Here is a 70,445-nt window from a genome sequence, read left to right as displayed (position 1 = left end):
GATATGCTATATTTTCATCTTTATGCAATTCTAAGTATTTTCTAATTTCTTTTGTGATTTCTTCTTTGACACATTTCTTATTTAAGACTATACTTTTACATGATTACATATTTGTAAATTTTTTTTCTATTTTAGTTCTGTTATTAACTTCTAATTTCAACTTGTGTTTAGAAAAGGCATTGTGTGATAGCAATCTTTTAAAATCTATTGAGACTAGTTTGTGGTCTAGTGTATGGTTTATCCTGGAGAATGTGCCATGCACACTGGAGAAGAATATGTATTCTGTTTTTGTTGTTGTTAGATGAAGTGTTCTGTATATTATGTTTGTTAGATCTAGCTGGTTTACTGTGTTGTTCAAGTCTTCTCTTTCCTTATCTCCTATCATGTTGTTCTATTCATTATTGAAGATGGGAAATTAAATCTCTAACTATTATTGTAGAACTGTCTATATCTCCCTTCAGTTCTGCCAGGTTTTTCTTCATATATATTTTGAGGGTCTGTTATTAGGTGTGTAAGTATTTATAATTGTTATATAATCCTGCTGTATTGAAACATTATTATATAGAGATTTTTTTGTCTCTTACAGGCATTTTTGATTCAAGCTTATTTTGTATGATATTAGCATATGCTCCCAAGCTCTCTTGGTTTCTATACATGGAATATCTTTTTCCATCTTTTCACTATAAATCTTTTTATGTCTTTGAATCTAAAGTGAATTCCTTGTAAGCAGCATACAGTTGTATTATTTTTTAAAATTCATTCTGCCAATCTTTGTCTTTCGTTTGAGAGTTTGATCCATTTACATTTAAACTATTTACTAATAAGGAGGGACTTGTTTCTGTCGTTTTGCTGTTTATTTCTGTAGGGTTTATTTCTTCTTTGTCCTTCATTTCCTGCATTACTGTATTATTTTGTGTTTGATTGAAACAGTTTCCTTCCTTTTTCAGTTTCCTTCTGTGCACACACTATAGCTATTTTCTTTGTGGTTACCGTGGGGATTACATTTAATATCCTAAAGTTTTAACATTCTAGTTTGAGGTTATGCCCGTCTGAGTTTAATACAAAGCAAAACCTCTGCTCCTGTACAACTCTGCTCTGAGCTCCTGTCTAACATCCTTTATTTCAGCCTGGGGGGTTTCCTTGTCATTTCTTGCAGTGAGGTCAGATGCTAATAAACCCTTCCGCTTTTGTTTATCTGCAAACGTCTTAATCTCTCCCTTATTTCTGAGGAAGAATTTTCCTAAATGTAGAATTCTAAGTTGGCAGTTTTCTTCTTTCAGCACATTGATTATCTGAACTCATTGCCTTCTGGTCTCCAAGGTTTCTGGTGAGAACTATGCTAATGTTGTTGGGGGTTCTGGGTGTGTGTGATGAATAACTTCTCTCTTTTACTTTCAAGATACTCTCTTTGTTTTTATCTTTCAACAGTTTGAGTATAACTTGCCTCAGTGTGGGTCTCTTTGAATGTATCCTGCTTGGAGTCCATTGGGCTTCTTGGATTTGTAGATTCTTATCTTAGTTCAAGTTTAGGAAGCTTTATACCATTATTTCTTCAAATATCTCTCTGCCCCTTTCTTTCTTCTTCTTCTGGGATGATGCCTCTGTTCCTTTTCTTGATGATGTTCCACAGATCCCTTAGGCTCTATTCCCATTTCTTCAACCTTTTTTCTTTTTTTTTTTTTAATTTTTATTATTATTATTATTTTTTTTCCAGTGGGTTTTGTCATACATTGATATGAATCAGCCATGGATTTACATGTATTCCCAATCCCGATCCCCCCTCCCACCTCCCTCTCCACCCGATTCCTCTGGGTCTTCCCAGTGCACCAGGCCGGAGCACTTGTCTCGTGCATCCCACCTGGGCTGGTGATCTGTTTCACCATAGATAGTATACATGCTGTTCTTTTGAAATATCCCACCCTCACATTCTCCCACAAAGTTCAAAAGTCTGTTCTGTATTTCTGTGTCTCTTTTTCTGTTCTGCATATAGGGTTATCGTTATCACCTTTCTAAATTCCATATACATGTGTCAGTAATAAAAGCAAAACTAAACAAATGGGACCTAATGAAACTTAAAAGTTTTTGCACTACAAAGGAAACTATAAGTAAGGTGAAAAGACAGCCCTCAGATTGGGAGAAAATAATAGCAAATGAAGAAACAGACAAAGGATTAATCTCAAAAATATACAAGCAACTCCTGCAGCTCAATTCCAGAAAAATAAATGACCCAATCAAAAAATGGGCCAAAGAACTAAACAGACATTTCTCCAAAGAAGACATACAGATGGCTAACAAACACATGAAAAGATGCTCAACATCACTCATTATTAGAGAAATGCAAATCAAAACCACAATGAGGTACCATTACACGCCAGTCAGGATGGCTGCTATCCAAAAGTCTACAAGCAATAAATGCTGGAGAGGGTGTGGAGAAAAGGGAACCCTCTTACACTGTTGGTGGGAATGCAAACTAGTACAACCTTTTTTCTTTCTGTTCCTCAGAACTGATAGTTTCAATTGCCCTTTCCTCAAGTCTACTGATTCTTTCTTTTGCCTGCTCAAATCTGCTTTTGAATCCCTTTAGTGGATTTTTCATTTCTGCTATGCTTTTCATCTTCAGCATTTGTTTTTGTTCCTTTCTTGCTTTCTGTTTCTTTATTGATATTTCTATTTTGCACATACATTGCTTTTCCTGACTTGTCCATGTCTTCTTGTAACCCTTTGAGCATCTTTAAGAAAGTTGCCCTAAAGTCTTTGTCTAGTAAGACTGGCATTTGGTCTTCCTCAGGAATCATTTCTGTCCATGTATTTTGTTTCTCTGCATGGGTCATACTTTCCTGTTTCTTATAATAATGCCTTATAATTTGTTGTTGTTGTTGACACCTGGATATTTGAGTCTTATTACATGGTGACTCTGGAAAGTAGATTCTCTCCATTCCCTAAGGCTTGCTGTTTTGTCTTTTTCCTACAGAGAAAAGAAGACAAACTTTTGAAATATTGGGAACACTATATGCTAAGCACTGTAACCTTTACATGTGACTTTTTTATTGCTGAAAACTATTTGCAAAATGGAATGAGATCTTTTCCTTATGTTAAAAAATGTATAGTGTGATAAATCCTTGACGGTTGCTAGATTATTTTGAGATATTTTCCATTTCCCCAAATTTGCAACTATCTTTGTATCATGGCAGTTGAATTTCTTTGGAGGTCATCTCACAAAGAACAAAGCTTTAACCTGTTTATGGTGATGAGTAGAATACAACAAACTGTAAATGAAATTTGTGTGCTTATCAGTGGTAAAGCACACATATCAACTAAGTAACTTGGTTCTACACATTGTAAAGCAAAAATGATTCAGATTTGCCTCAGCAAAATTGTACATGACCATGAGCTGAAGACCTTTGACATCTCTCATGTTTAATCTTTAAACCCCATTGTACAAATGTTGACCATAAATAGCATTTATATTTGTTGTTCATTTTAGTTTTGTCTCTCTCCCTCCATTCCTCTGTTCTTACCTCCATTTCTCTTTCTTTCTCTCAAAATAAATAATAATAAAATAATAATCTGAGCTGCTTATTTAGGACAAGTTCTATCATTGTGCTTAATTTAAAAAAGTCATGGCAGCCTTAATAAATATAATAGAATCCTTATATTCTGTACATAAAAACAACTACCAAGTCCTTACCACGTGCAAGACACTGAGTTGTTTAGATGTTTCTTTGACCTGCATATGCAGTGCAACCACCCAGGGAATCTTTTAAAACTCAGATACCCAGGTCTAGGCTTAGACCTGCTGAACCAAAGGCAGGTAACCAGTGGATTCCTGAGTTCCTAGCTACACCAACCACTTTCATACACATCACTTAATTCTCATAACTGTGTGAGGTTCTATCTTGCCACACACTATGCTTGAGATGACTGACTCTCTTCAGTAAACTGCCCAGGGTTGCAAGGTGTCCTTTTCTTGTTCCTGACCTTAGACAAAAAGCTTTCAGCTTTTCACCACTGAGTATGATGTTAATAGAACTCCCATACAGGTAAACAGTTTTGAGAGGTAAATCAATCAGTCAGTTCAGTTCAGTCGCTCAGTCGTGTCCGACTCTTTGCGACCCCATGAAGAGAGGTAAATAGGTAACTGTAAAGGTTGCCACTTCTGAAATATTAGTGTAACATGTTATTCACATGCTTCATAGTTTTTGTAGCATCATCACTATGCATTTCTAGCACAGAAACTGTAGTTCTCTTCAAGTGCGCTAAACGAGATGTAAACATTAGTATAACTTTGAATATATTTCAATGTCATTTGGTAAAACTTCTGGTACTGCATTGTGTTGGCCATCAATATCACATAATAAAACCATGATACAGTCATCTAGTTAGAATTTCAAGTTCAAGTTTCATTCTTGTTTACTTTTTTAATGTAACAGACATCACTTGATTAAAGGTTTATCCCATAATTAACATTTCTCTAGAATAGTCTTCAAAACACAAGGTTAGATTTCCAGGCATATTTCATCTACACTAAATGTCCCTGATTTCAGGGTCATGATTAATAAGCCCAGGGTATGCATCTGACCTAACATGGGCCAATCAAAGTTTTTTTCCCAGGCATTTAAAATCTGGAAATGAAAACCCAGATGTTAAGTGTTGCTGGAGGAGAGTTACATTATTGCACATACACAATACATAATTTTTAGCATTAGTATGGTTATTAATTTGATGCCTACAGGTCTGTGATTCACTTACTGTACTCCCATTTTAACTGATCAAAAACTAAAGTTAAAAGAGGGTGTGTGAGTGCTAAGTTGCTTCAGTTGTGTCCAACTCTTTGCGACCCTATGGACTGTAGCCTGCCGGCTCTTCTGTCCATGGGATCCTCAGGCAAGAATACTGGAGTGGGCTGCCATTCCCTCCTCCAGGGGAATCTTCCCAATCCAGGGATGGAACCTGCATCTCTTATGTCTCCTGCACTGTTAGGTGGGGTCTTCACCACTAGCACCACCTGGGAAGCCTTAAAAGAGACTAACTCCGTATAATCGTGTGCTGAGTAAGTGGAAAGAGTGGTATTTGTATCAGGCCGTGTGGCTTCAGGGGGCCAGCCCTCAACTGTTATTCCAATGTGAACTCTCTGTATTATGCATGCTTACTCTGCATTTCACTAGAGATAATTACTGAACAATCCCACATGGAATTCAAACAACCATTTTTAAATAATAAAGTTATTTTTAATAATATTAATGAATTATCCATATGTTGAGCTGAGTAACATAATCACAGATTAGAATTTGTTGTTTTTCATTTCATACACTTGTATTTCTAGGCATCTACTGTGATTCTAATTAATTCTGCTAAATATTTGTTTCTGACTGGCTAAGTGTATCTAAGTTGATGGAGGAAGCAGCAAAGAGGAACCACAATTCCAGATATAATTCTGAAGAATAACAGAAAGCAACATAGAAATTTCCTTGTCTTAGAGTACAGACTAACAGTGACAACAACAAAAACACGATTATACTGGGCACATATCTGAGAGTATTGGGATGTCCCTGATTTCAGGGTCATGATTAATAAGCCCAGGGTATGCGTCTGACCTAACATGGGCCAATCAAAGTTTTTTTCCCAGGCATTTAAAATCTGGAAATGAAAACCCAGATGTTAAGTGTTGCTGGAGGAGAGTTACATTATTGCACTATCTCACGAAAAGTTCACAAATTCCTATTGCTCAGGAATGCTCCTGTTCCTTGGAGACATGCTGGATATTTCTCTCCTGACTATTGGTTGCTTCAATTTTCCTTTGAGTCTGAGATAACTCATTGTTCACTGCCTGATCAAGAACCCTCCCTCACTCTTCTTTGCTTAAACCCCCTAGATATCTCTCATGACTGTTTCATGAGATGACTTATAATTGCTCTAAGACTTTCCAGACAATGTAGTTCATCTCTACCAGATACTCTATTTTTTATCCTTTCTTGCAACAAAGGTGGCCATTTGACCCCATACTGACCAAAGATATGTAAGAAAGTTTGAAGGAGAGATTCTATAATAATTCTCCCTCTTTTTTATGGCCTTGAAAGCAGACACAGTGCTTGGGACTGCAGCAACAGCAGCAAGTCAAAACCCTAAAGATGGTGGAATAGAAAGATGGAAGAGACTAATTCCTTGATGGACCACCCAAATCTAATCTCACTGCATCCAGACTTCATTTTATTGCAGAGAAATAATTTCTATTTCCTTCAGTTGCTATTAGTCATGTTTTCTATTTGCAGCTTCAAAATTTTTGACTGATGCTCTATGGTAGGCAGAATAAATGTGCACATCCTAACCTATTGTGAATATGTTGCTTTATACAGCAAAATGCACTTTGCTGCTGTGATTAAGGCTAAAAACCTTGGAATAGAGATATTATCCTGACCCAGTCTAAACATGTGAATCCTTCAAAGTGGAAGAACTGAAAGAAGAGTGTTTCAGAGAAGCACAATGTGCAAAGGATTGACATTACTACTGCTTTGAAGATGGAAGAAGGAATCCAGTGATCCCCAGAAGAGGAAATGGCCCTTTGCTTACAGCCAGAGGGGCTTCCCTGATGGTTCAGATGGTAAAGAGTCTTCCTGCAATGCAAGAGACCCAGGTTCAATCCCTGGGTCAGGAAGATCCCTTGGAGAAGGAAATGGCAACCCACTTCAGTGTCCTTGCCTGGAAAATCCCATAGATGGAGGAGCCTGGCAAGCTACAGTCCACAGGGTCGCAAAGAGTCAGACATGACTGAGTGACTTCACTTACAGCCAGAGAGAAAACATGGACATAGGTTTTACAACTGCAAGGACTGAATTCCACCAACAAACCAATGAGGAGGAAACAGATTCTCCTCTACAGTCTCCAAAAAGGAATGCCCCCTACCAAAACCTTGATTTCAGCCCAGTGCAACCCAAGTCAGACCTCTAACCTATAGAACTGTATAAGTGGTAACTTGTTAAAGCAGCAGGAGAAAACTAGTACATACACATAACATCTCAGTAAATTCAATTTATCTCCCCTAGAACTAAAAGAATTTTTGTAATTCAAGAATTTAGATTCATTAAATTAAGCTTGTATATTCTCTGAGTTAAAAAGAAAATATGCTCTCTCAATACTCTCAGATATGTGCCCAGTATAATCGTGTTTTTGTTGTTGTCACTGTTAGTCTGTACTCTAAGACAAGGAAATTTCTATGTTGCTTTCTGTTATTCTTCAGAATTATATCTGGAATTGTGGTTCCTCTTTGCTGCTTCCTCCATCAACTTAGATACACTTAGCCAGTCAGAAACAAATATTTAGCAGAATTAATTAGAATCACAGTAGATGCCTAGAAATACAAGTGTATGAAATGAAAAACAACAAATTCTAATCTGTGATTATGTTACTCAGCTCAACATATGGATAATTCATTAATATTATTAAAAATAACTTTATTATTTAAAAATGGTTGTTTGAATTCCATGTGGGATTGTTCAGTAATTATCTCTAGTGAAATGCAGAGTAAGCATGCATAATACAGAGAGTTCACATTGGAATAACAGTTGAGGGCTGGCCCCCTGAAGCCACACGGCCTGATACAAATACCACTCTTTCCACTTACTCAGCACACGATTATACGGAGTTAGTCTCTTTTAAGGCTTCCCAGGTGGTGCTAGTGGTGAAGACCCCACCTAACAGTGCAGGAGACATAAGAGATGCAGGTTCCATCCCTGGATTGGGAAGATTCCCCTGGAGGAGGGAATGGCAGCCCACTCCAGTATTCTTGCCTGAGGATCCCATGGACAGAAGAGCCGGCAGGCTACAGTCCATAGGGTCGCAAAGAGTTGGACACAACTGAAGCAACTTAGCACTCACACACCCTCTTTTAACTTTAGTTTTTGATCAGTTAAAATGGGAGTACAGTAAGTGAATCATAGACATGTAGGCATCAAATTAATAACCATACTAATGCTAAAAAATTATGTATTGTGTATGTAAAAGCAATTTTTTTTTCTGACAACCCTATCCACACAGGACCTACCAAAGATATGCAGAACAATGTGACTCCCTGGGAAGCTGGAGAAGCCCAGTCCTAAAGCCCCAGGCACACTTTCTGAGACTGACACTGAACCAGGATGACAGACATTCCCCTATTTTGAATCCAAAGACACCAAGCATTAAGGAAAAAGATAGAGTTGTCTACCACTGGGAGATGACATATTTACAAATTTTTTTATTGTTCCTGTGAAACTCAAATTTAGCTCTATTTTTATTGCTAAATCTGGTAACCCTGTGTTGCAGTCCCTTCCATCTCCCAGTGGCAGGAGATCCTGGGCAGGACTGTCTTCTGTCCTTCCCCCAAAGATAGAGGGCTTTATTTCTAAACTTTTCCTCAGACACAATGCATGTTCACTGGTGCCCCAGGACTGACAGTGTTTCAAAGCTCTCCCCATGACACAGAACTTTAGTCACACAAGGAAGAAAGATCTGGACGGGGCTTACGGTTCTCCTAGAGTGGAAGCGGCCCCTCCTCCATGTCTGCACCCCCTCGGGGAGAGGGGGCTCTATCAGTCTCCTGCCCCTCCCGCCCCCAACCGCACTAATGGCAAAGTGGTAGGGTTTGTGCATGAGCCTGTGGAAGGGCACAGGTGCTCCTCATGTCCTTTGCTGCCTTCTGTTACAAAAAGCAAAGCTCTTAACTACCTGTCTGGCGCCTGACGTCTTTCCACTGTGTCCCACCACTGGTGGGCAAGTGCTGCTGTCCTCCTACCCTTAAAAGGGCCTACCTTTCCTTGGATTCGGAACTATTTGGTTAACCTATAACCTCAGGTCTTTGATGGGTTTAAGGAAACTTATAATTGTACAGTTTATCTAGATCTCACTTGTTAGAGTAGGAGAAACACTCCTTGTTTTCTGGATGTTTACAACTCCTTGTCTTTCTGTTTTTATTAGGACATAAAAAAGTACACAACATTTTATTGTAATAAAGAAAATACAATACTTAGTCCCTTATCTTTCTTATTACCCAACTATATATTAGGGACATTTTTTCACCAAAAATGTAACCACACAAAAGCTTCTGCCAAGGGCTTTTAGGATCTCTGAAAGCCATTTCTTTCTCACACACACTTCTTGGCTCCAAGCAGCATATGCTGACCACAACTAGGGTTGTGAGAACTACCAAACCACTGAGGTTGAGGTGGATGATAAAATAAGTGACTTCAAATTAAGATCTCATAAAGCCATCCTTGGAGTCTCTTATTTAGAATATATAGGCATTTTTATTATCTTTACAAGTTTCAGTATTGCATAGTTCACTTCCTCATTATGCGTTGCCTCTCTGAGCTAATTTGAAATGTTACACTAGAACGAGACCTACTGCAAGATGTGTATAATTTGCTCTACCCATGGGGTTAAGAGTTGCCTTTATCTGCCCTTTATGCCTACTGTTATTGTCTTTCTTTTTTATAAAGATGCTACTCCTTTGTCTTCTTTAATTTTTCAGCTGTGCTGGACCTTGCCTGCTGCGTGAGGGCTCTCTCCAGCTGTGGTGAGTGGGCTTCTCACTGCGGTGGCCCCTCTAGTTGCAGAGTGTGGTCTCCAGGCACAAGGGCTCCAGCAGGTGCAGCACACGGGCTCAGCAGTTGCAGCACACAGGCTCAGCTGCCTCGTGGCATGTGGAGTCATCCCGAATTAGGGATCAAACCCGTGTCTCCTGCATTGGCAGGTGGACTCAACCACTGAACCACCAAGGAAGTCCCCTTACTGCTATTTTCTATAACATAATTGGAATGTGACTTCTGAGTACCTCAAGTCATCACACTGGTGTTCAGTTGGAAAACTTGAGACATATCATGTGCACATTTATTCCATCCTCTTTGGGTCACTCTTTTGTTTCATTTCTGTAACTCCACCTGCTATTCCTGGAAGACCCTATTTTATTCAACTTTCACTACTATCTTCCCATCTCCCAATACCTATTTTAGTACTTTACGTAAAATTGGAACAATAGTTTCATGTTTAAAAAAGTATTGAAATAACATGCTTATAACTATGACCTAATCATGGTGGTATTTGCTTATCTCTCAGAACAAAGGTAGGAAAAATAATCACCTTTTAGAGCAACCAAAATATTGTGATTTATGTTACAAGATGCAACAAAATTTAAGTTACCACTGGGTTTTCTGTATTTCCTGGTGTAATTTAGCTCTACATTTCCTAGCTGGATGACCCAGAGGCATGTGAAGCTCAGCGCATCAGGCAGCAATCGCCACTCTGCCATCAGCCTCCTTCCTTCTGTGCTCCCCCTGTGAATGGCACCACCGTGTGCACGTGCACCCAAGCTAGGAACCTGGGGGCAAACCTTTGGTCTTCAATCCTTCCAGTTTCCTGTATCCAAGAAGTCTTCAAGTCTTACAAATTCTCCCTCCTCCCCTTTCCTCAACCAGGCCCCTTCTCTCCACCCCACTGCCAATCTTTATGGAAGGTTCTCATTATTTGTCACCTGGCAATGGCCTATCTCCCATCCGCATTCTCACTTGCTAAAGTGATATCCTCCATAAAGCCCTCAAGATGCTCATTTTAAAATCCAAATCCTGCAAAGGGTCCCCAAGTTCTCAAGGAGTCGGCACTTCCTGGCCTGGCATGTGCAGACGTCTCTAAGCTGCCCTGCCCCCCTGCACTGGTGTCGAGCCTTCTCCACTTCGCCCTCCATGTTGTCACCTTGCTAAACCTCCTCAGCTCCCCCGCATGCCACTGTCTCCCTTGCCAACATGACTTTATGTCTATAATACCCTCTTTCAGACTGCCCTTCACCCAGGCTTCATCATCTGGCTGATGGCTACCAGGATGCAACTTGGATGGGCCACTCTTGACCTGGGTAGGCTTGAGGCAGGATGAGCTGTTTGCTCAGCCTCTTGTCTGTAAGAAGGGAGAGTAATGCCAGCCTTTCTGGACTGCTAGGTTGAGCTAGAAATAGAATACAAGGGTCTAGTGGTGAAAACAATAACACACATAATTCATACTATGGTATAAGAAATCTAAGTGCTTTATTCATATTAACTCCTTTATTATTCCCATGCTCAGTTCAAGAGTCACCTCCTCCATGTAGCCTTTCTTGATTTCTCAAAACTTGATGTCTTTGCTGATCATTTTCTATTTGTCCCCCTGAATCCATTCTCACCCTTCTCTGTCCTGCAAAGCCCTGGAAGAGTACATATGTGGAGCAAGTCACTTGGGCTCCTTTGCTGGCCTCCAGGTTGCTTTTTTTAGGTGAGATCACAGAGCCATTGGAGAGAGAGGCTAGGATACCATTCCCCATGGCCTCCCTGACAGAGTCATGGTTCTGCCATGGCTGCTTCCTTCTCTGTATTAGTTTGCTAGAACTGCTGCCATATCGAAGCACCACAGCCTGGACAGGCAACAACTGTCATTCCTTCTAGCAGCAGGACATCTGGATCCCACAGTTCTGGAAGCCAGAAGTCCAAGACCAAGGTGTCAGCTGGCTTGGTGCCTTCTGCATCCTCTCCTTGGCCAAGTTCTCCCTGTGTCCTCCCCATGAAGTCGTCCCTCTGTGTGTCTGTGTCCTGGTTGCCCCTTCTTATAAGGACACCAGGCATGACTGACCTTCCCACAGGACCTCATTTTACCTCAATCACCTTTGTACAGACCCTCTCTCCAAACACAGTCACATTCTGAGGTGCTGGGTTGACTTCGACATACACCTGGGGGACACAACTCAGCCCACAGCACTCCCCACCTTCAGCTCCAGTCAGACGTCTTGGTGTTGCAGCTCCAGCCTCCACTAGGTGTCTGGCGGTCTCCCCTTCAGGCGCAGGTGGGGCAGCGGCTCCCCCGCACTCTCCCCTGCTGCCAGCATCTGCTGTGGCCCTCAGCCTGGGTGCACTGTTTTGAAGTAATTCCTCACTGTGGTCGCGTGAGCTATCCAACTGGATTCCATTTCCTGCTGGGACACTGATGCGGTGCTACTCCGGGACTTCCCTCGCCCACCCCCAGCACTTGAGTTACAGTATGGCAACTGCTGACCCCCTGTCCATGTTCCCTTCGAAACTGCAAGTTCCTCGGGGATAAAAACCATTCCTTTTAAATTTTGTATCTTTGGGTCTGTACAGTAGGTGCTCAAAGTCTGCTGTGCAATTTAACCACTGGCCGATGCTCCCCTGCCAGCTTTCCCCTATAGCCTCTTGCAGCCTTACTTCTTTAGACCACTAGTACATCTTCCCCAGGCTACAGAAACAGCTTCTGAGTGGACCTCACCCTTCCCCATCTCTTTCTCCATCAGTGCTGATGACAGGCTAACCTTCCTAATCAGTGATGCTCAGTGGTGTCCATACTGTCCTAACCTACTCTGCCCATCACCACCACCCTCCTTGCAACCCAGAAAAAACTTCTACTGCCAACTTTGTGCTGCTGCTCATGAACCTCTATCCACCTGAAGTGGTTGCCGTCCTTGCCTTCAGCTGGAATTTTACCCAGCCTTCTAGGGTGGATGTTCAGGACATCACTGTATCATAAGTACTAGCCCACCCAAACAAGATTAGCTTGGAGTGGGAGCAGGGCTGAAAGGCTAAGCTGTGGTGTGCTACCCTTCTGCTTACTGGTTAGGGGGAAGGTGGATGAGTCCTGAAGGATCTGAGCTGTGGTAGGTTACCCTTCTGGTTACTGGTTAGGGGGAAGGTGCGTGAGTCCTGAAGGCTCCGAGCTGTGGTAGGTTACTCTTCTGGTTATGGTTAGGGGGAAGGAAGGTGCATGAGTATCTGAGGATGGGCTGGATCATGAGGGAAACCTGAAATAGCAGGTGTTTTCTGATATTGCTTATTTGTGTGGTCCTAAGAAAACCATTGTTTATTTTGGTGCCTCAGTTGTCCAGCAGCTTAGACTAGAATCTGATGGCCTTCAAAGGCCCTTCAAATTCTGCAATTCAATTTTCTTCAATATACATCAGATTTGATTTGCTGTTTTAGCTCATGATAACCTTCTATCTCTTAAGGCCAGATTTCCCTCAAGAAAAAGGAAAAAAGCTTTCTCTTCAAAGGCTGAATGTTTAGCAAATAGCAAACCTGTATGTTGTATGCCACTTTTATTTATCTGCAGTTTCTGTAGGCCCAGTCTTCTCTTGAGAATGGCACCTGTGAGAATCTCATAAGGTAAAACGTGGGAGATGGTGAGAGGTCGGAGCCACTAAAATCAGTTTTGGCTTATAAGCAAGAGCACAGTCTTAGGCCTGCCCTTGTTATGTCCAGTCATGAGGGAAATGCATCACTCCATACATTCCAATACTCTTGAAAATAATATTTTATGAACTGAGAGTTCCTGACTGTGGCAATAAGACAAGCCCTAAATAACCAGAACCTCTGTGCTTGAAACACACACGAGTGTATGTGTTTGACAAAAACTTGCACATGAATGTATGTGTTTGAAGAGAACTCTCACACCTGTGTATACATTTGAAGAGAACTCACACACGAGTGTATGTGTTTGAAGAGAGCTCTCACACGAGTGTATACATTTGAAGAGAACTTGCACACGAGTGTATGTGTCTGACGAGAACTCGCACAGGAGTGTATGTGTCTGACGAGAACCTGCACGTGAATGTATGTGTTTGAAGAGAACTCGCACATGAGTGCATGTGTTTGAAGACAGCTCTCACACGAGTGTATGTGTATGAGAACTCGCACACGGGTGTATGTGTTTGAAGAGAACTTGCACATGAGTATATACATTTGAAGACAGTTCTCCCATGAGTGTATGTGTATGACGAGAGCTCACTCACGGGTGTATGTGTCTGACGAGAACTCGCACACGAGTGTATCTGTCTGACGAGAACTCGCACACGAGTGTATGTGTTTGAAGAGAACTCGCACATGAGTGCATGTGTTTGAAGACAGCTCTCACATGAGTGTACGTGTCTGACGAGAACTCGCACACGACTGTATACATTTGAAGAGAACTCACACACGAGTGCATGTGTTTGACGAGAACTCCCACACAAGAAATGGGGAAATGGAAGGACACCTACTTTCACAGAAAAGAAGAGTCAGCTGAGGCAGTTCTGAGCACCTCCTCTAATCTCCTAAAAGCAAGCTTTACAAGCTCAGAGTACATCACGTTATATGGAAATCATTTATGTATTAAGTCCCTATTTCCAAAAGACTTATGAATGAATGTGAATTAAGGATGGGAGCAGTTTTGTTTTTATTTTTCTGTATCCTCAGCTTCTGGCACAATATGTAGAACGTAGTAGGTTTTCAACAAATGTTGGTCAAATGAATAAAAATGCCACCTCAGTGCTTGGAAACAGGGCTGTAGAAGACATGTAAGACCATGTTCCCTGCAGAGCAGTAACTGGGCTGAGCGACAGATAGCAAGCAGTGAGGGGGTTTGAGAGGAGAAAAAAAGGTTATGAATGAAAACACTTCTGTACCCAAACACCCTGCTTTATGAAAATCTAACCACTTTTAGGAGTCTGTTTCCCTTGAAATAGATACTCATTCAAGCATTGCCATCTCTTCGATTTAATATTTTAAGGAAAATCTACTAGGCTTTCATGGTTGCTCTGAGATAGTTTCTATGGAAAATACTCAGATTGAACCTAACACAACTATTGATTTGTTTCAGAAAAAGATCAATATGAATTTTTCTTTAGGGAGAAATACTAACATTGACTTCTCTTTAACCAACACTTCCCTTCTGGCAAGTGCCAGCTGCTAGTGACAAGGGCAGAGGAGAGACCAGTGCCTGTGGAGCACAAGCAGCTGGAAACCGCCAGATGCCCCTGTAGTGGAGGGAACGGGCGCCTTTCCAGGGTGGCACACCTGGAGCCATTTGTAAACAACTTAAACCAACTGCTTAAACAACAATTAAGTGTGGTCTCTCATTTAAAGCCAACGTATATTTTCCCAAACACACCACAGATCAAGGGTCACCAGTTGTCCCAAGGCCAAGGAGTAAAGTGCTCCCAGGACGCAGGACATCCTATTCCAGAAAGGAGACCCTGGGCAGACTGGACAAGAGGCTGCACTCATGAAAGACACTCTATATTGCGTGCAAGGACCAAACTTCCCCTCTTCTTTATGTGACAACTAAACATTTTATAAATAAGAAAATGTTTAAAACTAAAAGGAACAGAAAATGACTGATACAAACTAAAACCAAGTATTTCTTTAGAAAATAGGTAAAGAGGGCTAAGGGATTATTACCTCCACTCTGTGAAACTTCATGCAACAATGAGAAGACAGCACAGTCCGTTTCAAGGTGGGTCTGCCTACCACAGAGGCGGCACTTCACCACCGAGCCTATCACAGTCAGACGTGTAATTCTGGTGATCAGAACGACACTTGTACTGACTCTGAAGTTCTAGAGTTGCTATTACTCAAGGAAAAAACCACACACATACCTTTATAACAGAAAGAAACTTCATACATGGCTTGAATAAAATAACCACAAAGCAGAGAGCTTCCTGCCCCATTGGCTTGGTTGTTATGACTGCAATGAAAATAGTGAGATTTTAAAAGCAAAAGTTCACCTTATATTGTACGTTTTTATTATATTCAATAGCTTGTAATAGCCTGTAATGAAAAAGAATCTGAAATTTTGTGTATACATATATATGCAACTGAATCACTTTGCTGTATACCTGAAACCACACAATGTTGTAAATCCTACTCTTCAAAAACCGTACATGTTTCTGAAAGTACTGCATTGAGGGAAGATGTCCACAGATTGCACTGTCTTACGGGTCAGTTACCTGTGTCTCTAACAGACAGCGCATTTGTCCTTGGGCTGCCCTGCAGAACTGTGACCAGTGGGAGGGGGACTGCCATTCAAAAGTCACAAAGTTTTCTCTGTTTAGAGACAGAGATCTTATATCCCCTTCAAAACTGTGCCCTTGGTAGGGTTAAAGCACCATCATGGATGCTTTAATTACAAGAGTGGTAAAATAAGCACTCCCTTGTACTTTGGAGCAGAATGGGAGAGAAACGGACGTCAGCATAAAGTCAAGTACAAGTGTTTTTAGATGGAGAGCTGCTCCAGCCTGCACAGTGTGCAAGTTGTGTGTTGGTGAACCAGGGTGTGCATGGCCACAGGCCGCCTGCCCTCGTTCAGGGGTTACTGGATGTGAGAGAAACACAGCCTCACTTCCTGTTAACCAAGCACGTCTGTCTGCAGCAGCCCTATCCTCCCTGCGGCGGCTACTCCCATGCGAGTGGCTGTGTCTGCAATCTGGAGTGGGAGCCCTGCCCAGAAAGGGCTCGCAGGTATGACGGGGCTGCTGAAGGCTGCAGGTGGCAGCACTGGGAGGTGTGGGCTTCGAGCAGCAACATGCCACGCTGACTGGAACTGTCTTGTCTGGGTGGAGGCAGGCAGTCTCCTGCAGACCAAGAGGTGGTCAGTGAGAAGACACACGTGCCTTGTTGTGAATAGGAAAGAAAATAATCCTGGTCTGTCATCTAGCCCGAGGAGCGCTTTATGTATAATGGTCTTTCCGTAATGCACAGGGCTTTAAAGATGAATGACTAATCAAAATAGTGACAAATATTAATAAACTGTCAACAGAGTGTTGAACAGTGACACCATTATGTAATATGAAATGGACTTCCCCCTCACAATAAGTGAAATTTCTCTTGGGACATTCCATCCTCTGAGGAAACTCCCTTCTCCCTCCAGCCCCCTACCCAGACACCTTTTAATGTCTTCAGATCCGTTCAATTTCTGTTTCACGTAAAAGGGGAAGAAAACAAACAAACAAAACTGACCAACCTGAGCTCTTCAGCAGGAAAGAACTGTAGAGTAACATTTAGCAGATGGGGGTCAGTTTCTCTGAAGGGGAGCAGCCCTTTCCATCTTCTGTCACTTTGGGCTGCCCCAACCCCCAAAGGCATTTGAAGAAGCAGAAGTGTGCCTCCAAGAGGGCAGCTGGATACGTAGGTGTGGTAAATGCAGACAGACAGAATCCTCTGACTAGGGATACTTAGGGACTATCCCCTTCCACTGGATTGCAGTCATGTGGTCACTTTGAATAGATTTTATGAGGATTTGGAGACCATGAAAATAGAACTACAGAGAGTGCAACCCTCTGTGTGCCCGGATGAGTTAGAGGGAAAAGCAAGGCCCAAGCTGTCAAACATAGGTGAAAAAGACAATTATTCGACTAAATCTAAAAAGACACTAGCTGTTCAGATTTTGTCAGATACTTTGGGCTAGGATCATCAACTGTGAAGACTTTTTTTTTTTTCACCATGGAAAGTTTAAAAGGACCTCTTTGTTGTCTCAAGTAGACCACCCAGATAGAAGGAAATGCAAACCATCCCAGACAAAAAAGAAAAGAAAGAACCACAGCGAACCGGCAAGATGATGTTCACAAACCAGGAAGGCTTCCTAACAAGGCTCAGAGGACAAAGGACACCAAGGGCAGAAGTGCAGACTGGACTGGGCTCTGCCAACCACAGCTATGGCTGCAAATCAGGAGGAAGACCACAGCAACTCTTAAGACACTGCGGGAAATGCCTCCCTCTCCCTTCATCTCCCTCCTTTGCCTCCCTCCTTCTGTCTCTTCCTCTCCAGTAGACACTGCATCGATTTCAAAAGGACTTCAGTCTCTCCTAGATCACAGCCATCCCACTTGGAAACTGCGCTGCTGTAGAAAAGGCCCACCAGGCAGATACAGCATTGACAGAGTAGCTGACAAGTAAAGGGATGAATTATTTGTGAACCTCACAGCTGGATAAATGCAACAACCTCCCAGTCGTATTTTCTCTCTTTAGTCAACAAACATCTAAAAGCTTCCCCACACAGCAGGGATTATTTCAGGTTCTGGATACTAAGATTGAGGACAACTTGTCCCTGCTCTCAGGAAGCCTGCAATTTTGGAAACTAGATGTGTGCACACAGGCATACATGCTATGACTATAGGCTGGCAGCACTGTCACCTTCCTCCAGTGTTAAGAACCTGGGCTCTGTCTTACTCCCCCTTGCCTGATGCTCTGCTCTATAATTTGCCGAACAGCTCCATTCCTCCACAGCTGACTGTCCTCTGCCAACTCTGTTGAAGACTCCATATGTCAACAGACTCCCAACTATATGCATGCCAGGGTCTCTCCATTTACCTCTCCCAGACTCTCTATCACATCTCTCTGCCCTGCTTACCTCTCGCTGTCTTCCCCTGACACCACCCTCTCCAGACGTCAGTGCTCTGAGATCTGAGGTCTCCAAACTTCTTAAGTGGAAGGAGGAAACCAAGTTCATATTCAGGAGAGTGTGTGGAGGGCTGGAAATCAGTGGCCTTTTAAAGGCTGAGGTCATTGAAGGGCCCATCCTCATGGTCAAGCAGTCAACTGGATGCCCACTCTCTTTCTAGACAGTTGGAGAAGCAGAGAAAATGCTTTGTGTTTTTGCTTCAGTAGTTATAGACTCCACTTCCTTTTACTTCTGTCCACAATTCATTAGGTTCTAGCTTTTAAATAAAAAACTTTCAGTCATGTTTTGGCTAATTGGCTCTTCATTTTAACTTCTTGTTCCTAATTTGCTCTGAGAGTGTGGCCTGAGGCCTCTGCGGAGGGCTGACATTATCTATTAGTGTGTATTTAAGTGGTATCAGTGGGAGAAACAGATGGAAAGAGGCGCTGATAAAGACATTTCATCCCTAAAAGATATCCCTGTAACCCCACCGCACAGAGGGTAGAGGCAGGAGGCGCACCTCCTCTCTGGGGCTGGAGACTCTTCCGACAATCATCTGAGGGAGGGGGCCGCCGGCACACAGGAGTAGAGGCCAGGGACACTGCTAAACATAGGCCAACCCCACAAGGGAAAAAAGATGTAGACCCAAATGTCAGCAGTGCCGAGGCTGAGACACTCTGGACCACAGCATCTTCAAAAAGCCAAGGAACATTACTTAACTACTTCCCGCTTGCGCCAAGGTTTATCTCAATTCTCTGAACTGTCAGTAACACCCCAAAGGGCTCGGCCGGCTCTAATGGCTGAACTTCTGCTTGTGGTCTTTCGCCCAACCCCACCTTAAAGTTCAAAGTGATTGCTCACTAAACACACCATCGACTGGTTACCCTGAACCACATGTGCATGGCTCTGGCTGGCCCACATGACCAGTAGCTGTTCCACATTATGCACACATGAAACCTGTTTGGGAGCTGCTGCCAAAACCTGTGATGCTGGTTGTGCTAAGAGACAGGGAAATAGCAGGAAGACAAGTAAAAGTAAAAATCTTATGTGGCATGAAATTCCACTAGGCTTATGATGCCTTAACAATTTTATTAATAAGAGAGAATACAAATGAACAAATTCTACCTTAAACGTGACAAAAGCCAGCTTCTTCTAGGAGTCTTTGTCTCTCCCTTCTTTCCATTATCAGGGGCTATAAGGAATGAAGGAAGAGGGCAGGAAGGAGCCTGGAAATTGCATGGCACCAGCTCAGCATAAGAGTTGAACCTGAAAATCTCTCAAGTGGTCTATGAAAATGAAAAGAGAGAAACAGAACCTGTCAAAATGGATCAAACTTTCTCTTTTCCTTTTCTTTAGCTTGAATTGCAAGACAATGGCAATTACTGGGTGGGGTCAGGTTAAAGGAGAAGGTGGATGCAGTACAGGGAGACTGTCTTATGGAAAACCTTCCCCAACACACACACACACACACACACACTCACACACACTGTCTGACTCTTCTGACTTCTGATGCTAATGCTTTCACCTTTTCTCATTTGACCAAAAAGCAGAATTTGAAATGCACTCTGGGCATGTGAGTCTTGTGGGGCCATAATGAATGTAGGCCAGAGTGCCACTTCTGACTGTTAGGAGGCAGCCAGAGCTGGTTTTGAGCTTAAGAGAGATTGTTAAGCAGCTGAGCTGAGCTAGAAAAATAAATTTATGAGAAATGAATAAGAGAAAGAAAATGTTCCAAGTGAACGGCAGAAGGAAAATTGGGTGTGGTCTGTCAGTTATGGGCAAAATACTAACTTATGAATTGTTTGTGACTTCACAAGTTCATCTGACTACTAGAAGCAACAATAGCACAGTAGAGAAGGAAAATGAAAGTCATTCATTGATTTCTGGGTAGGATCTTTGCAAATTTTCAGGAGAAAAATTTAAAAAAAAAAAAAAAAAAGCAGTTCAGAAAAGTTGATCATCTTGCCCAATATCACCCTGAGATTTAGGATCAGAGGTTGGTCTTGGGATTTCTCCAGGCAGTCCAGTAACCATGCTGTGCTGTCTACACAAGTAAGAAAGGTGCAGAGCAGAGGAGGAGCTGCCCAGGTGATTGGGAGGTCAGAGGGAAAAGGGGATGTCAAGGCAGGAGGGAAGGAAAGAAGCAAGGGGCAGGGAGGGTGCTGTCTGGTCTGGGTGCTGTCCCCTACCCACGAGGGACAAGTTGGGAGTACGCTGAGGGGGCATTTCCTACACATGGGGCTCTGGTAACTGTTGTGGCCCAGAAGACATCAACAAGGAGGGAAATGACTAAGATGGAGTCTGCAAGTTCTTTTCAAAATGTCAGCATTCCTTAGACTCACACGACTGTTTTCTCGGCCCTCTGCAATTTGTTAATTTATTCAACAAATATTTACTGAGCACCTGTTTTGTGCCAGGCACTGTTCCTGGCTATATGAATAAAACAGACCCTTAAAAGACAGGCCCTTTTCCTATGGAGGGTGTTCTAGTGAGATATAGAAAAATAAGCAAACAAATATGAGAGTGTCTAATCACGTTAAGTGCTATTGAGAAAACTGCACAGGGTAATATGAGAGTGACTGGAGGATCTCCTTTTGGTAGTTAGGAAAACCTCTTTAAAGAGGCGGTATTTGAGTTGAGACCTCGAAGAGAAGAGCCGGTGATGGAGTGAGACAGCTGGTTAGAGAGCACAGCCCATGCAAAGGCTCAAAGACAAGGTCAAGTGATCATGAGACCAAGGGTGGCAGGTTCAAGGAAACACAGAAAGTCTGTGTGGCTGTGACTCCGGGAAGAAGGAGGAGCAGATGAAATGAGGTCATCAGGGTGAGCTCAGCCATACCAGAGTGATGCATCTGTCCATTTAACAATTATCAAGCTTCCACGACGTGCAGGCATTGCTGAGGATATAAAAAAGAAATGTGAAACCCCTGGTTCAAGGGTTCTGTCTGCAGGGAAGAAGTCAGTTTAGCAGGGGTGCAGAATACTTACACAATTGTGTTAGAGAGTATTCCACTCCAGGCAGAAACACGATGCGGACATTACCATGGTGCTTAGCAAGGGAAGGGGCTTTCCAGAAGCACTTGAATCAACACACTCATGCACCTACTCGAGCCAGTTTATAATGTGAAGAAGGGAACGCACTAGCCGTCCAAAGTCACGGTATGAGGTCTGAGATCCGGACATCTGCTCCGCTGGGGTCGGGAGGTGAGGTCATCCCAGAGATGAGTCACCGAGCCCACCTTTCGCCACCGGGTGAGCCTTCTCGGTCTTCGTGGGTGGGGCAGGGCCGTAGGAATCCCCCCACCCGGCCTAAATCCGGCGCACTCAGAAAACCCAGACAGGGGAGCTGCCAAGACCAAGGCTCTGATTAGCACCTGATTCACCCAGGCAGTCAAGGCAGGGCGGTGACTGCTGGTAACAGGCCCCCGGTCTCCCCGAGGAAAGGCCTGCGGGAGTTTTGGTGACCGTGATCCCAGGGGAGCCTCCGTGACACGCCCCACCGGGTAGGGGCGCGCCTGCGTGCCCACCGGCCCCGCCCAGACTCGGAACGCGCACGGCGGCTGCGGCTGGGGCGCGCGTGCGCCCTGGCCCGGGCCTCCGAGGAACCCCGGTCCCCTGGCCGGCCGCCGGGGAGCCGTAATTCCGGAGGCCACAAGACCCCAGGAGTCTTGTCCCTGTATCCGCCCCCCACCGCCCCCATTAGACAAATCGCTTTGCCCTGGCCCAGCCTCCAAGGAGTCGAGTTCACAAGTCCGGGGGACCGGCGTGACAGGCGCCCAGCTCACTGGGGGGCGGTGGGGAGGGGGGGACGTCGCGAACCCCTTCCCACAGGGGCGCCGGCGCCTCTGCCTGGCGGCCGGGAAGTCCAGGGGCGGAGGGCAGGCAGGAGCGGAGCGGTTGGACCGGCCGGGCGGCCGCGGGCCCCGCCGTTGGTCCGCGGGAGCGCGCTCCTCCCCGCCCGCCCCACATGCCCTGACTGCGCCTGCCGCCGCGCCCCGGGCGCCAGACCGCGCGGCCGCCATGGGGAATGGGATGAACAAGGTAACGTGCCCCCGCGCCTCCCTCTGCTCCCACCCCAAGCCTCCCTGCGCCGGGCTTTTGCGGCGAGGGGCGCCCTACGCGCCTGGGCCCGGAGGGCGGGGGCCGCGTGCCTGCGCCGCGGGGCCGGGCCGCGCTTCCGGCCGGGCGGCGCTCGACCTGCGCGCCGGGCTGAGCCGGGAGGGCTGTGGTTTCTCCCTTCTCCCCCCACCCACCTCTCCCCCCCGCCCCCCTCCCGCCCCCGCTTCACCCCCAACTCAGCTCTTGAAGCATCACCGCCCACATCATTACTAAACAGGAGGAGATAAGTGTCTCCTCTTCCGTAATGACTTCTTCCCAGATTTTTTACCGTGTGCGAATAACTTTTTTTTATGGACAGAAAAGTTGACAGAGGCCTAAATCCTGGGGTGCTTGTAACTGCCCGGGTGTGGGTTACAGATTCGGAGCTGCTTTATCGCGGTCGTGCGGCTGCTCCCCGCCTCTGCTCAGCCTGCCCTGCCGCCCTCCCTGCCCAGACCCCTCCTGGCTGTGCCTATTTTGCGGGGAAGGGGACTGGACTCCAGCTGCCTGGGGCAAACACGGCGAAGGATTTTGTGATCTGGTACTGCCCGGCTTGAAGAAAAGAATACAAAACTTTTTTTAAACAGCCCTCATTGAAAACAGTGCCTGTTCTCGGGTCTTTGAAGCCGTCCTGGACCAGAGGGTGGATTCTGCCCTCTTCTCCTCCCCGCGCACCCCACTCACCCAGGGTCCGTGCAGGTTCAGCTGTTCTGCTGCGTGGGTCCACGCGGACTCACGGGCCCCGGGTCCCTTCAGTGTCCGCGGCCGAGGCAGGCAGTGAGGCTGCAGGGAGTATCCCGTGTACCTGCCTCATTGCCCACCTGCCACGTTAACTGTGTCTTTGAGACTCAATTTGTAAAAGGGTGAGTGTGCGGCTTAGGCCCGCATACCAGAGGTTTTTGTTAACCAGGGTCATATTCCTTGCGAGGGCTTTTTGGGGGAAGGCGGGTGACAGTAATCAAATTTGGAAAGAGACTGTTTCTTTCTTGGGTAAATACTTGCATTATGTCTCCATTAGCAGTAGAATCCATCGGCACCACGAACTTTTTTTTTTTTTTAAGTGAAGGCAGAACCTTGAAGGGTCTTCTGCGAGGCGGTGGGCTCTGTTTGCCTTCCCATTAGTTTTGATTATGCCTCAGGTTTATTTTGGTGTTTTTCCTAGTTTTCTCCACTTGAGGTGTTCACTCGCCACCTTTTTCAGCATTTAATTTGTAGTATTTGTCTATTAAAACTGAAAGAACATACTTAGGGATACAGATCATTGCCTAAGTGTTCAAAATTATTTTCAGATTTTTAGCCAAAGCTGTCATATTCATACATGATTTTTACCTTTCAGCAAAAGCGGTATGTTTCTTATTAATGTTATTATCATAATCATCTTGTATTGTAAGTAGAACCAGTATCTCCAAGGTAGAGATGGGGAAACATGGGTAGAGATTTAGAGACACCATTAAATCAGTGAATTTTTATTGCATGCTTACTATTAGCCAGGTGCTAGTTGGGGGGGCCAAGGGAGGGTGCAGTGGTAAATGACACAGACAGGTCTTTCATGAAACCTTCAGTAGAGACCAGCAGTTGCCCAGTAGAAATATAATGTGAGCTGTATGTGTAATTTAAAATTTTCCAGTAGCCACATTAAAAAAGTAAAAATAATTTTAATAATATATCTTATTTAACTGGAATATATTGTGAATATTGTCATTGCAACATTTAACTAATAGATAAAATCACTGTTTTGTATATATATATTTTGTACTAAGTCTTCAAAGTCTGGTGTATAGTTGATACTTAAATGACATTTCATTTGGGATTAGCCACATTTTAAGTACTCAGAGTCACTGTGGCTAATGGCTACTGTATTGCATAACAGTGTGTGTGTGTGTGTGTGTGTGTGTGTGTGTGTGTGCGTGTGTGTGCGCACGCGCCTGTGCATGTGTGTGTGATTTGAGAGAGAGAACAAACACACGGTCAGGAGGAGTGGAGGCCCCAGGGGATAGAGAGTCAGAAGTAGATGTGATGAGCACAGCCTGGAAGCAGTGTTCAGTGCAGGCTGAGGATCACGTGGAGTAAAGACGTTTAAGCTGAGTTCTGAAGAACTGGTCAGAGTTGCAAGATTGTTTAGTGGCAAAGTAGATTGCTGGAAGCCAGAAATTAAAAACCTTAACTAGAACTTGTTCATGTATTATTGTGTGACTTGGAACTAGGCTTCATTTCTTCTGTAAGAAAAAGAATGGTTGATTTGCAGATCTAGTGGAAGTAGTATAAGGTGCTAGTCATAGAAATGTCTAAGAACATTTATAAATTAAAAACGCAGTGCCCTTGGAACTGAAAACTTAATTTGCAATGTGTGTGTGGGTCCTGAGGTGCCTGGCACAAGATTTATTTCCCGTCTCACAAAAATTGGTCATCCGTGGCCAAAGAGAACTTATGAACCAAACAATGCAGATTCTGTTCTCACTGTTTTGAATACAGCAGTTTTTATTTCTGATCCATGTACCTGTGGAGGGTCTTCTTATCAACACATGCCAGTCTCCTATGTGGCAGAATACTGTGCCCATGTCAGCTAGGTGTACATAGCATTTTGCACAGCTCTAGAGGGGAAGGAGAAGAGGTGTTTGCCTTCTGGGCAATTAAAGATGATGAGGAGACAGAAAAGAGTACAGCAGTTGTTGACTTTTTTTTGAGTCTCATATGATGTGCCTGCGGTTTATCACTGTAGCCCTAGGAGGTCAGTCTGCCTTATCTGACTGTCTGTGCAGATTGGGAAATGGACACTCAGATTAAGTGGCATGACTAAGGTCCTAAAGCTAGGAGGTGGCGGAACTGGTTTTGAACCCAGCTGCCACTGATTTCGATGATAGTAGAAGTCTTTACTTTAAACTAGAACACCAGTTTATTCCAAGTGATTTCTAAAGACGCTGGAAAATAACCTGAAAAGAGCTCCCCAGAGTCCCAAATTAGTTGTAAAATAGGAAAAAGCCATCTCCTGTCTTCCTTCATGTTTGATACAGATAAAGAGGAGAGGGGAAGGTCAAGCAACTAAGACTGGCCAAGGTGTGTGCCAAGGTCTGTTTTGAACTTCACCATGTAGGGTAACTCATCGAACCCCCAGACCGTCATTCCATCCCTAGGCGTTTACAAGTGCCCAGGCCAGAGCCACCCACTGGGTGAGTGGCCAAGCCTGGACTCGAGGCCCAGTGGCCTGGCTCTTTTCTTCATACCGACTGCCTAGCTGTGCTGCTCAAGGCCAGTCTGACAGGTACCTCAAGTAGGATCAGGTCAAATTCAACAGGTTGCTGCAAGCAAATGTGTTTCTGTGGAACCTTTGAGAATTCCTAGTTGAGTCCAAGCTCTCTCCAGGGTCTGACCACAACATCTTTTGGGGAAGGACTTGTAAGGAAAAGTCCTCATTCTCATTTTATTATTCTTAAGTATGATAATAACTGATTAAAAACAACAATCAGATCTCTCTGACTAAGCATCATACTAGAGAAATGTGCACATTTTTATCTTGTCAGCCAGAACCAATGACCTCACAGTGAGCTGGAGCATTGCCATCCCGGGGCAGCTTGTGAGGACCAGGTTTGGCTCAGTTCATCAGTCCTGTTCAGGGACCTTTTTCTTCCTCACTGCCCTGTTTTCCCTGAAAGCAGCCTACCTGGTAGAAGTGATGCTACCCTAGTCTTTCATGGGAGACTTGCTCTTGGCAGTGGGAGGCAGATCCTTCCCTGAGTGCATTGCCTTGCTGTGAGAAGTGCACTGTTGTGAAAGAAAGGGGCAGAGCTGTCAGAAAGCCTGATTTGGGGTGTCTACCACTCTGCTGTTGCATGGTGTGTTCTTGAACAAGTCACTCAGTGTTCCTAAGCAGCAGTTTCTTTATTGCCCTTGATTGGTAGGGATGGTGGTTTGCTTAGCTAGTAACCTTATTTGTTATAAAATGACTACAATGTTACCTTCCCCAATTACTACCCAGATTCTTGGAGAAACAGATGAGAATGTACTAGAAGACATTTTTGCAAACTGCAAAGTACAGATTATTGTTGTTGTTTTAGTTGCTAAGTCATGTCCTACTCTTCGTGACCCCATGGACTGTAGCCCACCAGGTTGCTCTGTCCATGGGATTTCCCAGGCAAGAATACTGGAATGGGTTGCCATTTCCTCCGAGCAGTCATCTCAAATGAGAGCTGAGTGACAAGCAGCCATCCTGGTAGACGATGGGGCATCAACACCCTCAGCAGAGGGAAAGGACTTACTCCTTTAGAGCCTAGGACATTATCACATGGCACATACAAACTTTCTTTGATCTGTCCTTACTTCTTGCCATGGGGTGATGACTTCACTCCCCCTGTGTTCTCAATTCTGGCTTGAGTCCAAACTCTCCATGAAGTCACTGATCAGCCGCTTTGTCCTCATGAGCCAGGAGGAGCCTGAGCCTGATGGGACATTGTTTCATTTCATTTTCTCTTCCTTTTTCCTTATTGATTACCAGCAGCAATTATATTGGGGAAATCTACCAGTCATATTTAGAGTTTTAAGTTTGAGTTGAGGTTTACTGATGTAGACATTTAAATATTTATGGGCTTTTTATTCTCCTTGAAAACAAAAATGTAGTTTCTCTCCCTGTCAATGGCCAGTTCTCCAGCTTTCCTGGATTTTGTTTTATAACTGTATATGGAAGAAACTACAGAAATTGGGATTGAGCAATTGGCTCAGATGTTAAAGAATCTGCCTGCAATGCAGGAGACCTGGATTTGATCCATGGGTTGGGAAGATCCCCTGGAGGAGGGCATGGCAACCCAGTCCAATATTCTTGCCTGGAGAATCCCCATGGACAGAGGAGACTGGCAGGCTATAGACCATGGGGTCACAAAGAGTCAGACACAACTGAGCAACTTAGCATGCAGTTTGCTTTCTGTTTCTAGCCCTTGAAACTGTAATTTATTCTTCCGGTCTGGAAAATGAAGTTGAAAGTTTACTCACACAACTCTGTCCTCTCTTTACAGTTAAAATATTTAAATGCATATAAAATGTGCAGCTTGCATGGTTTTGGGTGAGTCGCCTCCCTGATGTTGGTGAGGTCAGACCTCTCCCCTTGCCGGTGCTTGGCCCTGGGGTCTCTTCTGGGCGCTGATCTCCTTCAGCTGCCCCCCACCGCCTGCCAGGGCAGTTGGCACAGTGTTGCTGGCCTCGACCTTCCCAGAGCAGAAAGGGGCAAAGCGGGATCTCTCAGGCCTCACCCACAGTGGTTTTCCATCTCTCTCTTCTTTGCCTGGCCCCTCCCACCTGGCTCATGTTGTTCATTCATTCATTGAAGAGACATTTACCTAAGTAGTGATCTGCCGATCATGCAGCAACCACTCAGGTTTAGAGAAATGCATTAACAGATATGATGCAGGCAGCGTATAGGGGTGATAGTCATTTATCACAATATTTAAGGTTTTAAAAAATATACAGTTGACTGTATCTGAAGATGGAGATGTTTCCCATGAAACCTAGATGCTGGAGCTGGGGAGCCTGACTTGTGTCTCTGCATCATCACCTCGGCGAGTGTGGGGCGGAGGCTAAAGGCATCAAAACCTCCATCCCTGAAGGACAGCTCTTGTTGAGGTATCAAATTTCCCAGAGCTATTTGGAGCCCTGGGAAGAGTTTAATCTGGAGTCCCACGGTCAACTTGGCACCTTGAAGGCAGGTTCAGGAACCCTTTGGGGGACAGATCCAGAGGTAGGGGGTTCTCTAAGAAGCTGTGTCAGTAGATCAGATGGGAGCTGGACAAAGGCCTGCACCATGGTTTCCAGAGGAGCAGACTGGTTGGGATTCCAGGGAGGCGTGGAAGCCAGTGCTGACCGAGGTGGGAGTGACGCCCAGAGGAGGGCGGACTCTCCTGGTGGTCCCTGCAGCGCCGGGGGGCTGCTCTCCCAGGTGGGCAGGGCTTTGCTGCCCTGTGACTTGCTTGAAGATTTGTGAAGTTTATTTACATTTGTACATTTTTCTGTGTTGAAAGGCCTGCATCAGAATGCCTAGTTGTAAGCAACGGAATCCAAATGCGTCTGCTTGAGGTGGAACAGGGCAGAAGGCCGGGAGGGCTGGAGAACCAGATTCAGGCAACTCTGCCCGGAGCAGATCCCAAGACTGGTCTGGGGAGAGCGTTTCTGCAGCTGTCCCACGGCGCTGCTGCCACTGCCAGTGGGCTCTGCGGGTTCCGCCAGCCCTGGGCCCCCGCCTCCAGGCAGGGTGCTGGCGGGTGCTGTGCTGTCTCTGTTCCAGCCCGGAGCAGCTGTGGAGGCCTGCTGCTGCTGTAGCAGAGAGCTGGTGGGCTGGGGGCTGGTGCTGCCTACCAGGCTCCAAAGTGGGGGCTTCCAAGTCTTGGAAATCAGTAAACAGCTGTCAGTTGCAGGGTTTGTAACTCTCGAGCATACCCATGAGATGAAGGGCCCCAAGCAGCGAGGGTCTCTTCCCTCTCTAGTGAGAATACTGGAAGCAGAGCAGGCGATATTCCGAGGTGGAACTGGTCAGGGACCCTGGGAAAATAGGGCTCTCTGGCTTGATGGAGACTGAAGCGAAGTGGGGTCCTTCAGAGGCAGGAGGCCATGATGAAAGTTTCAGTTTTGGCCTCCATTTTCTTTGGAAAGGGTTTGCCATCGAACATTTTGATCTAGAAGAGGACCCAACGGGAATGTGACTTTCAAAGATTAATTTGATGAAATAGATAAGTTCAGTGGCTACTTCTGCAACCTATGAGGTTCCAGAATGGAGTCCTTGGCCCCATTGGGGCTGGGGGTAGTGGAGTACAGGGGGCTGAGCATCGGGAGGAGAGCTCCGAGGGGTTCGTTCAGGAGCCATAGAGTCGTGGCTTGAGGGTAGTAGAGCCCAGAGGTGAGTTATTCACACACCCCTGTTTCTTCTATTTAAAGATAATATGAAACATATTTGCTTTTGTTTAGTAGAGAAGATGGTAGAAGTACAAAGAAGAGAAGGAAAAATGGGTCATAAAATCTTTTCCCCAAATAGCCCACTTGAATTTCTGAAGAAACTAAATGGAAGTAATGTGTGTGCACTATATGGAAACATGTTCTTCTTGACCTCCAGACCCCAGCGTCCCGTCAGGGTGAGCACCAAGAAAGGCACTCCTTCATACTCATTTTGATGTTTCTGAGATACAGTAAATACAAATACTTCCTTCTAACAGCCCCACATACCTAGCATCTCAGTGGCATTTGACCTGGAGCCCTGGACACCTGCAGGGCTGCCCGTCTCTGCACCCTCCATGTCACCTCCTCCACACCCGCTCCCAGGAGAGACCCACCTCTCGCAGGGCTGGCCATCTCCACCGTTCCCCTGCCCATCCTCCTGTCTCCCGGCCCACTCCTCTGGGACATCAGGGCCCCCCAGAGGTCCTTGGGGGCCCCAGAGTGGTCACGGTGCCTCCTCCTTTCTGGGCGAGGGGTTCAGCAAGGGAAGGGGACATTGGCAGGGCTGTGTCTCTTGGTCACACTGCATCCCCAGTGCCCAGAGGATGTCCATGTGTGACCGGAGCTTAGTAAACCGTCCATCCACTGGAGCCCTTCTGCTACTCTGGGGAGGCAGACCCGCTCTGTGACCATGGTGCGGTCTGTCATAACTGTCAGCTGTGTGAATTGGTAGACTTTCGTGGTCAATGTTATGAAAGAAAAATAATTTCAACACATTAAAAATGACAATGAAGATTTTATTCAAGACATTACAAGTGAGAGATGGGGTTCCACTCCCAGGACAACGGGGACAGGTGAGTGGATGGAAAATCACTGACGGAACTTGGTTAGATGCCAAGGGTGAAGGAAGAGGAGCTTGGCTGATACTAAGAGCGGGTGGATGCTTGACAACTGGCTTAGCAGGATTCTGTAAGTGTGGCCAATGTCCAGGCCTGCAGAGGAGAATCAGAGGAGCCTGAGCCACACTCGGTCAGGGAGGCTGTCTTTGTCGCCATCAGGGAAAAGAACTACGCTGGTTTTGCCCTCAAATGTCTCAGGACAGACTCTGGGGGGCTGGAGACGGTAATGACAAAGCCCTGCACAGGCAAGAGCTGCCAGGGAATGCAGTTTGAGCCATCTCCTGGATGAGCTTGCGTTGTTCTTCCATTTTAGAACAGGAATTGTGAACTATCTGTTCTATTCCACCCTTGCTCCCAGGAGAATTCCACAGACTGTTTCAGGAGAGACCTGTTGAGTGTTTGATCTCCTTGGCAATGGATGCCAGGGTTTCCTCTGAGATACAGTTTTGTATTTCCTGGCTCCAGGGCGAACCCTACCTGCCTCAGTCTGTGACTTCAGGCGGCAACAGATCCAGGCCCTCAGTCCCCTAGGGTACTTTCCAAGCCAGTTTTGGCTCTCAGGGTGTTGAGTCAGCCAGAGTGACCACAGGGCCCGGTGCCCACGTCCCTTCTGGGTTTTGCCTCTTGTTCTAGAGTGATTATTAACAGAATCTCTTTTCACTCTCATGACTGTCCCATCTTGGTCAATTAGTCCCACGGTTCCCAGCACAGATGCTGAGCCTATGTCCTAGTAGGTCCCTGCAGTCACTTTTTAGCAGGCAGCTGGTTGTCAGGAAGATGCTCAAAAGAATCCACACCCCTGAAGGACATTACTGCCCTTGCTTTCGGCTTTCTTACCAGGAGTGGAGAGAAGAGGGAGTGTGAAGCAGACGGGCCGAGAGGAGTGTTTGGTGGTGGCTGGTGGGGGTGTCGCCAGGTCATGGGGCTTGCAGTGAGGTGTCACCATGGCCAGCGTGCTGTATGCACTTGGAAACCACATCGGCAGTGTAGCTTCCCAGGAGGTGTCCGCGTTTGGATTTCAGAGTTTCCATACAGAGTACTGCAGGGCAGAGGTTGGCTTCGTATTCTGCTAAGCGGGGGGTACCTGTGACCTGAAGTCACCCAATCTCAGATCTGCTGAATCTCTTTGTGGGGCCTGGGGCTTTCCAGAAATCTGATTCTGGCTTGAGAACCTTAGAAGAAGTAGACGTTTTGGAGTAAATGTGTGTTCTTCTTAACTTGCATGTTTAAACAGTTCATTCACTCATTTAGCAACTCTACTGAATGGTCTTCATGGGCCAATCCCTGGGCTGGGCGCTGGGTCTGCAGCCCAGCAGTGGGGACTGCCCTCCACCTGGTGATGCATCATGTGAGGGGAGCACAGAGGATGGGGGCACTGAGCAGGAGCCCCCCAGACATGGGGGTAGGGCTCAGGGCAGGCCTCCCAGGTTGTGAGTTGGAGCTGAGGCCCGAAGGATAGGGAGCAGGAGGGGAGGGACAGCAGGTGCTGGAACCCAGAGAGGAGGGATTGGGGGACAGGAGGCAGGACGGGAGGAGGGGCTGTGGAGACTCTGGTTTGGGGCTGGACTCAGAATGCGGTGAGCACTGTGAGGCCTGGAGACAAGGAGACCTTTTGGTCTGTCTGGGAAGGTGCTGGGAGGCGGGTGTGGTGGGCACAGGCCTCTGTGTCGAATGCCATCAGACTGAAACCTGTAACACTCCTGTCTGGTCTGTCTCCCCATAGATCCTGCCTGGCCTGTATATTGGCAACTTCAAAGGTGAGTTCTCTTTTTTCATTATTGTGGTAGAATATGCAAACTATTAAATATGCCATTTTAACCTTTGTTCAGTGGCAATTCAGCGGCATTAAGTACATTCTTGCTATTGTGCAGCCATCACCACCACCCATCCCCAAAACGCTTTCATTTCCAGCTGAGTCTCTATTCCCAGTAGACACTACTTCCTGTCCTGCACCCCAGCCCTTGGAAACCACCCTCCTGCTTTTTGTCTCTGAGTCTGACTGCTCCAGGGACCTCGTGTGAGCAGGCTCATGTGGCATTAGTCCTTTGGGGACTGGCTCATTTCATGGAGCTTGATGTCGTTCTTTCGTTGTTGTAGCTTGTGCCATAATTTCCTTCCTTTTAAAGACTGAGGAATATTGTGTGGATGAGCCACATTGTGTGGGTGGACACGGGTGTCTTTTGCCAATGGTGAGCTTGCTTTTTTAAAGCTTAGCTTTAGGCTCTCATACACGGAGTCAATGTGTGGACTCAGTTTCTGCAGTCTGGTCAGGACACGACCACCACCGGTAGCCTTATCCTTGTACCCCGACGCCTTGGCCAATGGCTCGAAGAGTGGTGTAGAGCCCTGTAGGGTCCACCTTGACCTCTGACCTTCATTTAACTGTACACACGTGTTGGAGTTTTATTATCAAAAGAGGATGGCTAAAAGGCACATTTAGCAGTCATATAACTTGTTTATCATCTTTATCACTTTTATTTTCTAGTTAGTAATAAATTTTCAGAGACCTATTTTTTTAGTCACCTGGGGAAAATAAGTGGCAGTTTCATCTCTAGCCAATTATTCTTATCACACATTTCTCTACAATTTGCTTGATATTTACTGATATGCTATTAGCTATTGACTTTTCATTTTTAGCTTATTTGTCTCAAAATGCTCTGTAGTTGCAAAGGTGAGTAGAAAGCCACAGAGCAAAGTGCACGCGGAGGGGAGGGGGGAGGGGCTGGCCCCAGCCCATGCGTGGGGGAGGGCAGGTGTGTTCTCGTGGACTGGCCTGACGGGCAGAAACGAGCCTGTCATGCTGGTGAAGAGTCCCTCCTCACCACGCCTCCCTTCCTGGACACACGCGCTGGAACACACTCCTGTCTGTTTTTTGGTTGTGTAAGTCTGCGAGTTCAGGTTCACATTGACGCTTTAAAACAACCTCTGACTTCTCTGCGCTGAAGTTCACGTCCTCTTCCCCGCTGGGCTCGGAGGGCAGCTAATTGGCCTTAAAGAGAATAATGAGCACGCTGGACTGACAGCCGCGCATCGCTGCTAGAAGGTGTTAAAAATAGTCCTGGAGTTCCTGAATTAGTAAGCTCTTTTGTTCTGAGAAAGCAGCGAGTGCTTTGTGGCAGGCAGGCGAGTTGGGCTGGAATGCATGAACATCTTTATGGTTATTTAATGAGTTATTATTCATGGTTTCGTGGGGAGAGGGGAATGTCTTTGAGTTTGGAAACAATATGGAATTTAGGATAAGTTCTTGGATGTAGAATTGCTGAGTGAATAGTTTCACAAATCAAAAAACTGTAATAAAAACCAACCAAATTCAGTACTTCTGCCAACAGTTCCAGCACACTTGGAGATGGCAGACCTTGGTTTGAGCAGCGGAGGACTAAGTTCTCCTAAGACTCCCTGCTCAGGGATAGCGTGTGCATGTGCTTGTGAGTGAGCTGAAGACCCCAAGGCCGGTTCCAGCTGCATGCATGCTCCTACGTGGTGCCAGTAGCTGTAGACAGCCTCCACCAGTCAGTTGTAGTCCTGAAGAATAAATGCTGTCATCAGCAGTGCACTCACACGTGTGGACAGAGCACATTCTCATGGGAAGAGGGATCCCAAGGTGTGTGTGTGTGGATGGCACTGCCGCAGAATAGAAAGGCCTGGACTGGACTGGGAATGTGAGGAGCAGAAGGAGCAGGGGCATCGCCAGGAGTCACTTCTGTGCTCTTAAGGGCCCAGCAGTCGGTTTTTCTGATTGGTGGTACCAAGTGTGGTTATATTCAAAACAAAGTAATTTTGACTTCAAACCACCTTTTCTCTTGTTGTTTACCTTAATCTGTGTTACAAATGTATATTAATGGGGTGATGAAAATATTCTAAATGTAGGTTGTGGTGATGGTTGGACAATTCTGAATATACTTAAAACCATTGAATTGTGTACTTTAAAAGGGTGAATTATCTCAGTAACACTTTTTTTCCACTTTATTTTTTTAATCGAAGGATAATTGCTTTACGGAATTTTGTTGTTTTTGGTCATACATCAACAAGAGTCAGTCTTGGTACCCCCTCCCTCCTGAACCTCCCCTCCGTCTCCCCCCCCCATCCCACCCCTCTAGGTTGTCACAGAGCCCCCTCTTCAGGTTTCCTGAGTCACACAACAGATTCCCATTGGCTGTCTGTTTTACATAAGGTGATGTAAGTTTCCACCTTACTCTCTCCATACATCTCTCCCTCTCCACCCCCGGTGTCTTTAGGTCTGTTCTCTATGTCTGTTTATCCACTGCTGTTCTATCTCAGTAATGCTGTTTTTTAAAAAAAGGAAAAACATATATTTAAACAATTTATTTAATTTAAACAGTATATTTAAACAATTATTATGGACATGAGTTTGAGCAAACTCAGGGAGATGGTGATGGACAGAGAAGCCTGGTGTGCTCTAGTTCATCGGGTCACAAAGAGTCGGACCCGACTTAGCAACTGAACAACAACAGCAAAACAATTACTGATTTTCCAACTGCATTCCTGGGTGGAGTCAGAATCTGGAAGATCCTGGCCCACAGTGTCTGTTCCAACTGTGCAGACCCTCCCCACACCCCTCCCAGCCCAGTGGCTCAGAACGCCTCTCCTGCTGGCTCCTCACCTCCCTCGTCTGGGAGCCTAATGCTCCAGCTTGACCGTTTCACTACTTGTCTAAAATATACAGCCTGGTGGGGATTGGAAAATCACATTTGAGTTAAAACATGGGGGATGCCTGTCTGTGGACCCAATAAGTCCAGTTCCTGCCAAGTTTAAAGCTCCCCTAGATCACAACTTGGGGTAGTTGGGGGCTGGGTGACTGGATGAGTCCCCATGTAATGGATTGAGAGGCTGTTTGAGGTGGTTGGAGCAATTAAGAGAGTCAAAATAAAGCCAACGTTTTTATATTACTTTTAAAAATTATTTTCCTGACTTTAAAAGTGGTATATGCTTATTGCAGAATGTTTTAGAACGGTGCTTCTTTGTTTCTACTTTTATTCACTGAAGCTTATTTGGAATGTGGCCCTGCCATAGACCTTGAACTAAGTTGGAGCCCAGGAATCTGCCTTTTAAAAAAAATCTGGGTAGTTCTTAGGCATGTTGAACTTTTACAGCCATCTGTATTGAATACACACACACACAGGCACACACACACATAAACGATAAAGAAAAAACTTAACACATAATTCTGTCTCTTCACGATGATCACTGTCTACGCTGATTCCTTATAGCAGTTGTCCCCACTGTGTTTGTTGTCTTTATGTGTTTTTACAAGTTGAGTTCATATCGTATTTATAGTTTGGTGCCTGCTCCCCCTTTCCCCTGTTTAATGCTGTATCCCAAGCATTTTCTCATGGTGTTAATATTCTCCAGAAACAGAATGATCAGACATTCGGTTTTCAATCATCTTACCCTGTATCACTTTAGAAAACTTGTCGCAGGGGAATGGACCTCCTTGTTTTCTGCTGCACCCTGTTCTGTAGATTAGCAGAAGTTCCAGCTTGAGGGGATTTGGGTAACTTTCTTCTCTGGGTGGGTTCATAGGAAGGGAATATAATTTGGTATCTCCTTAGTTTCATATGCAGATAATTTAATAGCCACGTGACTTATGAACTACTTTGTTTGGACTTTCCAGAAAGTATCCATTTTTAGTTTAGCATAAGTGGATGCAGTTGTTATAAACCACATCATACCTGCATCTGGTCCCATTCCCTGCTGTTTTGACATCAGGGTCGATTAGTCTCTGGCAGGTTCCTGTATCTTAGACAGAAGATTGTTTTGTATTTAATTTTAACTTAGATTACTAATCATTAAGAGGTAATTAAAAATATTTGAACTATCGTTCTTTTTCCACGTTTCATGTGAAAATCTAACCTGAGGGTCTGCAACTTAACAAGCATCAGCTACAACGTGACTTAGTGGTTCATTTCCTTTAAACAGCAATAATCATCATTATAATATTTATCAAACTACATACTTTTCAAGTTTTATATGACCACTTTGTCTCAAAAGACGTGTCAGTCAGAAATAAACTAAGTTATCTGCAGAATACCTAAAAGCAATAACTCTAGATTCCCTTTGTTGTTCAGTTGCTAAGTTGTATCCAGCTTTTGCAACCCCATGGACTACAGCATGCCAGACTTCCCTGTCCTTCACTATCACCAGGAATTTGCTCAAACTTATGTCCATTGAGACAGTGATGCCATCCAGCCATCTCTGTTGTCCCCTTCCCCTCCTGCCCTCAGTCTTTCCCAGGATCAGGGTCTTTTCCATTGAGTTGGCTCTTCGTGTTAGGTGGCCAAAGTATTGGAGCTTCAGCTTCAGCATCAGTCCTTCCAGTGAACATTCAGGGTTGGTTTCCTTTAGGATTGATTGAGTTGCTCTCCTTGCAGTCCAAGGGACTCTAAGAGTCTTCTCAAGCACCACAATTCAGTTACGAATTTTCAAGAAAGAAATATGCAAGTAATTTTGTGCTTTTTCCTTAAGGAGTAATTCACTTGCAAAAAATACTAAAATGTCCCCCTTTTCTTCTGTGACAGATGCCAGAGATGCAGAGCAATTGAGCAAGAACAAGGTGACGCACATTCTGTCTGTGCACGACAGCGCCAGGCCGATGCTGGAGGTGAGGGTGCTGACCTGTGCGCCCGTCTGCGCTGTGCTCCTGGGGGGCGGGGGGCGGGGCAGGCAGCGCGTGTTCTGCAGCAGCTCCTATCCCATCCTGGCTGCGCGGAGCCTGTGCTTGGCCATGCCTGTGCCTGGCCCGCTGGCCGGGCTGGGCTGGCAGGGGGGCCCTTGTTCTCCCCATCCTCTTGTTGTGTCACTACCTTGACTTTCTTGGCTGAATGCCAAAGAACAAACACTTCTGTTTCCCTTTAGATTTTAAGGACATTTAAAACCCATTTTTATTCCTTTCAAAATTACCTCCTGTTTTAGAATCCCAAAGAATTCAGGCTGCTCCTTTCCTGACTTTTTTCCATTTGAGCTCAATTATCTGTCATTTGCATTTCAGGAGACAAGGCCTCTGAGGATAAATTGTCCCTAGAGATTTTCTAGTGCTTCTCTCTGCAGACGGTCAGTGAAGAAGCTGTTGTTGTGTTTCAGGTTTCAAAGTAAATAGGATGTGTCTGCCTGTACACTGATTCCAAAAACATCTTCAATTTTACCCTAATGGGTGGTTTGAGCTGTTGGCTGGGAGCACAGTCTCTCTCTGTTTATTAGCCTTGACAGAGCCCAAGCTACCTCTTTTCAGAAAATAGTGTGAATATGGTTGTGAAATGTGTGTGTGTGTTTCTATTTCAGGGTGGGGTATTGGAAAGGGAGGTGTGCCTCATTCTGAAAGAATCCTCATTCAAGCAGTTTTCACTTAAATTCATATTACACAAGAGTAGGTAATATATTCTCATTTCAAAGTTATCAGTTTTACTTGGCCATGAGAGCTGCTGGATTTCAGTCAGTGTCCACAAAGATGAGAACTTAGAATAATAAGCAGTTCAACTGACATCACCATACGAGGACCACAGGAGGTGAACAGACTTGAACTCCTTTCTCCAGATCTGAGCTCACAATTCCCTCTGTTTTATCTCATGGTTTTTGTTAAGGTGCTATCATTTGTGCTGCAGTATGGTTTTATTGGAAACAACAACAAAGCATCATTTTTTTGGAGGCTGACATCTCCCTTGAAAATAGTTACTCCATTTTCCATGTATCAACAATAGTTTGTTAAAACACATGGCCAAGCTATGGCCTAGGTGACAAGTTAAATGTAAGCTGGTCATGATTGACTTCCTCTTCAATCACAAGATGAGACTTGAGGTTTCCTTCATTTTAATAAACTGCATCGATGTCCTGCCCACCCTCACCCTCCAGGCTGCCTCACGGCATTGTACCCCGCTGCCCACAGCACACCGTCACGTAGGAAGGCAGCCGGGAGTCTGTGCCACCGCCACTTCTGCCCAGAGAGCTGTCCTTCAAGCCTAGGAGGAAAGAGCCCCGCCCTCGCCTCTCCCACCTCCCCACTTTATATGCAGGAGCAAGGGCTGGAGGGCTGGCGAGTGGAGCGATTGCAACCTGGTGTAAACAGAACACTGCTGATGTAAAAGTCTCAGTGCTCTGGGCAAACTGTGTTCCCTCACCAGCTGTGACTGCGCATCCCCGTTACTCCCTGTGAGAAACAAGGGACCCTGTGCCTTTTCCCCACGAGTCTGCCTCTTTCATCTGGAGATGTCCTGTTTCAGGCTCTGGGTGCTGTTATTACCTCACTCAATAAGTACTTTCCTGTGATTTCACATTTATTTCAAGTCAGACCTCTGTTTTATAGTATAACATAGTTTATCGCTGTCCTTATTCATTTTTAACTTCACAAGTGATTCATGAGTATGTTCTTATTTTAAACATTAAAGCAATAGATTCTCTGATTGCACAAGTGGGGAAAACTGAGGCATTAAAGTGATGTGAGTGGGCATGCTCGCCTTCAGGGAAGGGACAGGGAGTCCGCCGGGGTCCTGGGAGTTCCAGACTTTCGCTGAGCCCTCTGCCTGATGCATAAATGTAGTCATCTCTCTTAAATTTCAAACTCAGTTCCAGAAGCCATAATCTCACCAGGCTGAGATGAGTCTGGGAAGTTATCTCCGTGTTGTGCTGGTCCTGACCCTGGGGAGAGGACCAGAGGAGCAGGACCTGGATGGGGTGAGAGGGAAGAGCATGTGCAGCACTGAGATCCAGCCTGGCGAGGGTAAGGGGGCATACAGCACAGGAGACGACAGAGCCGCCACCTCCTTCCCTTTCTGGGGTCTTCAAAGCCACGAGGGTTTATGGAATGCACCCCAGCTTTCTCTGGGCAGACCCGGGGTGGGGCAGGCTAGACGTGGGGAGGCAGTTACTGTCTAAAATTGAGAGGCTTTGGTCCTGTCACATCCTAGTGGAAGTTCTAGGGATCTGGAGACTCTGCCTGGGGGAGTGCCAAGTCATGCCTCCTGGCAGTGCCCTGCCTGCCTGGGACCACCTGCTCATCACCAGCGCCCGGGAGCCCAGCCCGCACGGTGGGAGCATCCTGGCTGCCGTGGTGTAACCAGACCCGGGGCCTCGCACGTCACCTCTAGCGAGTGGCAGAGCTGGGGAGGGACCATTGCCTCGTGGCTTTATTTCAAATAGGAATTAAGCCCAAACCGTAATTACAGCATTGAAGGAGGAACATTCCTTCCTCTGATTCCACATTGAGGGCCGGGCAGGGGAGCTGCTTCTGCTGAAAACGTTTCCTTTTTTGTGAGCTGGGTCTTCAGTGCCTACTGGTTGCTCCAGATTTGAGGGGGTGGTGAAAACTGCTGTCACAAAGACAGTGCTCTTTCAGAAAATCAGAAAGCCCATGTTGTTGGTAGGTGCTGAGGAAGTAATATTGAGCAATGAAAGGTTTCTCCCTTCCCCTGAGAAAAGAACCAGAGGTCTGTCTTTCTAATGTAAGAATTTCAGAGTTTGTTTCATTTTTCATGTTGGTATTTAACCAGAGCACCTGCAGGAAACAACTATTTTTCACTATTAACAAAAATACTTTTAAAGTATTTTCATTCCTTCACTGGGCTAATGACACAAAAGAATTTAATTTTAAAGTGATTTCTATTTTCAGATTAAATAGAAAAAAATAGTTTGCATACATATATTCACAACAGGGCATTGTGTGCATGCCAGATAGGTATTTTGAGCTTGAGTTCAGCTTGGATATTCTTCCCATTTTGAGTTGTGACTTATATTTTGAACCATTTATGCATTTGTTTTTGTTTTCAAGAATAGGATGTTTTCATAGGCCAGCATTTATTCCTGGCGATTCTGTTTTATATTTCCTTTAACATGAAAGACATTTTTTTTGAGGTGTCCAGGCTCAGAATTTAACGTAGTTGGTTCTGTTTGCAGCTGACCACTTCTGCCGGCTCTGATCCTTCCTGTGTCTGTGTGTCTGCACACACAGGTGTGTGTCTCCCAGAGACACCCAGTCTGTGTGGACAGTGGTCCTGAGTGCTGAGGGGCTCCTGGGATGGCCTGGTCCCCTGCCATGTGTCCGTCTGGTGGCCCACTCTGTCTCTCACCCTCAGAAGCTTTGCTGCCTTCCCAAATGTAAATAAGCCCCATCCAAGGTGTGCAGTGGCATTTGAAGTTTAAGAGACTTGCTTCTGTGTCCACGTCTCTCTCTCTCCCTCCTCTTGCCCCCTGCCCCAAATCCTCCCGTCCCTGAGAGCTGGGCCCAGCTCTTGGTCTGAGAAGGACACGCCAGTGCCCGCCAGCCTCAGGCCTGCTGCCCTTTCCCTGTAATATCTGTGGGCATCAAATGACTAAGATCTGCCCTCCTGAGCTGGTCCGAGGCCGCTGCGGGCAGTGGGCTTCTTGGTCTCCCCAGCATGCAGCCCGGCTCTGGCTCTGCCTGTGCTTCTGACGGTCTCTGCACTGCATGCTTTTCAGCTTCACCGCGAGGTGAGAAGCCACGTCTCTGGGGGTCTGTGACTGACTTCAGGGTGTGGAAGAAGAGTGGTCTTACTGACCATAGCGCTCTGTGAGGTCAGAGGTCAGGTGGTGCAGGGCCACCTCCCCGGGCACCCCCACTGTCAGGAACCCCGTGTGCAGATGCCCAGCACGCACAGTTGGTGTGGCCTGCAGGCCAGAAGAGCCTGTTGCTAAGTTCCCGCCACCGAGTGACGCTCCTGCAACTCTGACTGGTCTCAGTGGTCTTTCGGCTGCCTTTGGTCTGCATTAGAAGCCTGGTCCTACAAGGACAGCACAGACTAAGATACGAACAGGGAGTGATTAATTAAAAGAAGACTTCCCACAGCCACGGCAGGTGAGGTGGGGACAGAGTTCGCTGGGACCTCGTCTCAGGCCTGCTTGGAGGCAGACCATGGGAAGCTGAGAGGACTTCCCAGGCTCCAGGCCCGCGTTCTGATTCACAAGGAGACCTGTGCCCCCTTGTCTTCCTCAGAGGTTTCCTAGGCAGATCCAGCTCTGCCCTCCTCCCAAGCTGGTGACCTTGTCAGCTTGGGTCTTAGGACCCTGAGCCCCCTCCTGTCCACGGGCTTCAAGTCACGGGAATTGTTGCCACGAGGAAGAGCCTGCTGGACACCACACACCTCGTCCCGGCACAGGGGTAGGGGATAGGAGGCTCCCTGCAGGTCTGCTTGTAATCAGGAAACTGGAGCCGACCCGCACACCCAGCAGAAAGGCCCTGGTCAGTGGTGATGCCTCTGTAGAAAAGAAATACTCTGCAGCCACTGAAAAAGAAGAGGAGGGCTTACACGTATGCACAGGAAACAGTTAACTGCTAAGCAAAAGAAGCAAGTTGTAGAATAATATCCACACTATGATCCCATTTATGTAAATTATACATTAATAATGTACTCCTGTATGTACAAATATGGGGCTTCCCAGGTGGCGCTAGGGGTTACGAACCCGGCTACCAGTGCAGGAGACTTGGGTTTAATCCCTGGGTCGGGAAGATCCCCTAGAGAAAGGCATGGCAACCCTCTTCAGTATTCTTACCTGGAGAATCCCATGGACAGAGGAGCCTGGAGGGTTACAGTCCCTAGGGTCGCAAAGAGTTGGACACGACTGAAGTGACTTAGCATGCACACATGTACATATATGTGTGTAAAGGCACAGATAAGAGTTTGCGAGGGCCATGTCATACTCCTAGGATTGGCAAAGGGGAGTCAGTTAAGAGGGTGGGAACACAGAGTGTCACTTTTTTCTTACTTATTTTCCTCAATGGGAGGATCTTCACAGTATCTTTTTGGATGGAGGGATCATGAAAGGAAGAGAAGCAGGTGGCCACCTCTTGGAGTCTAGAGCAGTGACAGGCAGGCTGCACTTAGGTGTGTAGGCATGGCTGGGCCGGGCTCTGTGTGTGGTGACAGGGCTCCCCATGGATTCACGTGTAAATGTGTGACCTCAGACACGCCCCGTGCTCATCACCCGTGGCCAGTGCCCACAGAGTGCCTCTCTCAGCTGTCCTGATCTTTGGCGGGGGGACAGCCCGTGACACACCGTCCGACTGTGTAGATTTTGTTTGCAGCATCAGTTGTGTTTTTCCTCTGATTGTTTCAGTTGAGTAAGTTTATACCCTTTTAGAGCTCGCAGATCCCCAGTGATACAGGTTGAAGACTGGGCAAGAAATCCTGATTGCAGTGGCTGGCGTGGGTGAGTTCTGTCACTGCACTGGCGTTACCAACCGCCGCACTCTCGTCACTGCTGATGAGGCTCAGGGCCTTGGGCAGCTACTCAGTGTCGGACCTGGGCAATTCTCGGCTTGACAGTTGTCGCCATCTCTCCACTAAAGTCTTTGAGTATCGGTGGCATGTCCTGTACCAAAGGTTTGCAGCTTTCATGTGTTGAGGTAAATTTGTTTGAAGCCAACCCCAGACTTAAATAGAAATGACTCAAATAGAAATGATTATGGTAGGTATCGAAAACTGTCTAGTAATCTCTCTTTCTTAAATCCAGCTGTGTCTGAGTTCCGTGTGTGGGGGCAGTCAAGTGCAAAGAAGGCGCCCCCCCCCCCCACGCCTGTCCCTGGCTGCTGGCCTTCTGTGTCAAGTGGAGGTCTAGAGCTGGAATTCCAGCTCGAATGGGCCAGAGGGGCAGAAATTGTCGAGGGTTCATTGGTTCTAGAGAGGAAAGAGGTCTTCTCATCTCTGAGTGAGAGAGCTGTGCTCACTGCCTGGCTCCCTGGAGCCCCGGCCCTTCAGCTGTGGGTGGTCTCTCGACTTCGCACACTCACCGATCAGCCTCTCCACTCAACTAAAGACTTTCACCTAGCACTCTCCTTCCTAGACTTTCCTCTCAAGTCCCAAGTTCATGAGTGTTTCTTGCTGAGCCCCCTGTGTGCTCAGGTCCTCAGATTTGTGCCAAGTGCTTCTCCTTATGTTGGAGTGGGGGGTGCTCCTAGGTTGGACCCCTCCCAGTCCCCAGTGGGGCATATGACAGAGATAGGATCTGCCAGGACTCGCAAACCAAGGTCTCAGGAGAGGTGAGGACCATGTCCTCTCCCCGCTGCTCTAGCTGGAACAGCAGCCTGGACGCACTGTGACAGGACACCAGCGTGCTAGCTGGTCTGTTCGTGAAGAGCCTGGCTCCGTGGGCTGGAGGTTGGGAAGACTTTATGAAGAGGAGTGATGAGGCAGCCTGGCAGGATGGGTATGTCCGGTTCGGGGAGAGGTGTGTCTCAAGTGGGACCAGCCCTTCCTGGATGGTCAGGAAGGGGGAAATGAGCCCTGGGGCCAGAGGACACATGTGGATGGTGGCTGGGTACCTAGTGGCTAGGGTGGTCAGCACGCTGGGACGAGGGTGGTGCTGTCTTCAGTTCTCTTTTTGGCTAAATTGGGCGTTATTCCATCAGATTCAGCAAATGCTGGTTGAGTGCATCCCTTATAGCAGGAATTGGGTATAAAATACAGTGAGAAGTAAGGTGCAGCCCAGCACCAAGAGATAGGCATGGAAATCCTAAAACCTCACAGACTCATGCTTTCGCCGCAGAGCTGAGGGGCTGGGGCCACCTCCCTGCCAGGTCCTGCAGGCCTCGCCACGGGGCCAGCACCATGGGGCGACTCTGGAGGGTGAGGGGGGCAGCGCATGCGGGGCCCCAGGTGTGCAGGCACAGGCGGGCTCCAGAACTCCGGAGGGCTCAGAGGGCTCCCTGAACAGGTCTGCAGGGAACCAGGCTGGAGGGGCCACAGGGACGGTCAGGGGAAGTTGCGTCTGTCAAGCTGAGGAGTCTGGGCTTCATCTTGTGTGAAGCAGTCAGCAAAGGTTCACTAACAGAGTCAGGTGACACACTCATGTTTCCTTCCCAGGAGGTGGGAGACGGTAGAGCTGAAGGACTCAGCAATAAGACGGAGGGCATGCGGCAGTTGCACTCATGCCTGAGGCTGATGGAGCACACGCTCTTGTCTGAGAAAGGCCACAGCCTGAGGGGACTCACTTTTGTAGGGCCTCACTGTCAGCATGTTTCTGGGTCCAGGTCAGGACAGCGCCCCAGACCAGTGGGAGCTCCGCGTGTTGTGGAGGCCGGCGGCAGGCCCATGGGTGTTGGGAGTGTCGCAGGCTCCTTGGGAGAAGGGCCTTCAACTCTATAGTCAGAAGTTTGAATGAGCAGTTAAAGGTGGTTAGTTGGTTAAGACCCAAAGCAGAGTTAAACGGCTCTATGGGGGCCGTTGTTGTTTTTAGCCACAGGAAAAATACTGATTTAAATGTAGCCTGGTTTACTGAAGACTGGTTTAAGCAAATTTGCTATGTGCAGGTGCTCCTATCATTCATTCTTAGGTAGGCACTGCCTGTGGGCCCTGCGCCTGCCAGGCCTGCAAGAGAAGCAGGCCCTCCTGGCCCGAAGCTTGGGGGAAGCAGTGGCCCCAGACAGTAGCCTGGCCTTGCTGTGGCTGAGGGCCTGCCGTCCCCTCTCCTGGGATGGTTCGGAGCCTGTGTGTGCCCCGAGGCAGAGGCTGGTGTCGGGCCCCGGGTCTGGATTGAGAAACTGTTTCTCTCCTTTCAGTTGTCACCGCAAGGAGCACAGATGTCGTTTCAACATTGGTAACCAGGCAGGGCATCTCCACCAGCTCTGCCCTCTCGTCCAGGGGAAGACCAGTGACTGCGTGGTGAGGGGGCGGCAAGCCGTGGCCGCTGCATCCCTGGCTGTTGGGGTGGATGTGGTGCGTCTGGTCTGAGTGGGAGCCTCCTTCCCTGGAGGGCCAGCTGTGGACCTTGTCCCAACTACAGGAACCACGGCTGGAGCCTGAGAAAGGAGAGGCCGTCCTGTGTTGCTCCCCTAGCTGGAGGGATGCTCCCCTCACCTGTGTGGTTACCTGGGATCCAGAGCAGCAGAGTGGAGCCCGGACCTCAGCTTCAGCCTTCTGGTCTGGGGAATTGTCCTTAACCCAAGACATTTAGAGGTCATTCCAGACTGTGCTGGCCCTCAGAGAAGTTGGGGCCTGGCAATAGTGGGCCTGGTCCAACCTGAATTTACCTGTTCAACCAGACCAGCCACCCAGCCTTCAGGTGGAAGGCACACCCAGATCCACAGATGGACCCAAATTGACTAAAGTCAGGCTGCGTTCATACAGACACTCTGACTCATGCTCCCGACATGTGCTCCTGAACTGACCCCTCCCCACGCTCCTGCTGCAGCCCCTGTACTCGCTGGGGCTTCGTGACCAGTGCTTTCCGCCAGGCATCTTTAGGTCCTGCCCACCCCAGGGACCGCTGGCCTCCCCACACGGTTCTCCCCTCTGTGCCCACTGTGAGAGGATGCAGCTGTCAACATAAAAATAGCCATCAGATTGCTTTCAGTGGCAGCTGGTGGGGAGGGAGGGAGGCCTTGGTGAAGACTGCCCCACGCTGATCAGCCTTACAGCCGAGTGAGGAAGAAGCCCCTGGTCCTGTTGGGGGCTGGGCACCCACACTGCAGTACGATCCATGCGCCAGGGAGTTCAGTGGTCTCTGACCCCCACACATACCTCCCTCGGAGCGAGAGGATGCACTTGCTGATGCCCAGGGGAGGCGGGAGTCACAGGCTCACATTTGGTGTCCTGATCTGACCCCACACCCGCAGGACTGGCCAGCTGCCAGGCTAGGGACAGTGCCTTGCTCAGGGTTCGTGTTTGCTAACCCTTTTGAGGGTCTAATCCCACTTGGATGACACGACATCATGCCCGAGGGACCTGGAATGCTGCTTAGGAAAAGATGCTCAAGTTCTGAGGCTTGGTAATGCGCCGGAGGACGAGTGCTCGGTTACCTGTGAAAGGAGCACAGACAACATCCCAAACGCTCTGCTCCTCCCTGAGGCAGGAGCCAGCACCTTCCTTCCTGCAAAAGGTGAGGATGGTGGGCCTCGTATAGTCCAGGTGGCTGGCACACGATCCTCCAGGCACCGGGAACCTCTCTGCAGCCTGGTCTGTGGGGGCAGCAACACATGCCTTGTTCTTCAGCACCTCCAGCCATTCAATGTGTCACACATTGAATCTCATCTCCTTGTTTAAAAGAGTCCTGTGTTGGAAGGAAATTCCTTGGCGCCTCTCTCTAGGGAGCAAGGAGTGGGGCTGAGCACAAGCAGTGGTTTAGAGTCAGGCGATCCTGCCTTGTCCCCATGTCTCCCGCATGAGAGACGAGCTCCCGATCGTCACGTGACTTTGGGAAGCGTCTGCATCTGAGCGGGGCTCGGCGCATGTCCGTCAAGGGCCAGGTGGTGAATGCGTCAGAGTGCTCTCTGCCTCCCCTCTCAGCCGTGTCGTGACAGGAGCCCCAGGCGACACGTAGATGGCAGGTGAGGCAGTGTCACGATGCACACGGACCTGTGTGTCACCTCCAGTCCTCGTGGCTAGGTGGCAGGGTTCGCAGCCAGGCACACCTCAGTGAGAGAGCCTGCGTGTTCCTGGAGCCCACGTCAGGCCTGAAGCTTGGGGCTACTGCGTCCCGAGTGCAAAGCACACCTGAAAAATCCTGAGCACCCGGCCTGCCTCCACTGCCGGGATGGCTTTCCATGGTTAGTGGGTCTGGCCCCCACATCCCGAGGAGCCATTCAAAGCACGCAGGACACACACACGGAATCTGTCGGGCTGCCCGGCCAGGGCTGTGCATCCTGTCGGCTACAGGGGCGCTGGCTCCCTGGATATGGGCTCTCTCAGGGCACGCAGGAGTTTAAGATTCTAAAAATGGATCCCCTTCCTTCTTTTAGTGACCCCTATTGATGATGGCTAGAGAGAGAGGAGCTAGGCTGCAGCAAGAACTGAGTGAGGGCCCAGCTCTGACGGGGACGGTCTGATGGGGAGCCTAACCCTCGCAGGCCAACACTGTCCTGTCCTGGCGGCAGTTAGGGCCGTCTCCAGAGTCTGCCTGGGGCAGGGAGATGAGGCGGGGCGGGATTTCTGAGGAAGCATCCACGCCCCCAGACTCCTGAGGGAGAGAAGGACCCACGGGACCTGGGGAGCACAGGACCCTGAGACCCGGGCAGCTAGGCGGTGGGCTAGGCGAGCTGTTGGTGGATTGGGGGTGGGGGTGGGTTGGGCGGTGGGGATGGCGTTGTGATAGAACACAGGGCTTGGGAGGGTCTTCTTCACTTTGCTGACGGGCTGTTTGACCAGCCGAGATGCAGAGTTAGATGAAGCTCCACCTTTGCGTCTTTTACAGGCGGACTGTCCACTGCCCATCACTCCCAGAGAGTGCTTCATCCACGGTGACTTTCAGCATGGTCGTGTAGCATTAGCGCCCGTTAGTGACCCTGTAGAATTGCTCCGTTTGGGGAGATTTTGCCTAAACTGCTCCATTTTCATGAGTCATGTCAGGCACACCACCAGCAGGAAGAACTCGGAAGAGGTTTGGGTGGTGTGGCTGGCGTGGCCTCCCCATCGCCCCCCCCATGAGGCCCAAGGAGCTTGGACACACTGACTGTGCCCACTTTAGCAAAAGGAGTTTGAGCAAAAATAAGCACTTGGGCTATCCATCTGTGGATGTGACCAGTCAAATGCATGTCGTCTTTTGACTAACCTGAAAGAAGCCAACAGGTGCTGGAGGGCTCTCATTTGCATTTTTTTCTCACAAAATCAAACTGAAGGCTAAATCTTGTCTCTCCACTCTGACCTTCCCACCCCTCCCCACCCACCGGGCACCACAGAGTTCTTGGAAGATGTTATTTGTGGTAGAGTTTCCTAAATTTAGCCGGTGCAGAAGAATCAGTGGCCAACGGGGACGTTAAGAAAATGCATCGTCAGTTTAGAGCCTGGACTTAAGACGTGCTATGTGCAGCTAAGGGAGGACTGTCCTCTGCGTGGTTCTCTACAGTAGTTTCTTTGAGACTTTTGCTGGGCTATCAGCAACTAAACAGAGGTGGTGGGACCCCACCCTCTGGACCTTCCCTGTTCAGTGTTTTATGCAGATACCCAGATACAGTCTCTCTGTGGATATACTTTGTACTTTTTCCCCTTAAAACGCTTAAACTGAGGAGAAATACTAATCAACTTGCCGGGACTTGGGTCTGGCTTTCACGTGTATGAATGATCTGGGCATCCACGTGGGCTTTCTCCACAGTGAGACTCTGCCAAGGTGGGGGGCCAGTGAGCAGTAACAGACCGCGAGGCCGTCAAACCTGGCCCGTTTGTCTGTAAGCAATTTCAGGTCAGCAGTTGGGTCTGTGACCTTTAAGAGTCTGCCAGACTGATTTTTTCAGGGTTTGCCTACCTTTAGGTTTATATAAAAGCTCAGAAGCTGTCAAATTCATAGAGAAAGTAGAAGGTTCTGAGGGGCTGAGGCGGGGTGGGAGTTAGTGTTTAGTGGGGAAAGTTTCTTTTTGGGAAGATGAAAATGTTCTAGAGACAGATGGTGGGAATGTGAATGTGAACACATGTAATGCCAGTGAGCGGTATACTGGAAATGGTTAATCCTGTGTTATGTATACCACATGACAACTGGAGAGCATGAGTGTCTCAAGGAGACAGACTTTTTAAAATTAGCGGGCTTGTTTCTGATCAGGTGTGAGACAGTTCAAACTGAATTCTTTTTAATTTTGTTTCTTTTCTGGAGTCAGCGTTTTGGGAGTGTGGTGAAACTAGCTCTCCTTGGGGTCTCAGCTTATTTTCTTAGACTCTGCAGTGCAGCCCCCAAACGAGCAGTCAAAGGAAACCTGGTCTTTTCAGGGGACCCCCGTGCACACCCGTTCTGCTGCTGACACTGAATGGGAGAAATGAGAAAATGAGGCTTCTAATAATGTCATTTTGCCTGTATTTACTGATATCCGCCCCATAGGAGCCCCTTCGCCTCCCACTGACATTTCCTCGTACCTTATAGGTAGGCACAAAGGAGTTGTGTTCTCTAAGGGTTCTCTGTTAGCCTTCCTTGGAGAGAGAAGACAGCTCTGCAGGGCTGGACTTTCCTTTGAAAAGTAAAATGTCAGCAAGGTTCTTCGGAAGACTCTTACTTATGATGTTTCAGAAAGAAAAAAGCAGTGAGTTTTAGAAATTGTACTTGAAACAAGCGAGAGTTTGATCCCTTTACTAGTCCTGAAATCAGACCCTTGGCCCTGCTTTTCAAGTACTTGCCTATGTATCATTTTAAGTGTCATCTTTAGTTTCAGGCCCCAAGAAAGGTGAAAACCCTACTCTTGGTGGTTACTATGCTTGTTGAAACAGAAAACTGAAAAGTATTAGAACCTTTGAGAATATAGAGTTAGAAAGCTCTAACATTTTGTTCAAGAAGAGCCTCTGGAATGCTTTCTGAACTTTCTTCTCAGTCAAGTGCTAACTCCTGCTTCTTTTAAACCCTAACACAGAAGCCTAATCTAAAAAGCTGTCCTTGGTGATCCCGCCTCACTCTTCCTTCTTCCCTGTATTTCTCTACATTTGTGTTACACTAACTGATGTCACTTGGTATTTAGAATATTCAGCACATGTTTTTTGCCTTTTCCTCCCTCTGGTTCCCATTTCGTCAGTATTGATGCCATTCTCAGGACATGTGAGGACATTCAAGGTGTCATGGAGCCCAAAGAAATCTGTGTTCTGTCTTTGCACTTCAGGGCCAGCTTTCTACACTGTAGAGAGTCTGTAACTTGACATTTATCAGTTCCATAAAAGCTTAATGTTAATTGCCTTTCCACCAATCACTTTTTGGAAATACTGAATTTTTATTTATTTAGTAAGAATTTTATTTCAAAAAAGATAATTGATTTTAGGGTTTTTAAAATAATAGGGGTAATATGAGGGAGGAAATGCTGCCTGACGAATGCTGTAGTAATGTAAACATTGGTGCTTTTTGTATTACTTATGAATTTTTCAGATTGCTATAGAATTTTGCCCTACAATAAGATATCTTCTTTTTTGCTAAACTTTCCATAGCTTAGCTAAACACACCATGGCCCTTATTCCTGTCTCTGCGAACTCCAGCACTACAGAATGGGCCTTTGTTTAGGTCCAAACAGATGAAGAATCTATTCCACATCATCCTGAAACATTTGCAGAGCCTGTCCTCTAATATTGGATAGTCTCAAGTGTGTCCAGCTTTCTTGTTAGCGCTGAGGCCCTTCACGCTACCAGCAACCTGGCTGCTTTCTGAATTAGTAATTAACTGAACTGTACGCGTGTGCAAGCCTTCTTTCAGGCACCTCATGTTCTGCAGTCTGGCCTCTAAGGAGATGCTTTGTGCTTTGTTAATGACTAAGCCAGGATAAGTAGACGTCCTGGGTGGTGAGCAACTGAGCTTTTTTGGCAATTTTGACTCCTTTCTTCATTGCATTTGCATAGTTTGTTCCCTTCCTATTGTAGGTCACGGTGAGCTGCTGGGGCAGGCAGGCTGGAGGCTGACACCTGGAGCATGTGTGTGTGTGGTGTGCCCCCCGCATGGTGTGGCTCTAGTTATCGTGGTCACCAGAATAAGGCCTGAATTTCACAATAGCTTTCTTCCCTTCTACTATGCTTATAATATGGTCTTCATGTTAACTGGTCTTCACTGTGTTCTCATCATTCACCAGACATTAGTAAGGACCTGCTGTGTGCCAGGCATCGTTCCAGGGAAGGCTATTATTGTTGTTATTGTCTTTGAGAGAACAAAATTTCATATTTCATATTTTCTGTGCCTTTCTTTGAAGCAGAGGGTCTCCAGATTGATGGCCAGGGGCTACTTGTTCCTCCTCAGATGTGTCACAGACAGAATGCCGTAGTGGCCACACACCCATCCCAGCTGGCCCAGCTGGGACAGGAGCAGTCTCCTCAGCCTCTGTGGGCCCAGAGGGGGTGCCCCTGGCCATCTTGCCTTGTTTTCTCCTGCCGTGTGGGGCTGGCCCCTTTCCCTCTGTGCCTCGGGCACCACCACGGGAAAGGAGACCACGACAGAGAACCCCAAAGAAGCAGAGTGCATCTGGCACACTATGCCGGCGTCGAGCGTGGACGCCGGCGTTGAACGTGGACGCCGGCCATGGGCTGAGAGCTGTTCACCTACCTTCTTCTCTTCCTCCACTCCATTTCTCTCTCTCCACCAGACACGTGGGCTTGGCTGGCCCTGGATTCTGCTGGAATCGAGGGGCTGTTGGTTGGAATGTGTAGAGGGAGTTGTTGCCCCAGGGAGGTACCCTCCGTGTGTGGCTGGGTGGCCAGCCGCTCAGAGCAGCCGTGCCAGGAGCACGGCAAGTGGAGGCTCTGGAGGACTGGTCGGCAGGGAGCAGGGGACGCATGTGGGAGGAGAGCATCTCACAGGCTTCTGGGCCCAGTCCACAGCCAACCCTCACTCGGGAGCAAAAGACAAAGAGTGAGTGAGTCATTTCAATGGAGAATTATGAGCTGATCAGCAAGTGTATCTACACCACGGCTTGTGCAGCCTCGGTGAGGGAAGGCGTGAAATGACTCTTCCAATAGTATCGTTTCCTTTTCCCTTTTCCTTCTCTTTAAATCGGGACTCTCAGACCTCTGTGGTCAAGAGTTGCGTTAGAACTTCAGGCAGCTGCCTCGCTTTTTGCAATCGAACAGAGGAGCCCAGGGAGAAGGGACAAGGAGAGGGGATAGAGAGAGGCAGGAGACAGTGGACAACGAGGAGAAGCTTGAGCGGGCATGGCGGGGGCGGGGGTGGGCAACCTGTGGCTCACGTTCTTTCCTGCAGCTGACCTTACATTTCCCCTTCGCCTATGAGGCGTTTGGCCCCATGTGATGTGCTGCTCTGTGGATGAGTAGCTATAAAACTCATCTTCTTTAAAATCCAGAGGGATCTTAGTTGGAAGATGTAATGATTGACTCAAAACTAAAAATATGTATGTGAGAGAGAGAGAGAGATAAGCAGGAAAAATGTTGTTTCTGGCCTCTCTAATGGTGGGAGACAGGCAGGGGAATTGTGTCCCTTAACCCTGGTGACTCATTTGAAAAGACCCTGATGCTGGGAAAGATTGAAGATGGGAGGAGAAGGGGACATCAGAAGATGAGATGGTTGGGTGGCATCACTGACTCAATGGACGTGAATTTGAGTAAATTCCGGGAGTTGGTAATGGACAGGGAGGCCTGGCATGCTGCTGTCCATGGGGTTGCAAAGAGTCAGACACGACTGAGCGACTGAACTGAACCCTGGTCTTAGTTACAGACAACAGTTTCCACTCTGAGCCATGTCAGCAGAAGGGGGCCTTTTAAGGAGTCCAGGCTTGTGGCCTCCTCAGAAGAGCTGGACAGACAGGCTGTCTTCTGAAGTTCCAGGGACAACATGCAGACCACAGTACACAACTGCCGTTGTGACCCGCCGCCACGTCCGCCCCGCGCTCCCCGCCCAGGCCGCCCCCTGCACCTGCTGAACAGGTGCTCTTCGCCTGTTTGACTCTTCCCATGTCCTGTTTCCAAATCAGCCTTGAGCAGGTGTGTCAGATGATGAAACCAGGTCCCAGGTCTGCACCCCAACAGCAGAGGTTGAGAAACAGTCTATGTAACTTCCATGTTGGAGTGTGGGATCTATAGCACAAAGGACCACGTGCTCCTTACAAGACAACACTAGCAAATATAACACAAAAGTTCCTAATCATGTGAGCTGACACTACAATTTTCGTGTCCCAACTGCAAAAAAAAATGCAAATAACGTAGAAATAATGCTTTTATGACTTTAAGTGCTGAGGGACTTGTGGTTGTCTGTACCCTGGTTCCACATATTTCTCCTCCATTTACACTCAGGTTGATTATTTTTCTGGTCTGTTCCCCCCATTGGTTTTCTGTGACATGGTGGCTATCTTCTGTTTGATTAGGCTATCACGAAAGAAAGGTTTAAACGTGGTTTATTCATTAATAAGTCTTCATGGAGCAATATTGCTTTGCTAAGTTTGCTGAGATTTCTGGACTCTACTTTGACCTGACACTGTAGAGTTTTGGAACTGTACCTCAAGTCCCTTCAAAGAAGAGGTTTTAATAAAATTTGAGTTCAGCATGATTTTTATAGCACAAATTTGCATAAACATTTTTATAGATTTTTATAGTGAACAATATGAAGTTCATTTTTTTTCAAACTGAGTCATTCTTCTAAAAAAAATTAGTTTGGGATATAAACTTTTACTGTTCTGAAAAACAAGCAAAATCATTTCCAGTGTGTGAAGGTCCAAGCACTTCTTCAGTGGACATATTACTCTCCCTGTCCTAGGACTGACACACAGCATGTCATCATGACAAGGCTTCTATTCTCAGTGCTTCCTTTCTGGCCATTCAGGGTCTTAAATGAAATTTTAAAAGTAGAGAATATGAACACACATTGGAGGTGATAGTTTTGAAGCTCAGTATGTGGACACTTACTGAGAAGTACTCTAATTATTCTGCTTTTTGTGTGCACATGGTCATGGAAAGTAACCAGGAACCTTAATTAAAGAGTTTTCCCCCAGTTCCTTGGCAACAAAGGATGAGTGAAAAACTTCTCCTTTTTATTTTTTATTTTTTGACCTGAGTAAATAGTTCCTTTAAATATTTTTCTCCACAGAGTATCATCTTTTTATTTTATATACTTTTTTATCATTCCACAGGGGGTTAAATACCTGTGCATTCCAGCAGCGGATTCACCATCTCAAAACCTGTAAGTTGTTTTCTTTCTGTATTATTTGGACATGTTAAAGGAAAAGGACATGCAGTCACCAGAGCAGAGGGGCCTCGGTGCCTGGCAGCTGCCCTGCTGGGAACAGGAGGCCCTCCAAGTCTGTGCTCCGGGTGGCTGGTCCTTCAACTGAGCAGCTCTGGCGGTGTGTGTGTGTGAGGGACTGATCTTGTAAAGGGTCTCAGACCATGCTTTAGCATGTTCACCTTTCCCTGTAAACTGTTGAATTTTGTGGAACAGAAACAGAACATGAGCCACAAATGCAAGCTACACATGTAATTTTAAATTTTCTAGGTGCCACATTAAAAAGTAAGAAAGAGAGAGGTCAGAACAATTTTAATAATACGTTGTATTTAACTCGGTATACCCAGAAGTACTGCCAATGCAACATGTGCTCAGCATTTTAAGGATGAGATATTTGCATCATTTTATTCAAACTAAGTCTTCAAAACCTGGGGTGCTGTTTACACTTACAGCACCTTCCATCTGTACCAGCTCTGTCTCAAATGTCCAGCAGCCCCACGTGGCCAGTGGCTACCCCAGGGCCAGAGTACTTGGGAAGCTTGTCTGAGTTGAGAGACCAGGCTTTTCTGGTTAGGAAGGTTCTGCCCTCTCTTTCCCACAGCTGGAAGCATCTCCATCCAAGGAGAGAGTCATAATCGCTCTCTTTTCCAGATCCCCACTGTTGTACGAGGTCTATGGGACTGGGCTTGGGTGGATGGGGGACAGGGATTGGAGACCCACGAGGTAACAGCTGTGACGCCACCCTGCTCGGTGTCTGGAGGTGATGTGGACCAGTTGACTTTTTCCTGAGCCTGGATTTGAGCCAGACAGCTGAGAGGCTCAGGAGCTGAGGACATGGCTGTACCAAGCATCCATTGACCAACTCGTTTTGCTGCCTGTTTTCAGTCGGATACAAGGACCCTCCCAGATGACACATAGCCATGTTTCAGCAGGAAGAGCTTCTGTAGTTTGAGGATTTAGGAGTCCAAGAGCTCGTGAGCATTCATCTTTCATGGCTCTCAAGCTCTATTGCCTACAAGTCCTATATTACAGAAATGCAGACCATAAAAATCTTACCCCCTGAAGGTTGTCCACTGCTGAATATCAGCCAGCCTTGGTTTTCCACTGCTGGAGAGCAGAGACATCTCAGGTTATGCAAGAATTTTGTGAGATCCTACCTGTTCGGAGAAAAGGGGAGCATAGTCAGATAGGCTGATGTGGGGAAGACCGGGGGTTGGGGCAGGGTGGGTGGTGCAGGTCGGACCAGGAAGGGGCAGGGGAGCCTGGCCGAGGGGCAGCAGTTCCCACCCAAGGTCATGTTTCCACACTGACTTTCCATGTTAGGAAAAGTCCATCTTTAAGATTGAAGATGACAGAGGAAAGACTTTACAGGGTCACTAGGAAAACAGTAGTAGCCTGGATATGGGAGGAGAAGTATCAGAGAACTTCCTTGGTTACTAGTCGTGTCGAGAAACAGAAGTGGTTGGAGGGCATGGTGTGTACGGAAGGAAGTGAGCCACTGCCTTTCTCTGGAGACCACAGCAATCTTCTGCCCATGTTTTGGTGGCTATTTTTAGAATGGTTGCTCTGGTCTTATCTCAAACAGAGATTCTGACATGCTGTTGAACTTGTCAATACCTGATTGGCATTCTCACTGTTTGGAGGAGTCTGATTGCCGCACCCTCTGGGCATTTGTAGTCAGGGCGGATGGCCTCTGTGCTTGGACCATCCTGCCCACCAGGACTCTCCAGCTTTGGTGCTTTAGAGAGGGCAGCACTGGGCTTGATGTCCAAGGGTGAGGACCCCGACCCTGCCCTGTGCAGACATTAGAAATCTCAGGTTCAAGGCCACCTCCATCGCCTTGGGCAGGTCGTTCTCAGGCCTCTGAGCCCTAGTTCTCTCATCTGCAAAGGCCTGCCTTTAGCGTTTGTGGAGAGGAGGCCATGTGTGGAAATCTTCTCTGTGACCTCCGAGCACTTTTGAAAACAAGAGTGTGTTTTTGTTCAGAGTGCATTGGTGTGGCCTGAGAGTCACAGGACGGGCCAGTCTGGTGCTCAGGAGGATGTGCCCCTGGGAAGGATGGGGACTGAGCCTGCCGTAGCCTGTCACCTGACTTCTGGCATCTCCTGGGTCTGCTCACATCTTCTGGCAAAACCAGCACAGCAACAGTCAACCTGGGCCCTGAGGACTAGCTTATAAGATTTGAACTAGTTCTCTCCTGTCCCAAACATGTACAGAGGTCTTGTAAGATGTGTGATTTGCCTTATTTTAACCCTTTGCTTGTATCTGGATGAGAGGGTGGTCAGCAGGTGGGTGCTGCAGTTGGAAAAGGGGTCCAGACCATAATTCATCAGAGATGGGGTTATGCTCATAGGCTCGTAGGCATGTGGGTGAGTCTTTGGGGAAATGTTTATTTTTGATTCATTAGTAATAGCAGAGCTTACACACAAGTAAGGCTTTGGGTGCATAAGTGTCCATGACTCTGTAAACGTGTCTTGCTTTAGTGAAATTCTATGAAGATAGTGAAGCTTGGAATCTGAGTGTAGTTCATATGTTAAGAGACAGCCTGTGAAACACCTTGAGTTTCTCTTTGCCCGTTACAGGTGTTTCACTGGAAAGCACAGCCTGCAGTTTAATGGTGAGCGTGAGTTCACGATGCAGCAAGTCTACTAACGCTGACAGGCAGAGCCCTCGACTGTGTGCCCTCCTCCTGTGCTCGTTACTCACCAGACAGGGGAGCGTGTGCAGGCTGACCGTAAGCCCTCAGCTTCTGTACCCTCAGTCAGTATAGACAGTCAGGACACAGCCTCCTCGGGCTCTGGGACCCGGCTAGAACCAGGGTCCTTGAGGTGAGCAGTTTTCTTCTTGGTGCCTAAGAGTTCTTACATTTAGGGACAAAGTACATTCTAGAAAACTGTATTGCTTATTCATTTAAACAGATTTAAAAAGTTGTTTCCAACTTAGGATTTAAGGTTAGTATCCTAAATCTTTACCCACACATCCCTGTAGGAATTCTTCTTGCTACTTACGTCAGTCAGAAGGCCATGACCTTTGGAGAAGAACTGCTTTCAGTCACTGCAGAGGCTCCAGAAAGGTCAGTTTTCTGGCTTGGCCATCTCCTCACAAACTCCCCCTCTGATCTTCCAGGAAGGAACTTAAATTGCAGAAACCTGGTTTGTGATGACAGTTAACACATCAGAATTTTAGCTTGGTTCCCCCAACCACCCTGCCTTACAAAGTCAGGAAACGTGAAAGTTCAGGGTTTCATAGTGGCGACAACCCCGACCCAGGCCAGTGTGTTCTGCTTGATTTGCAGAATTAGAGGCATCGTAGGCTTTGTCTCAGACACATACACCTCCTGCCAGTGGCTGACGTGCAGTGGTTGAACTGAGGCTTCTGGAAATGTTTGCTTTTGCTTTCTCTGTGTGCTTCCTCAGGCGAGTCATTGTAACCTCATTCTCTCCTCTGTGCAATATCTATCTCACACAATTTCTGTAGTTTTAGGTGAGGTGGTGAAAGTGTTTACAGACCCTAAGTGTCTCCAAAGAATTAGCTTCCATTTTCTGCTTATTCAGGAAAGGAGTGTTCACATGTCTTGAGAGTGAGTGGTTGGAGGTATTGCTGCTTATTCATTCTTGTTTTAATATTTTTCAAATTGGTGCCTGTATTTAGACACCATAAGAGAAAGGTTATCATTTAGTCTTCTTTAAGGAGCTGGCAGGTTTGCATCTTCACAGCAGAGCCTTGATGACAACAGAGGCTTGAGAGCCAAGCAGGGTCTAAATTTCTTGGGGTTTTTGTGGGGAGAAGAGGCGTCAGCGATGCAGAGAGCTTGAAGTAAACAGCAGTAGACCCTCCTTGCCTCTCCCACCTCCTGTCTTTTTGTGTGTGTTTTCTTTAGTTTAGCTCAGCTCATGTCTCTTGTACTTCCAGCTCTCTTTTTCTCTCATTTACATTTTTCTTTAATGTTAAAAAGCAGTTTTGCAAGATCAGAGGTAGGTGGGCCCTGGAGTACTGTCCGACTTCCAGACAGAAATGCACATACAAACTCCTGAGGACTTTGTAGCAGAAAGGAGAAATGTGTAGAAAATGTGTGTTGCTTTCTTTGTAAGATTTCACCTATTCAACTTAAAAACCTAGTTTTTAGTCTTAGACTGTGTTTCTTGCTTTTGGTGGGTGAAACTGTGAAATGAAGAGGTAGTAGGTGGTAGAGAGGGTTTTTTGTTTAATTCTTTTTAAAACGACCTTATCTGGCACAATGAAATGTACACTACACATGCTTCCCCTGACTTTTCTTTTTTTTTTTTTTCCCTGACTTTTCTTAAGCGTTGACAGTGCAGGAAATGTAGGACTTGGGGAATCCTTGACAGAAGTGTGTTGAAGGCCGTGAGGTCTGCCGGGTGGGGAAATGTCTCTGTCCTGCTCACCTCGGCTGCAGTGAGAGCTGCACGGTCAGCGCAGGGCCCCAGGGGTGGAGCCGGGGGCTGGACAGCTTTACAGGAGGAAGAGCTCACTAATCTGAGCCACCCCCAGAGCCAGTGCCCAGGAGAACACGCCACCTATGCGCTTTGTTTTCAACATCTTTTCTGAGGAAAAACCCCCGAGGATGCTGGCCTTTCCTGGGCTTTTTCTCCTTTGCTTTTCTATATACATACTGCACACGCTTGTACACACACTTGTACACATGTGTACAGACACTTGTACAGACACATGTACACATACTGTGCACACACGTTTGGACTCTGACAAGGGTCAGGAGAAGCAGCCTGGTCTGTCTCTACTGGCTTTGGGGGAGCCCAGCTGCCCGCATGGTGCTGGACCAGACCTCCCCCAAGCAGAGTCCTTCCCGCCACAGACCCCTCAGTGCAGACCACAGCCCACACATCCTGCCATCTTGGAGTAAGAAGTGGTTGTTCAGGTTCAGAGGATGCACGTGGCATGGCTGTGCTGGACCCGTCTTCCTGACCTTCCTGAAGGTCAGGGAGACCTTGCTGGCTCTGCTCTTGGCCTCTGGGTGGGTGCCCTGGCCGTGAGGAGGGCCAGCACTGACCGCAGAGGAAGAGCCGGGGGTGCTGGCCACGGCCGGGCTGTCTGCCAGCCCCACGGAGGACAGTGCTCGCCAGGCCCACAGGTCTGCTGCGCTGACGGAGCTGCACACTCACGTGGGCGTGCTTCCTGTGCACGCACCCTGCTGGCTGTCCCCCGACAGAGCGCGGCCCACGTCTCTGCGTGGAAATAAAGGCACAACGCGGAGACCAGGAATAGGGAACCTGCCGCCTGTGGGGGTGTGCTTCTATCTGGGCTTCTGCTTTGATCTGGGGTTGAGCAACAGAGGCCTGAGCCCTGGGGGTTTCCCGCGATGGGGGAGGGGCTGCAGTGACCAGGCCTGGGCTCCCGTCATGAGCTTCCCTGGAAATGACCCACCCCGGGGGCCCCAAGAATGCCTGCGTCCTGGCTTTCCTCAGAAGAGGCGCTTCTAGGAATGTCTGTCTGGCGCGGCCTTGTTGCCCGGTCCTGTCCATGAGTCAGGTTTCACGGCGGGGCTCGGAGCAGGCCCTCCGTCAGCATCCTGACTCTCCTGCCCTCGTCCCGACACGGTGGTGGGCAGGAGCTGTCTGTGGGCTTTTCCTGGACTTGACGCCTGATGCGGACAGAGGGGATGGAGGAAAGGCTGGTGGGACCCTCGTCTCGCTTCCTTGTCTGGGGCCCCTCACACGCTTGCTCTGGGCTCAGATCAGTCTGCACGTCGCCCTGCTGATCACACCCCCGCCCTAGGGGTTCAGGAAGGAGGCTCAGCTGTCATCTGTGCAAGACGTCGGTGACCCCACAGGGCCAACACAGGACAAGTCCCTGGCCTGGCGTGGCCTTTGCTGTGTATTCTGAGGCCACCCATGTCCTTCACAAGCCCAGGCTACTATGTCTCGCCTCCTGACTGCCTCTTCCTTTGCTGGTAGGAGGTCCGTCCCATCCATGGAGGACCACAGAGCATGGACTGCAGTGTGGCGCGTCCTCTTGGGAACCCTGGTGCCACAGTGTGGCCGGCCTGAGGGAGAGAGGTGCCTGACCTCAGCCGCCAGCTAAAGCTGGCATGAGCCTGGGGTCTGGGCACACGGCCCGGCTGCTGGCCTGTCTGCAGGGGAGACCGTGGTAGGCAGAGGCGCTCCTCGGCCACAGGAGGGGCTCAGTGTCCTTAAATTGTTGCACTTGTTGATGTCAGGCAGATGGTGCCTGGCTGTAAATAGCAGGATTGACAGTGTTTTAAGTTATAAAGACATTGATTTACTTCACTCCCTGCCTAAGATGCCCAGGGCAAGTGCTCCAGGTCTGGGCAGTAGCTCCCAGAGCCCCCGTTGCACCCCGAGGCCTGTTGCCTGTGGTCAGAGGGCAGCTGGCTCAGCTTTGGGCACCAGCTGGCCACCCAGTGCCCTGCAGGAAGCCTGGGGCAGAGACCCTCCTTTTGTCAGGAAGGGAGCCTTCCTGGAGTCCAGCCCCAGCCTCCCCTCTGCTTCTCTGTGGCTGGAACTGCAGGGAAGAAGGGAGCTTCTGACAGCCTGGGCGGGGGTGGGGTCGGATGAGCCTCCGCCCACCGCTACCCGCCACAGCCTCCTCAGCCCTTCTCCGCCCCCAGCCTTGGCACTTCCCGTCAGAAGAGCTCATGCTCAAGGCGGGTTTTACCTGAGATAAGGGATGGACGCACCCCGCCCTGGACGCTGTGCTCAGCGCTGGGCAGCCTGACCCCTGGGGCCACTGCACCGCTCCCTGCCCTCTGCCCGGCCTCTGCTCCGAGGTCTCTGCATGTCGGGGTCACCGCAGCATCTTCCCTTGCTTGTCTTACACCACGTCGGTTTAGGGGTGGCGCTTTAGTGCTCGGGGTCGCCGTGTGCACCCACACTGGGAGCACGTGTACCCAGGGAGGTCAGCAGAAACACCCCTCACCTCACCCTGCCTTGTGGTCTAGCTGGGTCTCCACTCAGAGTCTGGAGTCTGTGGGTGGGACCCTGGCCCCTCCGCACACGGCAGCCTCAGGCCGTGTGAGAGATGCCTGCACCAAAGTCCTCTGTGCCTGCTGCCCGGATCGAGGACGCTCGGCTTGCTCAGTTGCTTCTGCAGTCCACACCTGGCTGCGTCTGTGTGCCCCACCTGAACCCCCTGTTCCTCTGAGGTTCGTTCACCCGGTCAGCCTTCATGGAACCGCAGACCAGCGTGTGGCTGCGAGCCACGTTCTGTGCATCTCTGAATCTCTCCAGGCTTGGCAGAGTCCCTGCTGCACGCGCAGTGCTCAGTAGGTGGTGTGCTTTCAGTCCATGGGCAGAATCCACTTCAAGGCAGGAGACTTGGGAAAGCACAGGCTCTGTAGTTCCCCTGAGAGTTTTCCTCGACTCGCCGCACGGTCTGGACGACACTGCTGGGCGTGAACCAGGGGCGGGAAAAGAGGGCTGCTAAAAAGTGAAAGTGAAAATGGCTCGGTCATGTCCGACTCTTGCGACCCCATGGACTGTAGTCCACCAGGCTCCTCTGTCCGTGGAATTCTCCAGGCAAGAACACTGGAGTGGGTTGCCATTTCCTTCTCCAGGGGATCTTCCTGACCCAGGGGTTGAACCTGAGTCTCCTGCATTGTAGGCAGATTCTTTACTGTCTGAGCCACCAGGGAAGCCATAAAAGCTAAGGGTCAGGAGAAAAGATTTCGGTCTCATGGTCACACGAGACCTCAGAGTCTGCGAAGCCCATTGTTGTTTGTTTCTCTGTCCCAGCCTGTGAAGCCCGGTTCCCACTTCCCAGTGAGGCTAAGGGAAGGCAGGTGACGTTCCCACGGTCATACATTCGGTCAGGCCCCTCAGGCTTGGGGGCTGCAGTTCCCCTGCTCAACCTGGAGAACGGGCAGTCAGGACCTCCTCCCAGACGGTCATACATGAACTGGGGAGCCCACACTGGGTGGGTACCTCCCTCACCGGGAGGGTGGTGAGCAGGTCACTGGGGGGGTCACCGTGCTGCTGGGTGTTGAGGGGCCCAGACTGACCATGGGGCTGGGCCGGACCTGCCCCCAAACATCCGTGTGGCCCCTGCATGTTTCGGGGGTTCCTTGCAGAGAACTTGCAAAAATCCCAGTGGATGGGCCATCCCCTCCCGGCCTCAGCACTGCGGGTCAGATTCAAAGCCCTGGACAGTGACTGGGGTCTGGACATGTGGACTCAAGACCTTTTCAAGAAACCTCAGCGGGTTTTTCTTTTCCTCATACGTTGAGTAAAGTAGAGAGATGTCACTTCTCTCTTTTTTCCTCCCCACAGGACGCGACATTTCAAAGAAAGTATCAGATTCATCCATGAGTGCCGCCTCCAGGGCGAGGGCTGCCTGGTTCACTGGTACGTGTGTCCCTACCTGATGGCGAGGGCCTGCTCTGCGCTGCTCAGGGTCTCCCCGAGTGCCGAGCACCCACCCACCTGACCCCGGCCGCGTGTCAGCCATGGTTGGTTTTTGTGCGAAGAGAGCCAAACAGTTGTTCCTTCCTTGTCACTTAGCATTTTCATTTTCTCAGTTAGGTTTTTGCAGGGACTGTCAAGGTTGCTGGAAAAAAGGAGCCCCTTTTCCAGCCTCTCCCAACATCTTTTCAGAGCTTGGCTCTGCTCGGTAGCCATTCGAAGCTCTGTTTTTTGTTGGAGAGTTTTGGCTGCATATGTGGGTGTTTAGCATTGTGTTACTGTCACACCAGAACAACCATCTCTCCTCCATTTACAGATTGGGGCTTTTATGTGTTTGGAGCTTGTACTTGGCTCTAAGCAGAGCTGAACAGACTTTTAGAATTCAGGAGGTCTATGCATTCACACACCATATGCGTGGTATAAACACATACACCTGTGTACACGTTCTGTGGCGAGGGCTTCTGCTGGGCACAGACCCCAAGGACAGTGCCCCCGCCTGGCACAGCCAAGTGCTCAGGGGCTGCGGGCCCTCGTTGTGTCACTGCCAGTGGTTATGCTGAAGACATGGCTAACAGGGACAACATAAGCTGATATTCATAATGGTGACACATCTGGGCGACCAGAGGCCAGTGTTCTGGGACAGAAGCCTGCTGTCATTAAAGCACGGATCAAACAGGCCCCCTCATCCCTGAATGAGGTTCTGTCTGGGTTCACGAGATAATCTCAAGTCATCTGAGTTCCCCCAAGAAAGCTGCTGCTGCAGGGAAGCCTCTGCGGAAACGCACAGCCCGCCTCTGGGGGTGTTGCTGCCCCACAGAGGGATGAGGGGCCCACCATGTGGACCAGGAGAGCCTCACAGAACCCCCAGTCGGGCAGAGGGCACTGGGTAGACTGCCTGTTTTAACAGTGTTGTTCTGCAGTTTTATGCACTTGCAACGGTGTGAATTTTCATTTTACTTTTAAAAAGAGCAGGGCGTGTAATAAACACAAAGTGCAGGTTTGTGAGGTTCGCTCGCATTTGCTCCAGCACTCTCTGCAGTGCAGCCAGTGCTGTTTCAGGGGGTGAGCATCTCCCCAGCTGCACCCCAAGAGGATGTGAGCTTTTTAAAAGATTTATCAGTATTTCTGATACACAGCCCAAGGGAAGAACCACTACTTGAGAGTGGTTTTTATTGTTATTTATATTTGAATAAGTGCAGGGCTGATATTCTAGGAATTCATGTTTCATTTGGTTGTGTCAATCTGAAGATAAGTTTTTCTAAAAATGAGAAATTTGCTAAACTTCCCCATCTTAAACCGTTGCCGAGCACTCCAAGTCTGACGTAGCGCAACCTCTCTGTGACCGCCCTAATTTGCATGTACATTTAAAATTGGTCCCCTTATTCAGCCTGCTAGAGAAAACTGGCCTTTATCACCTGCAGAGCGTCCCCGCCCCCACACCCCAGAGCACGTGGAGTGTGCCATGTGGGCATTCTGCTTGGGTCTGTGGAGGATATCAGAGAATGTTGGGTAAGGGCTTCTGTATTTAATGAGTTTTTTAAATGATAGACTTGACCCTTATGTACCTAAGAAAGTGTTAGTCACTCAGTCATGTCCGACTCTTGGCGATCTTATGAACTGTTGCCCACAAGGCTCCTCTGTCCATGGGATTTTCCAGGCAAGAATATTGGAGTAGGTTGCCATTTCCTCCTCTAGGGGATCTTCCCGACTCAGGGATCGAACCTAGGTCTCTTCCAGTGCAGATTCTTTACTGTCTGAGCCACCAGGGAAGAGGTACCTAAGAAGATCAGACTTTAAAAGTGTGAAGCCGTCTGAATGGCTGAGGTTATAACTGACTGGACCCTTCAAGTTCCCAGATGTCCTTTCGCTACTTTTCTGTCCAGGGAACGGGGACTATCTGAAGGGGAGGTCAGGAGAAAGAGAATCACAACACGAAGTGCCTGCAGCCATAGCCAGTAGAAAACCAATCAAGACTGAGGCCATGTGGGTGAGGAGTTCCCGAGACCCTAGTGTGGTAAAGTGGAGAGAGCTGGTATGCTTCTGAGTGATTTCTGAGGACCCACTGGCTAGCTGTCTACTCACAACCGAGGACAGGCGGCTTCCTAAATGAGTCCCCTGACCGCCCCTTGCCGTATGGCTCTCAACCTGCAGCCTGGCGGGCGTCTCCAGGAGCGTGACCCTGGTGGTCGCCTATATCATGACGGTCACCGACTTCGGCTGGGAGGACGCCCTGCACACTGTGCGCGCAGGCAGGTCGTGTGCGAACCCCAACCTGGGCTTCCAGAGGCAGCTGCAGGAGTTTGAGGAGCTCCAGGTCCACCAGGTAACTGCGCTCCACCTTCCCCCACAGGCCGGCTGGCTCACGGGCTCCCTCCAGCCCCTTGCAGCCGTTCCGCCTTCCACAGGCCCCAGGTTAGCTTCTGCTTCTCTGCCTGGGGGTCAAGTGCAGTCATCTTGATCAGACTGGCTTTCACGTCCTCAGGCCAAAGCCTGGAAGAAGTCATTCTGTCGCGCGGCGCCCACTGGCCGCCTCAGCGCTGACTGAGGCCACCTACGGGCCCCGCACCGCTGGGTGAGGGCCGTGGGCAGGCTGGGTGAGGGCGTGGAGGTCTGGCCACGCCATGTGACGCCCCACGGGTCTCACTTCCCCAGTTCCGCCAGTGGCTGCGGGAGGAGTATGGAGAAAGCCCGCTGCGGGACGCCGAGGAGGCCAGGAGCATTCTGGGTAAATACAAGGAGCAGGGGCGTGCGGAGCCCCCGCCTGGCGCGCGGCGCTGGGCTGGCCTCCGAGGCCCGCCCCCGCTGGCCTATGGCAGCTACACCCCGGAGACTTAGCCGGCGCCTCGGACGCCTTCCTTCCGGCTTCTAGTCGCTGCCTGGCCTTAGGACCGGAAGGGGGTGTCCAGTGGATCCAGGCTCCTCTCGAGACCCCCCAGCCGCCCCCCCAGCTTCTGTGCTGCCAGACACTGCTGATTGTCATGCGCACCGCTGAGCCGGGGTGTGTGTGACAGGAGTGTGTGTGTGTGACACAGGTGTCGGCTGAGACACTGTGTACACAGGTGTGGGGTATGTGTGTGTGACACAGGCGCATTTGCACACAGGTGTGGGTGTGACACGGGTGTGTGTGTGCATGGATGTGTGTGACATGGGTGTGTGCGTGTTGGGGTATCATCATGAAGGCCACACTGCCCAGACTGATCTCGTGGCCTTTCCACGTCTGAGACCCACTGGGCGGCGTTGGGAGGTGACTGTAGAGAAGCTCTTCTCCAGAGCAGCCTGGGCCTGCGAGCAGACAGCGGGGAGACCCCTGTGGCTGTGGGGGCAGCCTCCTGAGAGTGGTTCTTGGGTGTGGAGGGGTGAGCAGGCCCCCCTCTTGCCAGCCCCGCTCAGCCCTGCCCTTCTCGGAGTCCCGCTTGGCCCTGTCCACCTGCACTGGTGTTGTATGGGGAGCACCCCAGACGCCTGCCCTCAGCTCTGGTCCAGCTCCTCCCTCCTGGCCTGCTGCCATGCTCTTCCTGGGGCTCTTCGCAAGGCATGCATGCACCTTTGGGATTTGGGAAGAAAGAGCAGTTACCAGGCCCTGTCATGGGTTTATGAATATGTTTAAATGCCTGTGAACTCACTAAGCACCTCTGTCTGCTGTGGATGTAAGATGATCTCAGCTACCTCATTAAATGGTTTCTGAAAAGCTGTTTTTCATTTTTCCAGTTGTCTCTGCAGCCTTGTGCTGAAAGTGTGTGGTCACAGTTGCTCTGGAAGCCAAAGGGAGAGGAGTGCATCTCTGGGCTGCTCGAAGCTTCTGACTCGGGCTTTGGGAGCGCCTGGTGGTGGGTGACTCTGACGTTGGGCTGTGCTGGCTGTGCTGGGAGAGACCCACAGTGTGGCCCTGGGTGTGGCCCTTTGTATCGACCCATGTGGTTTAAGCACTCAGAGCTATCCGAAAAAACATGCCCGGCCTCTCCCTAAAAAGCTTTCTCTGAACCCCACCACGGAAGGAACCCTGAGTAAGAACAGCTTTCCCTGCGTGCAAAGGGTGGGCCCAGATGAACCCCTGGGGCCCCACACGTGTGCAGAGGGCAGGCCCAGTGAGACCCTGGGGCCCCACACGTGTGCAGAGAGCAGGCCCAGATGAACCCCTGGGGCCCCACACGTGTGCAGAGGGTGGGCCCAGTGAGCCTCTGGGGTCCCACGCTGTTCAGAGAACAGGCCCAGTGAGACCCTGGGGTCCCACACTGCAGAGGGCAAGCCCAGATGAACCCTGGGTGCCCCACACATGTGCAAACCCCAGCTGGACAGCGGGGAACGGAAGCATGGCTGCGAGTTCCCCACCAATAGCCGAGACAGTTTGCTCTAAAGTAATTTTTCCCTTAAACCAAAAAGGAATGTGAATATATGATCAGAAGGAGTATTTAGGAATCCGCGTGAACGCTTCAGTGCCTGCATAGTGTGAATGCCCAGATGCATTTTGCACCTGAAATGCTATTTCAATGCTTGTCACCTGTGACATTCTTTCTCCACAGCCGCCCCAGGCATTCTGAAGTCCTGGTCCTTTCTCAGAAGACCATAATGCACCTGAAACAATGCCAGGGTTTAGGTGCTGCCAGAAGAAAAGCAACCAGAGTTCAGTTTAAGTGTCCAGACCTGATGTGTGAACGTGCACTTGTGTTGCTCCACGTTGAGAGCTATGTACCCTCTTTGACAAGAGAACAATTTTCACTTAATTCCTTCTTTGCTGGAAGCTGTGCTGCCCCCAGGCTGTCTCAGGGCCCTGCCGGGCGCACCCTGCTCCTAGGGACTGTCTCCCGGGCTGTGTTTCATCCGGGGTGTGTGGCCCTCGCCATATGCACAAGTGCATGTTGATAAAGGGCTTGTGAGGCCCCATGCACCTCCCCGTCCTCAGCCTGGGCGTGGGGCCCACATGCTCCTGCTATGAACACCACGAGGCGGGTTTGGGGGCTGCTCTGCTGTATTTTAAGGCCACTGCCCTCCTCCAGAAGGAGGTGTACTGACAACAGGAGACGAGAACTCCCCCGAGACAGTGGGTGCCCTGTGAGCAGAGGGAAATCAGAGAGGGGGTGCGCCGGGCTCCCCAGGGACTTCTCCTCGTTCCAAGCTCGGCTTCGATCCAAGAATGTTAACTGGTGTGGACAGCAGTTTAAGACAGTTTCCCAGTGTTTTCTCATCTAACTCGTGTGGGTGGTGGGGCGTAGGGGTTGGGTGAGGGAGGAAGGAAATGTGATTTTTGCTTAAAGGAGAGGTTTGGCTAAACGGAGGGGGTCGAGGGCTCGTTGGCTGTGGGAGGCTTGGCCAGTGTCCTGAGTGTCCAATGCTGGCACGCTCCTGCCACGGGCTCAGAGAGCACCCTGTGCCAGAGCAGGCCTGAAGGGTGTGGGATGATGGGTGTTAAAATACTAATTCTGACTCGACAGGCCTGCCTGGGGAATGCACAAGTAGTCCATGTGTAGGTGCTGGGTCTCAAGGCCTGAGGGTCCCCCAGGAACCACCTGTGGGGAAGTGCAGGGGCAGAGCCTCGGAAGACCCAGGCTGAGCACAGTGCGTGAGGAAGCAGCACCAGGGAAACAGGCTCCTGTTGGGACCCCACTGTTCGTGGCACCAACGGCAGCCACCTGGTAACCGGTGCTCCGCAGGCCGCACACTGCCCCCGCGAAACTTGTAAACCACAGACCAGGTATTTCATTCACTGGAGGCTCAGAGAGGCCAAGGGACACACCAGAAACTACGGATGTTAGTGTGCTTTGCTTGAACCTGGTCTTCTAGTCCCAAGTCAGTGTCAGGGTGAGAGGGAAGAGGGAGCAGTGCCCCGACCTTTGGTCTCAGGCTTGTGAGGCTGACCCAGGCCCCGCGGGAGCTGGCTCCACCGCTGTGTACACTGTCCAAGCGCAGCTTCCCACCTGCTCCCCCAGCCTTTTGGGGGTGGTCCGGGGCATGGTGGGTGGTAGTCAGTTCCTGTCCTCACCGAAAGCTCACAGACATTTCCATTGGGATAGTGTTGACCACACTTAGATGTTAGAGGTAGAGGCCTTTCCCCATTGAAGCCCAGACGGGTGTTTAGTTTACATGGACGGGGACGGTGACCCACCTGTCTGAAGGTGGAGCGGGCCGTGGCCCTGGCAACTTCCTTAGGCTCCCTTTTCTATGATTTCCTCCAAACACAGGTCTGTCCAGCCTGGTCTCGGAATCGTGGCCAATGGTGGAGGAGACCTGCGCTGCTTCTCTCTGTTCGATCACTTGCTGGCTCGCTTGAGATCCCAGCAGGCGCTCTGGGACCCAGGCAGGATGCACAGACCCACCCTGAGTCTCAGAAACGCTGGTTGGTGGTGTTGACAGTTGGGAAGTCAGCCATGAGCACTAGTGTGGGTGCTCCTGGGTCTACGTTTGGGGAGGAAACAGGCCATCCCAGTGCGGGGGGAGGGCCGTGTCCTGGGAAGGCGTCCCAGAGACAGAGGCTGAAGCCGAGTGCGGGAGTTGCTGCATGCGGGGAGGGGAGTCTGGCAGGGCCGGCACGTGTGCAGGAGCGAGGGCACAGCCACTGTGTGCCCAGGGCGAGCGTGGCGTGCACGGCAGGGAGGGGCAGACAGCTGCAGAAGCAGGCCCGGGCTCTCCATCTGCTCGGTGCTGCCGTACAACGACTGGTTGGTTCAACCAGCCCGGGAGCTGGGGGGCTGGTGGAGCCTGGCAAGCGTGTGGACACCATCCTGCGGACGTGGCGAGGAGCTTGCCAGGCGTTCTGGGTGAGCAGGCACTGTGATGGGTGTGGGGGAGGGTAGACGGGCCACGGTGGGGGCCGTGCAGGGGGCCACCATCATGGCTGTCCAGGTGATCGTCACAGCCCAGGACATGGCTGTGTGTGGAGATGAACAGGCCCAAGGGAGCGAGGGGGCTTGGGGAGGCTGGAGGTGGGCAGCTGCTCCACGGCTGGGCCCCCAGGGCTTGCTCCCTGGCGCTGGCTCCCTGGGCCGGCCTCTTGCAGTAGTGGGCTCTACCTTGTCAGAGGACAGACTGAACGGGCCTGCCAGTCTGAGGGGTCGGCGGGGCTGCCTCCGCTGGGACCCAGCTTTGCAGCAGAGGTGCTCAGGTCTGTCCACGAACCCAGAACTAACTCCCAGGAGCTAGACTTGTGATGATTAACATCCAATTTAGATATCTAATTTGTTAATTTATTGTGAAAGAGAAAATACTAGGTTAATAAAGACTAATTTGACCCCTAACCAGGTTGTCTTTCATTACCGGATTTGGGGAGCCAATGTGCTGTGCACCTTAACTGACACGATGTTCTAAGTCAGATATGTCTCAATAAAGCTGAGAAAAAGTAAAGCATCTTGTGAGCTGGTCCTGAGGCATCACCCTGCCCTCCTGACGTGGGGCTGAGGTCTGGGTGCGGGGGTGGTGGTCCTGACAGATGCTGTGCTGTAGCACCCTGGAGCATCTGCCCAGCCTCCACCACGGAGGGCTCTGTCTGGCCCCTGGCAGCCACCCCGGTGTGCGCCCTCCGCCCACACTGGCTCTCAGGGTGCCTTTGTTAGCCTTTGTTAATCAGGCTTCTCCCTGGCAACGGTTCCTGCAGGACTTTATTATTTATGGAGTGCTGGCTCCCCAGGTCTGTCCCAGCAGGGACTCCCACTTCCAACTTGTGGGGCTGCTCCTATGGCTGCTGCTTCGAGACAGCCTGTGAATCCCAGTGTCTGTGCCCTGCCGTGTCGTGTTGTTAAAGTTCAGAGGACTCCTCAGCCCTCAGAGGGGTCACATGTGCAAAGCCAAGGGGCATGTCGAGCCCAGGTAGCTTGGGCAGCAAGTGGGGTTCAGAGCTGTTCACGACCTGCCACCCTGCACACCAGCGTCTAGTCTTGAAAACAAGGAAACATTAAGACACAAAATCCTGTGATCCCACGTTAGGTGACCCCTCCCATGCTGACACTGAGTTATTAATAATTTTATCAAGAATGTGCTTTCAACATGCCTGTATTTATAGATGTGTTTAATAAGAAATCACCAAGACCTCGGAGGGAAGTTCCTCTTCCCTTTCCTTTTTATTGCCCAGAGGAAAGGAGAAAAAAAAAAAAAAAAACAGTGGTCTCTGACTTGTCCCTGAGGCTTGAGAATGTTCACTGTCCCTTCTGAGGATGTACCGGGGTCTCCTTGGGCTATCAGGGGCTTGAACGCAGGGATACCAGCTGCATTTCAGGGGTACGCTTGCCCTCTCGTTTCCTCCCAGCTGCAGCGACGGGCTGTGACAGGGCCAGGAGCGGGGTTAGCATTCTCTCTGGCCCCCGAGGCCCCCACCTCGACAAGGGCTGCAGGGCTGGGCTGGGCTCGCCGGCCACGGCTGAACACTTGCGAGTCTGGGGTATTTTAGCTCCAGGTG

General features: G+C 48.8%; 1 protein-coding gene and 1 long non-coding RNA gene across 4 annotated transcripts; one reads left to right on the top strand and one right to left on the bottom strand.

Annotated features, from left to right (window-relative positions):
• Window positions 1-13,566: 13,566 nt before the first annotated feature.
• LOC133059966 (uncharacterized) lies at window positions 13,567-21,662 on the bottom strand. Its single transcript, XR_009693676.1, has 3 exons — window positions 21,181-21,662; window positions 15,413-21,089; window positions 13,567-14,366 (listed from the first exon to the last, which is right to left on the bottom strand). It is a non-coding gene; the product is annotated as an uncharacterized LOC133059966 (long non-coding RNA).
• A 461-nt stretch (window positions 21,663-22,123) lies between these two features.
• DUSP22 (dual specificity phosphatase 22) lies at window positions 22,124-70,136 on the top strand. 3 transcript variants are annotated; one of them, XM_061147756.1, is made up of 8 exons: window positions 22,124-22,233; window positions 31,822-31,855; window positions 36,635-36,717; window positions 53,575-53,624; window positions 61,931-62,005; window positions 64,214-64,385; window positions 64,715-64,787; window positions 66,583-70,136. In XM_061147756.1, the coding sequence occupies exons 1-8, from the start codon at window positions 22,213-22,215 to the stop codon at window positions 66,627-66,629; spliced, it is 555 nt and encodes a 184-aa protein (XP_061003739.1). In that variant the 5' UTR covers window positions 22,124-22,212; the 3' UTR covers window positions 66,630-70,136. The 3 variants fall into 3 exon arrangements, with proteins under 3 accessions (XP_061003739.1, XP_061003738.1, XP_061003740.1); XM_061147755.1 differs by lacking the exon at window positions 66,583-70,136 and having other exon boundaries at window positions 64,715-65,750; XM_061147757.1 differs by lacking the exons at window positions 22,124-22,233; window positions 31,822-31,855; window positions 66,583-70,136 and adding an exon at window positions 63,946-64,045 and having other exon boundaries at window positions 36,637-36,717; window positions 64,715-65,750.
• Window positions 70,137-70,445: the final 309 nt, after the last annotated feature.

Source organism: Dama dama, chromosome 7, assembly GCF_033118175.1.
Source record: "Dama dama isolate Ldn47 chromosome 7, ASM3311817v1, whole genome shotgun sequence".
NCBI lineage: Eukaryota > Metazoa > Chordata > Mammalia > Artiodactyla > Cervidae > Dama > Dama dama.
This window is presented reverse-complemented; position numbering and strand designations above follow the sequence as displayed.

Bases quoted from the DNA above. Each gene is read 5' to 3' on its own strand.
- DUSP22 (XM_061147755.1), top strand. From the start codon at position 22,213: ATGGGGAATGGGATGAACAAG. The intron at 36,718-53,574 runs GTGAGGGTGCTG...ATCATTCCACAG, and splicing joins GCGCCAGGCCGATGCTGGAG to GGGGTTAAATACCTGTGCAT. The intron at 64,386-64,714 runs GTAACTGCGCTC...TCACTTCCCCAG, and splicing joins AGGAGCTCCAGGTCCACCAG to TTCCGCCAGTGGCTGCGGGA.